Source organism: Eleutherodactylus coqui, chromosome 7 (genome assembly GCF_035609145.1).
Source record: "Eleutherodactylus coqui strain aEleCoq1 chromosome 7, aEleCoq1.hap1, whole genome shotgun sequence".
Lineage (NCBI taxonomy): Eukaryota > Metazoa > Chordata > Amphibia > Anura > Eleutherodactylidae > Eleutherodactylus > Eleutherodactylus coqui.
In genome coordinates, this window is record NC_089843.1 from 120,790,613 (window position 1) to 120,862,701 (window position 72,089).

General features: G+C 45.3%; 2 protein-coding genes across 2 annotated transcripts; one reads left to right on the top strand and one right to left on the bottom strand.

Annotated features, from left to right (window-relative positions):
• Positions 1-7,126: 7,126 nt before the first annotated feature.
• On the top strand, positions 7,127-25,445 carry CTSO (cathepsin O). Its single transcript, XM_066573601.1, has 8 exons — positions 7,127-7,451; positions 8,983-9,088; positions 10,402-10,541; positions 11,707-11,874; positions 12,056-12,177; positions 15,678-15,841; positions 17,852-17,944; positions 22,569-25,445. The coding sequence occupies exons 1-8, from the start codon at positions 7,287-7,289 to the stop codon at positions 22,601-22,603; spliced, it is 993 nt and encodes a 330-aa protein (XP_066429698.1). The 5' UTR covers positions 7,127-7,286; the 3' UTR covers positions 22,604-25,445.
• TDO2 (tryptophan 2,3-dioxygenase) lies at positions 25,391-40,091 on the bottom strand. Its single transcript, XM_066573600.1, has 12 exons — positions 40,047-40,091; positions 39,851-39,956; positions 39,680-39,770; positions 35,192-35,262; positions 33,092-33,219; positions 30,411-30,597; positions 30,167-30,274; positions 29,676-29,787; positions 28,182-28,239; positions 28,015-28,094; positions 27,336-27,426; positions 25,391-25,973 (listed from the first exon to the last, which is right to left on the bottom strand). The coding sequence occupies exons 1-12, from the start codon at positions 40,079-40,081 to the stop codon at positions 25,820-25,822; spliced, it is 1,221 nt and encodes a 406-aa protein (XP_066429697.1). The 5' UTR covers positions 40,082-40,091; the 3' UTR covers positions 25,391-25,819.
• Positions 40,092-72,089: the final 31,998 nt, after the last annotated feature.

The following is a 72,089-nucleotide window of genomic DNA, read 5'->3' on the forward strand; positions in this document are numbered from 1 at the left end:
GGTGTGGATATATTGAAGCTTTGGATTTATCTTCTCTTTATCAGGGGAATCTGGGCAGTGCTGAGATGTTGTTTTTTCTGCTTCACATTTTATATGCCAGACCCGCTAAAAAACTTTCGATAGGTTTGCCAGGTCAATAACATGGTTGGAGATACACGATCCCGATGACTTAGGTCAATGACACCGAGTTGTTAAGGAGAAAGCATACCCTGCATTTGGGTTTATCTAGCCATTATTATCCTCATACATACACATTAAAACTAGATTATGATCCATTCCTTCTCCATTTTGCAACCAAGTAGGTATGTCTAATCACATTTTTAAGTTTCTGACTGGACAGTCTTTTAAAAACACATTTTGCTAAAAACTGTTTTACCACTTTGCCTATTTTGTAAGATACTTGTGACCAGCATGTACAGTCAGCCCTGTAGAGCGATTGGTCTTCTGCTGCCACCATGAACCGCAGCCTAAAACCTGACACTACAAAACTGGCGGATGGAGTCTGGCACCAACACATCCCACACTTTTCAGAGAAGTGGAAGCCCCCGTATCAAAGGAGAGCATATTTCTATATGCACAGTAAATGAACTTCTCCCCCACAGATCCTTTCTAGATATTTTTCCATAAATGAACAAAGAACATTTCAGTTCTGTTCTTAGATCCATACACAATATTTTTTTGCCATCATGTGGACACTTTTGAGAATTACACATTTTATGAACTACAAAAAAATACTGAAAAATCCCCAATATATACTTGTTATCAGACCTTTTAAGGTTCTATTAATATAAGCAGAGAGATTATTGGATTTATAAACTCACCAAGTCAGCAGTCTGAGCATACGCTAAGGAAAACAATTAGTGATTTACCAAAAGTAGTGCCAAACTACTTGCATATAGGAAGATCCGAAGAAATTCAAATTCAGGGTTCACAAACTTTCCACCTCCATATCTTCATGTAAGTCAAACAATAATTAAACAGAATCTAATATATAACACATAAAAAGATGTACGTTTGGCATTTCTTTACAGAGCTGATAATAAATAATGAGATATCCTTGTCAAATAAAGTATGTGAACCCATAGCTGTTAATTGGACTCACGCGTCAGCCTGTAGGAAGGCTGGCCCATTTCTCCATATAAAATGTTGTTCCCACAAGAAAATAAAAACATTATCTATTTAATTGTTCTATAAAGAATGTTGAAGGAATGCCATGATACTAACAGCAGCGTATAAGGCCTCATGTCCACGGACACGCACGGATTCTGAGTGCAGAATCCCACAGCGGATTCCTGCCGTGCCCGCAGACATGAGGCAAAAAATAAGTTTACTCACCTGTCAAGACGTGGCATGGGTCTCCTCTGTCACGGACGGATCTTCTTTCTTCTGCACGGCGGATGAACTGCATGCATGCGCCGTGCCTTTTTTCTTTTTTTCAACCTCCTGCTTTCCTGTGGATCTGCGGCATGTCCGTAGTGTCAGTTGCGGGCATGCCGCGGATCGGATGGTTTCCATTGACTCCAATGGGAGCCATCCTGCAGGATCCGCAGAAAAATGAAGCGTGCTGCGGTGCCTAATGATAGTCTATGGGCATATTGAACTGCGGATCATCCGTGCGGGTGACCCATGCGGATTCTATAACTCAATTATGCCGGTGGACATGAGGCCTAAGGGAGCTCTAGTAGCCACACTCTATCCTTGCAAGTAGGTCACAATTTTGCTATAGGGTGGTGATGCCCAAATAGTAATTGCAAAAGAACAGTGAGTTGAAAAAAATGGAGCTTAAAAAAGGAATGCTTGAGATAAGCAAGTTTAAATAAGCAACAGCGCAGTAAAGAAGAACCTGATAACATCATGGGCGGTTCATATAGAGAACTGATAGCAGGCTCAGCTGACACCAATTCAGGGACAGCTCATACGGTGCCCAGCAAGTTGTCCCTTTGTAACCGGTCTGGTTCTGGTTTGGAGTCTCAGAGTTGTAACCTGAGCAGGCAGATAGTGTAGTCAAGAAAAAGCTGGGGGTCGGTAACAGTTGGTATCAGTTGCAGTATGAAGGGAGCAGGCAGGTGACGTTGTCAGAGGGAATCCGGGAGTCGGTATTGATAGGCATCAGTTGAAGCACAAAGGAAGCAGGCAGGTAACGTAGTCAGAGGAATGCCAGGAGTCGGTAATGGTAGGTATCAGTTGCAGTACGCAGGAAGCAGGCAGGTAACGTTGTCAGAGGGAAGCCAGGAGTCCGTAACTGTAGGTAGCAGTTTACATGTATGAAGGATCATATAGATAGAGGAGCTAGACCATTGGCAGTGAGCACAATAATCACGCGCTGGTGCAGTGGAAGGGCTAGTATACCCGTAGTTTGCCCAATCAGGAGCAGGGCAGAGCTAGGACAGGGAACCAGACCAGGAGTATAGGAATATGGCTGGAAAGCTGTCCACAGGGCTGGATAGCTCAGCTTTTTGTTTGAAAACCGTCTCACACCACTTTGGGGAAGAAGCGATCCTCTGCCGCGGCTAAGGATCGTGGAGTTTCTCCCATTGTTTTCAATGGGATAACCCTGCATCGTACTGCATGAGCCTAGCGCTTAGTACGATGCTGCCACTGGCCCCATTGAAAATAATGAGAGATGCGATGCATGAGCACACGCAAAGATAGGAAGTGCGATGATTTGTTTCCTGCATTGCTCATGTATATGACCCCATTCAAAAAAATAGGTTTCATTTTCACACGAGATTTGTGCATCTCACAACACACAAATCTCGTACAATCTTCTTAGTTAGCTAACAGTCTGCTTCTCAGTGACATTCTAAGGCCGTGCTAGGTGATATCACCTAGATAACTCTTGCTTTTGGTCCCCCACAAGCATGCCAGCTGAACCACTATGCGGCATTTCCATAGGTCCCTTGACACTAGCTCCAAATTCCAGCATACCTCCTCTCTTGCGATGAGCAAGCCACCCTTGGCTCCGGGCCAGCCCACTGCCATGCCACCAAAAGACAAGCCCAGGCAATTACATAAGCCAATAACAAACCTATTAGCCACCTCATACAGACCAACCGCAGTGTGCCCTTATCATCATAGCACTCCCAATTATCAGCTCCCCTCTATCCCTCCCATGGGTGTAACTATAGTGGATGCGGTTGCACCCGGGCCCAGGAGCCTTAGGGGGCCCATAAGGCCTCTCTTCTCCATATAGGGAGCCCAGTAGTATAAATAAAGCATTATAGTTGGGGGGGGCCTGTTACAGATTTTGCATTGGGGACCCGGATTTTCAAGTTACGCCTCTGATCCCTCCTATCGGTCTTGTGGCATTCCAGCATCATAAGGGACTGAGGGAACAGAAGAAAGCTCAGCTTTCGGCTACACTGTTTCTGTAATATCAACAAAGGCAATGGGAGTGACACTAGACCAGAGTTAACTTCAGCATAGTGAGGCCTGTGCGGCTATTTCCATCCTGCTGTGTATATACAATAAAAGTCCCAGATTGCAATACCCTTTAACCCTTTAATTACATGGCCTATTTTGGGCTTAAGGACGCAACGATTTTTGGCGGATTTTCATCTCCATTTTTCAATAGCCATAATTTTTTACTTTTCCGTTGATGCGGCCGTATAAGGGCTTGTTTTTTGTGTGGTGAACTGTAGTTTTTATCGGTGCCCCTTTTGGGCACATAGACTATATTGTAAAACTTTTATTATTTTTTTTATGATAACAGGGAGAGAAAACGCATCAATTCTGCCATAGATTTTTTTGGGGTTTTTTGAATCATGCAGCATAACTGAGACAATCCATTTTTACTGTGGGCCGGTACGGTTACAACGATACCAAAATTCTTATATTTTTTTTTAGGTTTTTCCACTTTTCTGCAATAAAAACCCTTTTTTGGAAATCTTTTTATTTTTTAAATCGCTGCATTCAAAGTCCTGTTACTTTTTTATTTTTCTATGTACGGAGCTCTGTGAGGGCTTATTTTTAGCGAGACGAGCTGTAGTTTTTATTGGTGCTATTTTGGGGTATGTACGGCTTTTTTGATCACTTTTAGTGCGTTTTTTAGGAGGCAAAATGCTAAAAATTTGCATTTTGCCTCAGTTTTTTAACGATTTATTTTACGCTTTTTGCCGTGCAGAATAAAAAGCGTGTGCAACTTATTGTACACGTCCTTACGGACGCAACGATACCAAATATGTGGGATTTTAATTTTTTTTACCTTTTTCTATGCTAATATGTGAAAAAGCAGCTAAAAAGTGTTTGTTTTACATTTTTTTTTACATTTTTCTTTTTTGTACATTTTTATTATCTTTTTTAACACAATTTGAGTCCCTCTGAGGGACTTTCACCACAGCACTGATGATCGCTGTGATAAGGCATTGCAGGACTTCCGTCCTGCAATGCCTTATCGCTTATACAGCGATCACAGGCTCTGGCTATACAGGACGCCGGTACGTGGCGTCCTGTTGCCATGGCAACCAGCTGAGCTCTCTGCAATGATATCACGAGAGCCCGGCAATGTCACAGAGGAAGTGCACTACCTCTGTGAACCCTTCCCATGCCGCGATCTACATATCCGATGCCCCCCCCCCGCTGTTGACAGCCGACTCCCGCTAACGTATAGCACGAGATTGCTTATGATCTCACGCTATCCCCAGGACGTCAGTTTACGCCCTATTGTGGGAAGTACCCCGCTGCCAGGACATAAACTTACACCCTGGAGCGGGAAGGAGTTAAAGGGGTTTTCTGTGACTTAAAAAAAAATTGATAGGCTTAAAATTGTGTAAAAGAAAGGAAGAAAGCCACACTTACCTACTCCAATGATTCCCTATCCAGTGGTGGAGCCCCACTGCCTGCTGCTTGAAAAACCGGAAGAAGCCGGCGGCTGGTTACGTGTCGCTCAGCCAATCACAGACTCAGCAATGATTCTTCAATGGCTGCTGAGGCTTATTATTGGCTGAGCAGTCATGTGCACAGAAGCTGATCTGCTTCCTCCAGGTCTCCAGCACCGGCCAGAGAGCCGCTGGAGTAGGCGAGTATGCATTTTTTCTTTATTTTACACAATTCTAAGCCTGTCCTTTTTTTTTTTTAAGTCCCAGAAAACCCCTTTAGGCTACTCACACACTGGCCGTTTTTACAGCGTTTAAACACTGTAAAACGCCTCCATTGATTGCAACGGGACTGCTTACACTTGCGGATACGAATTGCGTATTCCGCAAGTAGAGGAAAAATCGCAGCATGCTCTATTTTGCTGCAGACGTCCTCCCATGGAGTCAATAGAGCCCGTCCAACCTGCGTCGTCGCTTAATGAACGCGCGACTGGCCATGAACATAAGTCCATGTGCAATTTTTAAACCCTCGGCGAGGTAACTCCCCTTAAGCTCCTTCTTGCCCCCATGGAAGTTTGGCTTACACCGGAGTGCATGGGCACTGAAATCCATATTTCTTTCATTACTTCGTGTGGGTGGGATCACAATGGAAATATGACGGTGAAGTTACCTCTCACGATTTTACATACGGCTTGAGCCCACACACGCCTGTGTTCGGATACATATTTTCCTAGATATGCGATTCTGGGGTCTCTGAGCGTCTCACAAAGATGGGAGTACCTGCGTTTGATTTGTCGTGATGTAGCGTTACGTAGAATATCCTTGTCGATGGGCTGCGACATACAGATCAGTCATAATTACATTTTCCCCTTTGTTTGAGCGAAGGTCCTTTGTTAAAATTGGCTCCAAAAGATCACAGGTCTGGCTGCGACCAGTTCAAAACCGGGGAGGAGAAGTCACTGGGGTGTGCAGGCCTGTTGTACATTACAGTCCCCCTGGAGGGTTGTGAGAGTCTAAGTCACTGGGGTGTGCAGGCCTGTTGTACATTACAGGCCCCCTGGAGGGTTGTGAGAGTCATGGCATCATGTATTCTGCGAGCAACGCATGGGGACCATATGAACACATGGGGACTCAATCTCTAATATAATACACTGCAATGTTTTTGTACTGCAGTGTATTATGCCTGATAGGGCCCATTCACACAGGTATATGTACATTGTGACCGCGATTCTCAGGCGTATCTCGTATCGGACACAAACATACGTCCATGATAACTGTACGCAGAGGATATCAGACGTCTGTGATATGGACCAGAATAGTACATGATGCCATTTTTTTCACAGCACCATCAATGGAAAAATAAAGTTATAGAGCTCAGAATGCAGCAAGAAAAACTCATTTATTTTTTTTAATTTAATAAAACAATAAAATCCATATAAATTTGGTATCACTTAAAGCCGGACTCACACCGGCGTATGGTAAACGCTGCGTAGTCTTACCGGCGTGTGGAGCTGCGACCGCCATGATTGTGATCACATATGCCTGTAGCGTATCTCACGCACGTTTTCCTGCACCGGCTTCCTGGTTTCTTCTTTTTTTACCTTCCTTATTTTGTTTCCTAGCAACATGCGTATAAAACGCGGCACATACGTAATGGAATCGCGAATATACAACATTTCAGACACATCCATAGAAAACATTAGGGCATCCGCGGCAAAAAAAGGGCATTGAAAACAATGTACTATCGCTTTTTCGCTCACTCGCGGATATGAATTGTGTATTCCGTGAGTGGAGAAAAAAATCGCAGCATGCTCTATTTTGCCTTGGACTCCGCGCAGACGGCCTCCATTGAAGTCTGACCCGCAGCCCATTAACATGGCGTATGGACTGCAAGTGCCCGCGTCCTAAATATGACAAAATGGTGCACTTGTGCGTATTCCATTTCACCCCATATATTAATGTTTAAACGCTTTTTCAATACATTATACAGAACATTAAATAGTAAAAATACAACTAGTCGCCCATAAAAACAAGCCCTCAGACGCCTATGTTGGTGGAAAAATTACAAGATTATGGCTCATTGAAAGGCAAGGATGAAAATGCAAAAAAAAAGAAAAGAAAAAAGTCTGGTCCTTAAGGGGTTAAAATACACAATAAAACATTGGACAAGATTTATAAAACTGCCTAAAATGAAAACTGCCCTTGTTGCCCTTAGCAACCAATCACAGCGAGCTTTTAGTTCATACTCCGCCTTTGGAAAATGAAAGCTGCGCTGTGATTGGTTGCTCGGGCCAGCGTGTCCCCCAGTATGTCAGCACTGCACGGATAGCCAGAAGTACGTGCCGCTCTACGAGCCGCACAGTCTCTGCGGTTATACCGCCGGGCTACGGAAAGAGGGCGCTCCGGCTCCTGCCAGGAGACAAGGAACTGCCGCGGCCTCTTCCTGTCCGTGACTTCCCGGCTGCCCGCAGCATGCTGTGGCTGTGTGTGCTGAGCGCTGTCAGCGCCTGTGTCCGTACGAGCGCCTCGCTGCCCGTGCACAGCCATGTCCGCCGCAGCCCTCACAATCACACCTTCCTGCTCTTCATGGACCCCGTGGGCGAGAGATCCCCGGCGGACAGATACGGCATCTTCCTGGTACCGCTGCACGGCCTCGTCCTGTCTCACTTACAGCAGCATGTAGTGCCGGTTCCGGCCAGCAGGGGGAGCCCAACTGCTTGTAACTTGCTGCATCATGCTTGCATTGTAATACACTGCAATACAGCCCTGCGGCGCAGAGCGTGCAGCTCTGGAATAACTGAATACTGGAGTGTTTGTTTAGACTCCCAGTATGTTTAGGGCGACATCACACGAGCGTAACTTACGGCATGAGACAGTCGTGTGGCGCACATACACTATGACATTGTGTGCCAGCAATCGCCATGCACTATGTTGGCGTGTATCATACACACCGGGATAGAACATGCTGAGACATTATTACATAATATGTGTGAGCAGCAACATGGGAGTCAATGGGAGATTGGTACAGCGCAAAACCCACATGCGGAACACGCTGTGACCGTGCGCTCGTGTGAAGGAGCCCTTAGGGGGGTTTCACATCTGCGCTCGGGGGTCTTTTACTGCTCCGTGCGGGAAGCAGGAAAGGGGAATCCCCGCAGCTGAACGGCTCTGTTTCTGGATGGAACCGAGCAGCGCCTGACGGACCCCGTTGACTATAATGGGGTCCATCTGCTTTTCGTCCGCTTTTTGGATGAAAGAAAAGGGCTGCTGGATCTGCCGGAACCTCTGTCCACAGATGTGCACGCGGCCATACAGGGGTGTCCGACCTGCTTTTTAAAAAAAATAAACTGAATATAGTTTAAAAAGAAAGGAGGGAGAATTTTTCTGGACATTTTTGGCAATTTTCTGACAAAAAAAAAAAAGTTGCACATTTTGGTGCGTGACTATTTTTCAGTTTTTCTAGTAAGTTTTTGAATCCAGTGGGGTTTCCTGCAGTCCAACAGATTTAGGCCCAATGTCCATGGGCGGGTATGATCTGCTGAACCCACGCGGGAGAGCTGCAATTCAAGCTGCCCACGGGGATATATTAGCTTGCGCAAAACAATTAAAAGCATGTGGATGTCATTTTTTCCCGGCATGCAGATCGCACACGTCGGAAATAAATCACAGCATGCCTTATTTTCTGTGGATTGCCGCACAGATGATTACATTGAAGTCAATGGAAGCCGTCCGATCTGCGCTGACATTGTGGATGTGCCGCGGGAAAGCAGGAGATTTGAAAAAAAAATATGCACTGCGCAGCACGCCCCTACACCTCCGCCGTACGGAAGAAAGACAATCCGGACGGTCGGGAAAAAGCAATGTTCTGCAAACACGTGTGAGGCGGCCCGAGGTGCAGGCGTAGCAGCCGCCAAACCAAGAGCTGTGGAACACTACATGTGTCATTCAGAATATAAATAGCGCAGCGTGGGGTGTTACGCCGCCCGCGCCTCACTCGCTCCATCGCTGTGGCACACAGCTGACTAATGACCTTATCTACTTGGAAGGATGTGTCTGTTTTTGGTCCCGTTCTGTTTCTGAGTGTTGATCATCCTTGTTGGCTCTTGGTCTTTACAGTATGATGTCCTATAACTGCGCTATTCATACAATATGACACTTTCTCTCCTAGAAAAGCCTGGAGCGGCACGCACTTCTGAACAGCGACGCACGGGGCTCCGGTGACGCTTATTATGGAATCAATCAGTTCTCTGGTTTGTCACCTGAAGAATTTGCCAGTAAGTTTGTGTCAGTTCTAGAGATGAGCGAGCGTACTCGGAAAAACACTACTCGCTCGAGTAATTTGCTTTATCCGAGTATCGCTGTGCTCGTCCCTGAAGATTCGGGTGCCGGCACGGAGCGGGGAGCTGCAGGGGAGAGCGGGGAGGAACGGAGGGGAGATCTTTCTCTCCCTCTCTCCCGCCTGCTCTCCCCTGCTCCCCGCTGCGACTCACCTGTCAGCCGCAGCGGCACCCGAATCTTCAGGGACGAGCACAGCGATACTCGGATAAAGCAAATTACTCGAGCGAGTAGTGCTTTTCCGAGTACGCTCGCTCATCTCTAGTCAATTCCTTAAACTCACAGATGCAGCCTGGCAGGAGACCCCGCCAGTAATAACGGTGGTCCTACACAAGCTGACTGTTGTCTGAATACGTCCTCGAAAGACTGGATGCAAACCACGGTCATTCCATGGTTCATTTTGGCTCCCCTAAAAAGGAGGCGCTGTTTGATCTAAAGTCGTCCGGTGTAACCACTAAGTCCGCTATTTCTACTGGTGGCCACTAATACTACTGGGAGCACTAGGGGGCCACTGAGAGGGGTCATGCTTATTATAGGGGCTACTGTGAGGGGGGCACGATTACCAGTGGGACCACTTCTTCAGCCCACCAGGGAAGTTTTAATTTGTATGAAATATTTTTGGCCTACTTGCTGTTGTCTAAACCTGGGTGCGTCTTAGGGATCCTTCACACCGGGGATCGTGATATTGCCGCGAGAAAATCGCATTTTTGTTCACATGACTTTTGAGCGTTGGCGATGCTTTTTCCTGAACATACTCTCGTATCGCTGCCGCCCGCGATTTTCTCGCACAGTAGACAATAGGAGTTTCTAATGTTTTAAACTTGAATGTTACAAGTTCGTGCGCTGCGATGTGATGAATCAGGAGGCTCTATAGGGAAACATGGGCGATAAAAAAAAAAAAAAGAAAGATCGGGCAGGCGGCAACAAGGCGGGCAGGCAACATCGCTGCACAGAAGACATCACAAACTGGAATGAAGCCATTGAAAAGCACGGCTTTCATAATTCTGTGTTTTCTCACACAGTTCAAAAATTGTGCGTTTTTTTTTTCTCGCAAGTGTGAAGGCAGCTTAATAGTCCAAAAAATACAGTGTACGTCCCAAATGCTGTGACCCCCTGTGACCCTAAGACCTGGAGGCTACATTCCTGATCCTCATGTGAGCCACTGCTAAACTCACGATGCAATAAACTTATACATATGTATTGTAGATCTGATTCGAAGTTTGGCGTCTGATTTACTGCCTTTGTTATGTAGACCTCTACCTGCAGAGTTACCCGTCACGGAGCCTGGACCCGTACGTGCCCAGTAAGACAGCATTAGGAGGAAGTGCTTTGCCTTCACGGTTTGACTGGAGAGATAAAAAGCTGGTGACGGGAGTGAAAAATCAGCTGGATGTAAGTTAGTTAGTAAGTAAACGGAGAATTAGGGTTTTGCCATTTGTTCTTGTACCATAACATGTTCAGGCCCTGTTGGGGTCATGTCCATGATTGAGTTTTCACCGCGTATAACTTGTGCATTGCACGCATGTGTGATACAAGGTGAATAGCGTTAATGGACTTTCATTGATCCATGTGCGCGTGGAGACTGCTTATCGATACGCGCGAGAAATACATCACAGCACGCTCTATTTCTTTACATACAATGCAGCGTGAGCCCTATACATTTGTATAGGCTGTGTATGAAACACTGTCAATGCATTCTGATAGGCAGCGTTTTCATACGCATCCTCGCTATAAAACAGAGCGAGGAATTAAAAAAAAGTCACTGCGCATGTCCGTGTGTGTGTGTGTGAGTGATATGCGGGCATGCACAGTGCCATACACAGTCTTCCAGCTCTAAGCCAGCAGAGCGTATGGTTGACAAATGGGTGAAAGGCTGCGGGGAGACGCGCAGCGCTTTACGCATACACACGTGGGCATTAGGCCTTATGTCCACGGGGAAAATCGGGCCCGCTACGGATTCTCCATGGACAATCCATAGTGGGTCCCTCCTGCCCCGCGGACATGAGGGCTGAAAATAAGAATAAATTTACCTGCAGCGGACTGTGCAGGTCTTCTCTTCTTCACAGCCGGATCTTCTTTCTTTGGCCCGGCGGATGTGCCGGGCCGAAGAAAGAAGATCCTGCCGCGAAGGAAGGAAGATCTGCATCGCCTGGAGCGGGTGAGTTTAATTCAGGCGCGGGTTTCCTGCGGATCCGGACGGCTTCCATAGGCTTCAATAGAAGCCTGCATGAGCCGTCCCCGTGGGAGACCCGCACCTAAACGGAGCATGTCCATTTTTTTTCATGCTCCAGGATTTTTTTTATTCACTTTTATTGGCCATCCGCGGGTATTTATTTACCCGCGAGTGGTCAATGCATCCCTATGGGGTGCAGATCCGCTTGCGGGTCATTCGCTGTGGATTTAAAATCTTCTTTTCCCCGTGGACATGAGGCCTTAGACTTAATGGTAATAGTAATTAAAGCTCTGTTCGCACTGGCATCGCGGCTTCCGTTTATAATGAATACTAAGTCACCGTTTCTTTTTTTACGCTCAAGATGGTATTTCTGTTTGTTTATAGTGTGGCGCCTGTTGGGCCTTCAGTATAGTTGGTGCCATAGAGTCTCGGAACGCTATCATAGGACACCCGCTTGAGGACCTCAGCGTACAGCAGGTCATTGACTGCTCATACCTGGATAAAGGCTGCAATGGCGGATCCACAGACAATGCTCTGAAGTGGCTGAATCAGGTTGTTGCACTTGATTTACAGATTGTAGTTCTCGGACATACAGCACATCAAGTGCATGTTTTAATGTTTGTATTTTAACTGCTCATATGAATGAAATAGCAGTTTTCCATTGCAATGCTGATGGTTTCCTTTTGTTTACTTTGAAGCAATTAAAAATATATATATATATATTTTTTTTCAGTCTCATACAAAACTTGTGAAGTCTTCAGAATACCCTTTTAAAGCAACAACTGGAGCGTGCCACTATTTCCCCCCGACTGAGTTTGGGGTTTCTATAAAGGGATATGAAGCTTATGATTTCAGGTAAATGGTTTTCTTTTGCTTTGGAAATCTACTTGACATAAATGTATTGTAGTAAAGAAGATTATCAGTATATCTTCAACCAGCTGTTATAAATGGAGATCGTGCTGGGATCCCAACTACATTCTTGCTTCACGTTCATGTGTGGCGTAGCTGTTGCTGGTTTTCGGTGTGGTACCTACATGACTATCCATTACAAAGTGCAGTATGATGCATGTAAACGCTGCTTTAGAAGCACCCTCTGGACGCTGTGCAGGAAAATATAGCACAGATTTGATTGCATGCTGTGGATCTGAAAGTCTGTCACTCTCATCACTGTTTCTCTTTACTGTATCTGCATATTCTTGTACAGCATGTTAGTTTAGTTGTACGGCTTCTTCTCTTGTATGGATGTTACATGTCTGTGTTAAAGGGGTTTTACCAAGATCTAAAGTTATTCGCTACCCACAAGAGTCCAACTTCTGGGCCCCTATCTGATCGTCAGTATTCCTGGTCTCTGGATGAGTGGAGGTCCCAGCAAGTGGGCCCCTGTGAATAGGAAATTGTTTAAGATCTTGATAGAACCCCCTTATGAAATAACTGTCTGAAAAAGGTTTTCCAAGACTGAAAAATTATGTGCAAGAAATGGGCTAAAAAAACCCGACTTCCCCGTTAAATGCCACCCCTGCATCCCGCACAGCGGCCATAGGCCACATTGCTCCAGTCCCAGAATCTCCTGCAGCAGTTTTGTGCCTTTGATTGCTCATGTGGTTGCTGCAGCCAACCATTGGCTTGAGCAGAGATCCTACCCTGATTGACATGTGACCTCTAAAGCCAGTGAATGGCTGTAGCAGTCTTGTGAACAATCACCAACACTTGACCGTCTCAGGAGCTTCCGGGACTGGAGCGGTGGGGACTGCGATGGCTGCGCTGGACCGAGGAGACATTTAACGAGCAAGTTGCGCTTGTTTTTTTTTATTGGGAGCAGAGGGGTTGGGATTGGGTAGATCACTGTAGAAAGCCAAGGGCACTGCAGCATAAAAAGCTGCCTTCTAGACACCTGTAGGTGCGGCATGCCCCAGATTAACTTTTTTTTGTTTTGTTTTTAATTATCGCTAATGATGATAAAGCCATGCCCAAATGTATTTTAAAACCCTTCCTATGGCTGCTACATAGCACTGCTTACAGTTTTGCAGGGTCAAAACTGCTGACAGGCTCTATTTAACCAAGGTGGTGTTGGAAGGCAGCACTGGTCCGCGGGAACTCAGCAAAGGAACAGAGGAAATTGCTTGTATATCATCATTTATTCATAGTCATAGGTCCAGGAGTAAAACGGCATGGCGACGTTTCGGCGGCTGCTGCCGTCTTTGTCAAGCTTGGATCTTTGGTATCCAGGATCCGGCAGGCGTGCACGGCGCGTATTCAATATTTGTTCCTCCACACCTTATTTATGGTGGACATTGCTTTGGTGCTGCTGTTTGATCGTAAATAGGCTCTATTTAACTAGTAATTAATTATTATGTTGTGTGTAAAGGTCCATTTAGACACAACAATTATCGCTCAAAATTCACTCAAAAGACATCATCTGAGTGATAATTGTTGTGTGTAAATGTTCCCATATTTTAGTTTTCTGCAGATTTGCACCAGACACTTTCATTTGACCTACTATGGTATGTATACTCAAGGGAATGTTGCATGATTGAGTATGGAATTTCGCAAAATGTTCACAAAATATAACCATTTTTGAATTTGAATAATTATATTGCTCTCATGTCTAGATATTACTGTTACACACTCGTTATGGTGCCCTCGGTGTCATTTTCATTCTCCTTGAATACATTCACCGAATACAGTATGTTGACAAAAGTATTGTCACACCGACCAATCCTGTGCTCTCAGGCGAATGGGATATGCAAATTGGATTGGGTATAAATTAGAGTATCACACAGGTATATCCCAGTACAGAAACCTTCAAATGTCACAAGTTGTAATGTTGACAGACTTTCATTGGGGTATGGTGGTGGGATGTCACCTGAGCAACCAATCAGTACAGGACATTTCAGGGCTTTTGGACCTTCCAAAGTCCATCGTTGGCATCGTTCTTTGGAAATGGAAAATATCTGTGTGCAGTGCAACCATGTTTGGGGAGAACTCATAAACTAATAGAAGATGGACAAAAAAACTTTGTATGAGCTGTGAAGGCATCACGCACATCGTCTGTTGAAACATTCGTTAAGGTGGTCTCAAAGGTCATTGGAACATCCATTAGCACCATAACAATTCATAGAGAACTGCCTGTGAAGGGTTTCCATGGACGAACGGTGGCACACAAGGCTACAATCACAGTAGTGAATGCAGAGGTGCTTGGAGCGTCGTTCTTGGACTGTAAATGAGTGGAAGCAAGTGTTGTGGACAGCTGAATCACAGTACACCATCTTCCGATCAGACGGCGGCACTTGGGTGTGGCGGTTGCCCAGAGAGCGGTTTCTACAGAACTGCATCATCCCAACACTGAAGTTTGGAAGAGGTTTTGTTATGGTGTGGATTTGTTTCTACTGGGAAAGATTAGGCCATTTAGTTATAGTGAAGTCCATCCTCAACGCCAATAGGTACAGAGACGTTCTGGACAATGTGGCATTAGCTACCCTGTGGCAACACTTTGGTACATCTGTGTCTCTACTAAATGACCGAGCACCATGTCATACAGTATGCAATGTTGAGGCTCGCTTTGAGGAGCAGAATGTCTGTCTGTAAACTTCATTAGCTAGCCCAAAGTTCTGTTATCAATCCCATCAAGCATCTTTGGGATGAACTAGAACGCCATATCCGTGCATGCCCATCATACGACTCTTCACTATCTGAAGCTCTCCTGGGGTAATGGAGACAAATCACTACAGACATCTACCAGGATTTTGTGATAAGTATTCCTAGGAGCACTACTGCAGTCATTGGGGCCAAAGACGGCCCAACACCATATTTAAAAATTTGAATAGAATCGAATTTCATCACCTTCTATGTGTATCCCAATACTTGTGTCAGCATAGTGTATGCTTAGTGCAGGTGAGAAGTCATCTCTTTTAGTTCACCAGTTCTTATTGGCTGGCCTGCACAATGACAGAAACCCCTGTGCCGTCAATGTTCAAGTGGATTCGGGCAGTGAAACTGAGCTTCTGGGCATGTAAGATCACTGGTACTGGGCACCCTAGGTGGACATTGAGAGCAAATCAAAAGAAGAGTAGGGGAATTATAACCGTTATGTAACGGTAATATATAGACACAAGAACCCTTTAATTGCTTATATGGCCTTATTGTCCGGGTAGCAATTAGTCTATCGTTCCAGGTATCATCCAATATCTGCTTTGTAATATCTAGAAAGTCATAGGTTGGAGAGCACTGTCCTACGTGATTAGAAGTGTATTTTTACTGTACAATATATGCTTTAGCTAGACTTAGAGAATACCTCATTATCCTGTGTTAGAAAAATATATTTGCATTCTGTGAATCATTGCCATATTTTTCTTCAGTGACTATGAAGAGCAAATGATGAATATTTTGATAAATGTTGGCCCAATAGCAGTCATAGTTGATGCAGTGAGCTGGCAGGATTATCTTGGAGGTATAATTCAACATCACTGTTCCAGTGGACACTCCAATCATGCCGTTCTAGTGGTTGGTTTTGATAAAACAGGTAAGATGGACACACATCTGCTTTAGGCTACATTCACCTTCTCTATTTTTTTTTTTAAGAACCCGCATCACTTCTTTGAAATTGCGCTCTTCTTCAGGATTGCAAGTGTTTCCTTTTGATGCTTTTAAGGCCCATTTAGATACAGCGATTATCACTCAAAATTCGCTCAAAAGCCACCTTTTGAGCGATAATCGTTGGGTGTAAATGTGCCCATCTTTCACTTTTCGGCCAAAAGAAGATTTTCAGTTTGGTATGAAATCCATCGTTCTGCAGAACAGTTGATAAAACGGACCGCACGCTGTGTTCTGTTCGGGGAGCACTGATTACATTGTCTCAGCTGTCAGCCCCTTGGCAGAACAAGTGGAATGTATTCAGAGAACAGCGGGTGGTCTGTTCTCTGAATACACCTCCCTGCGGCTCACACACTACTAATTCGTACTATTAGCAATTAGTACCAAGTAGTAGTTTATGCAAAATGTTCTCTCAAAAGCCATCTTTTGAGTTATCATCTTTGTGTGTAAATGCACCTTTAAGATCTGATTGAAAACAATGGGCGAGGCGTTCTGAGGGAACACCAAAGATAGAACATGATGCAATTTTATTTCCTTGCTGCAGGGAAAAGAATGGGTTTCATGTTCATGCAAGATTTGTGTGTATCACACAAAACTTGCGCGAGAATATTGCTAGTGCAAATAAGCCCTGACTGTCACTTTCTTAACCCGTTTAGGACCAGCCACAGTAAATTTACGGCGGCTGGTCCTGGGCTTAAAGCACTGCCGATAGTAAAATTACAGTGGTGCTTTAAGCCTCCTGGCTCTGCAATCAGTCAGAGGCAGGAACGGGTTATCAGCTGTTAGTGACAGCTGATAACCCGGAGCAGAAGGCAGGAGGGGTTTTTAACCCTTTCTGCCTTCAGCTTCCCCGATACACAAAAAAGTGGGGAAAATGAAAGTAAAATGCACTTTCACTATGGGAGCCTGGGGGGGGGGGGGGGGGGGGGGGGGGAGGAATGTGACCTCCCGGAATTCCCTGCTACTGCAGAGCTGGAGGGTCAAACTAGACCCTGGCAGCTCTGCAAGTGACTAATGTCACTACAGGGGTTGCTTTCCCCTGTAACTGGGGCTCCTATGGATGCCTCAGCTACAGTGGGAAAGTGTCAAATAAAGAAAAAAAATGTGAATGTCCCCCAGAGGTCTTATATGACGTCATAGGGGCCATAGATAGTAAAAAAACACAATTACATAAATAAGTAAAATAAAATTCCAGAATAAAACAATAATATATACATAGCAAAGAAAATAACCCAAAACCGACACCAACCAAAAACGTTGCTATAAGTGCCCTGTAAACCAAAACCATACATATTATATATCAAAACGTCCGAGACAAATAGAGGAACCCATTCCTATACTTTATTTTAGTGTACATATAAAAAAAATTTTTTTAAATCTATCAATGTTAAAAAAAAATCTTTTTTTTTTTTTAGCTTTTTACCCCCAATAAAACTTAAAAACGGTGAAAAAGATATAAAAAAATAGTCCTATATGTCACGGAAAAAAACGCAGTAAAAATAATTTTGATATAATAACTTGGTTGTGATATGCCACATATGCAAAAATTTCCATCACAGGCATACTATTAATTTAAAAATAATTAATTGTATATATAATTAGGGGTCAACAGCTGACCACTTTACATACCAATAGGTGAGCAATGACAATAGCACTAAAATAAAAGACCTGCATTTAAAACATACTATACCAACTGGGACTTGGCTATCATTGTATATTCCACCTACAGCTAATGAATGGTGTAATGCGAAAAAAATATGCTTTGAAGTACCATTTTAATGTACATTGCAGAGATCAGGTACAAAATCATCCTTTCTGCCAAGCACATATGTATTTACAGTGGCCACTATTATTCACTCGGAAATAGTTGGGCTAGAGATTGTTTTGCACGTTTTGTCTTGCTTTTTGTTTTTATATATATTTTTTAATTTGTTTACAGGTGACACTCCTTACTGGATAGTGAAGAATTCCTGGGGAACATCTTGGGGCATAGATGGATATGTGCATGTTAAAATGGGGCAGAATATATGTGGTAAGTTTTGTTTTTTTTTAGAACTTTGGGTTATGCGGATTACTGTTATTCTAAACGTTTTTACTGCCAAGGACGTATCTGATTTGCCCTTTGCAGTAGCCAAGAGATATGTCCTTGCTACTGTTTTAGACTGTATCACAGGGCAGCTAGAGCATCTTGGTCTTTTTTTTTAAACCAACAATCTTAGCTTTAAAACAAGATCCCGAACATTGCTCTAGATGCAAACTATCAAGAGATAGTTGAAGAGGCACTGCCACTCTTCATTTGGCTCTCACTTTATAGAATCCTAGAATGCTAGAGTTGGAAGGGACCTCCAGTGTCATTGGGTCCAACCCCCTGCTCAGTGCAGGATCACTAAATCATCCACAGCCTGAATGATGGAGGGCTGAGAGGCTGCGAAGAGAGACATAGATCCTCCTGGCTGTCCCTGTATGACTGTAGAATACCCCGAGTGCATAACATGGAGTTTTCTACAAGGTAACATCCCCACCCCGTTCTTTTAATTTAGAAAGCATACTTGGTCTCTGATACACACGGGAGTCAAAATTGTAAGAAGATGAGCACTTGTTAATTTTTGACTTGCATCGCCGCTTTAGCTACTATTAATAATTTTTAAGTATCTTTAATGAAAAATCACACTTTGAAAAATTGCCAGAGGGTACCTGTGTGTAAAGATCTGAGTGGCATTTTTAGAATGTGCAATTTACTTTCAGAAAATATATGGGCATGGGGGGGTTTAGTGAATACATAGACACAAAAAAGAAAGTGTGCAAAAAGATATACCCAAAAAGATTAAACTGATAAAAAAAGATTTAAAGCACTTAACATACAAAAAGCCAAAACACAAGTGAATGTCATACATTATTGACTTCTACCCCTCCAATCCCCCCTAGATAACCCAATACACAATGTTTACATGCAGCAACATGAAACCAGTAAATAGCAGCAAAGCCAACAATATACCTGCAATTTAGGAAATAATAGGTAATGATTGAAAAAAACTGGAGCAAAAAAGTCATTCAGCTTCTTAGTAGAGGATACCTGCCAAGGTATGGTCTCCTGATAGCAGATGTAATCTAGACAGTCAAACATAATGCATCTTGAAGGGGAATCTCACGCAAAGTACTGGAGCTGCATGCGTATCGCCGCTGCCCGTGGCTCATCTGGCTTCCAATGATACAGGATTCTCAGTCCTTTTGTAGATCCTTCTGCTTGGTAAGGTTTGCCCTCTCTTTTCATAGGGTAACTAGTCACGCCCAGCAGTCTGCAGTGACGTCACAGGGGGTGGCCACTGGCATGGGTTCATTTGCCATCCCCTGTGCATTAGTGTTAGTGCATAATTAGAATCTAATTACCTTCAAGATTCTTCAAACTATACACGAGCTTTGGGAAAAATTGTCTTCCCCTATGGAGCTGACTCTTCTCCCAATCTTGCCCTCTCCTCTTTTGGCTGTCAGTCCACGGGCGTTTTTGCATTGCGTTCCCCCCTCTTAAACATCCCAATGTTTTGCTGTGTCCCCCAATGATTTTTGTTACTTACCGTAAAATCCATTTCTTGTCACATTCATTGAGACCTAGCACCAACCCAGTTGGTTGTTCTTCGAAAGTTCTTCCTTAGACCTGCCTAGTTTTCTTGTTATAGTGAAAAATGGATTTCATGGTAATTAACAAAAATCCAGTTTTACAGATGTGATTTTGTCCTTTTGCAGTTTGTGTGTGTGTAGGAGAGAGGGAGAGTAACCAGTCTGCAGCAGAGATGATCTGTGATTCTCCTCTATGTCTTCCTGTCTCAGCGGAATGGGTGACATGAATGTTTGTTCATGTCCTCTCACTCCCATCAATCAGAGAGCATATTTGCTTTCTGAGGCCTCGTTCACATGAGCGTGCATTTGCACGTGGGTAGGTGCGCACAAATCCACGCGTCCATGCATGTGCCAAGACCTGTGCCCCAGTGCTATCACAGTGTTCAATGACAAGGGGACTCCCCGTGGAGAATATTGACACACACCACGGACCTATGGTGCATGCATGTCCTATGTTTCGCATGTACGTGTGTGTGCATGCCTGTAAAACACAGACATGTAAACACACCATAGGGAACGAATGGTTGTAATAGACGCGCGGTTTTGTGCAGACGTATGTACGCACATAAACACACTCATCTGAACGAGGCCTGATTGTTACATATGCATTTTTTTTTTTAGAAAAGTAGTGTAATAGTGAGGATTTGATCATCTAATCATTCCTCTACGCAATTTAAGCTCACAGATTCTGCAGTCATTGCTAACAGTGGCATCTAAACTTTTTTGCAGAAAAAATATAAAGTACCTTTTTTCCCCTTACACAAGGCTTTAAATATTGAAAAAGTAGAACAATTGTTATTGCCACATTCATAACACGCTGTGCTATAAAATATCATACTTTTATGTAGCACAGTAAATTCCGTAAAAAAGAAATGAATGCCGAAATAGCATTTTCCTGATGCTTCCCTAAAACAGGATAAAAATCAAAGAGTCGTATATACCTCAAAATGGTACCAATTAGAGATGAGCGAGCAAACTCGCTAAGGACAATTACTCGAGCGAGCATTGCCCTTAGTGAGTACCTGCCCGCTCGCAAAAAAAGGTTCGGCTGCCGGCACGGGTGAGAGATGAGTTGCGGCAGTGAGTGGGGGGAAGAGAGGGAGAGATCTCCCCTCCGTTCCTCCCCGCTCTCCCCGCCGTTCCCTGCCCGCCGCCGACACCCGAACCTTTTCTCTCGAGCGAGCAGGTACTCGCTAAGGGCAATGCTCGATCGAGTAATTGCCCTTAGCGAGTATGCACGCTCATCACTAGTACCAATAAAAACTACAATTTGTCCCACAAAAAGAGGCCTGGTACAGCTCTGTTGACTGGATTTTTTAAAATGCCCTGGTCCTGGAATGTGGCACCACACACAAAAAGTATTTTTGTTTAAGAAAAAAAAAAGGTGTTTATATTGTGCAAAAGTGGTAAAATAGAATAAAACCTCTTTAAATTTGGTGTTCTCATAATCATAATGCCTCGTAGAATAAAGATAACGTAATATTTATACCACATGAGGAACTCCATAAAAATAAATCTCAAAAAACAATGGTGGAATTGCTTTTTTTTCCATTTCCCCAACAAAAAGAACTAAGTTATTCAATACATGATATGTACCTGAAATTGGTTCCCATAAAGACTAGAACTGGTTCCTCAAAATACAAGGTCTCAAACAGATATACTAATGTAAAAAGAAATGAAAAAGTTATATCCACTGAAACACAAAAGGGGAAATTATTTACTGGCCCTTTAAGGCTTAAATTAGTTATGTCACAACGGGGTTAAAAATGCACTTAATGCGACTGAGTTCTGTGCAAAATGTATATACATGTGTCATAAATTCCATTTTCAGGAGGGCTTTTCTTAATTTTAACGTGATTATTGGGGGTGAAATGTGCTGCCTCGTTTATAAGTAGAGGTGGGCTGTAGTGCTGGGCCAGAAACCGCCATTACTCAGAATCCATTGAAATCAGTGGAGGTGGGGCAGTGCTTGACTCCGAAATTCAACGGACTTAAAAGCATGAGTTCTATATTGGTTTTATTAATAGTTTAGGGAAACAACAAGGCATTTCTTGCTCTAGTTATGTGACTAATGAACCTTAATGTTTTCCTTTATTGTAAGTGCAACCAATCACAGCGCAGTTTTCATTTCTTGTACTGCTGAGGTAAAATGAAATCTGCGCTGTGATTGGTTGCTATGGCCAATACAGAGATTTTCTTTTTGACAGCTTTTATTGAAGTTTTGTGGCCCATCTTGCATTATTATCCCCTGCAATTGTAAAGCAATGATGATAGAATTTTAACCCCTTCCAATCCACTGTCTGACCTCTGAAGACATTATGATTTAAGGCTGTACAGCTCCGATGTTGGAAGACGTCCGTCAGGGTTCTCTTACTGTATATTGCCAGCCTCTCTGCTGTCGGAGCCTATCCAATGTGTCACCTCATGCAGTACTGGCTTTAGCCAGCATATAGCGCCATTGTGTAATGGCAGAAAAAGAGTAAGCCCCCTAGGAAAGCCAGGATACAAATTGGATTGGAAAGGGTTAAGTCTTCTAATGTTCACCAATGTACATTCTACAAGTGATCGTCTGCAGTTTATTGGAATGGCATTAACACCTAAAGATGTGATGGACGTACAGTAGTTACTTCAGCTCAGCCTACTACCAAGCAAACACCGTTGTAGGGCTGATCCTGAGTGTATCCTTTACCAGCCAGTTCATCTCCTATGACTCCCCAGGTCACGTCTTTTAGTGGCTCTGGGATAGGAAGTAGAGGAGCTTTGAGGTGAAAAGCAGAAGGGAATAATAGTATAAAAAACCTTCCTGCTATAGTGCTAATACCTCCAAAAATTGGAAGAGCAATTTTCAGAAACAGAAAAATTGGGTGGGTATAAAGTGTCCTCAGATCAGTACTTCCTCTGTTTTGATGATCTCTGAATAAAGGGCATGTTGCAGGGTCAGGGACATGGTCATCACTTGTCAACATGACCAGGAATTGACGTTGCATGTAACGTATATTAACCCCATCATTTCTTTATTTATATGGCATCTCTATTTGCAGGAATAGCAGATTTTGTGGCGTTCCCAGTAATGTGACTTGGATGCAAACCAGAAGATAACATAAAAGATGGTGGAGAAGTTCTTGTTTTCATCATCGGTTGGTTGGAATCAGTGGTAGTGTCTTTGATGTTTCGGAAGCAGTAAAGTAAATTTAGGCTGGCTCCACATGAGTGAGAAAATCATGCAATTTTTTGCCTGCTGCGATAGTAAAAAAGCAGAATATGAAACCAATTATTTACAATGGTTTCATTTCCATCTGTGATGTTTTCACTGATGCGATGTTGAGGGAATAAAAAATCGTGTCTTGCTCTATCTATCTGCGATGTGCTATTTTTTATCTCCCATGTATTCCTATGCAGGCTTCTTTTTGTCACACCGCACACTACTAACGTGCGTTGCAATGCAATTTTAGCATTCCAAAGTCCCATTGACTTATGCGATAAGAAATCGCGTCAATTTGTCACACAATTTTTTTCGCGGGCGGCAGCAATGCGAGATTATTCTCCAAAAAAGCATTGCTGCCGCTCATAAATCGCAGCGAATAAAGATGTGATTTTGCCACGAGACAAAATCGCAACCGCCCATGTGGAGCCAGCCTTAGAAAGTAATGAGATAAACTTTGCAAAAATCAAAAGCCCCAAGTTAGGGCCTCCAAAGAATATGAGACTTTTGTTATAAATGGTCCATAGTAATCAAAGATCTTACACAGAGGAACTGTTTGGGCTGCGGAATGAAAAAGTTCTGTTCTTTGTTGCTGCATGTTGAAAGAAAAGGAAAGCTTTTACTCTGACGTCTTTCAGTGTTTATGCCAGTATGAGCCAAAGTCCCTTTTACATGCTACGTTGGACTTGGAATGATTTGCCTTTTATAGACCAAAAGGAGACATATATACTATGAAGTAGAGTATTAGGCCTCATGTCCACTTGAAAAATAGTGGACATGCGCAGAATCTGCGGCGGATTCCGCGCTGATTTGCTTTAAATGGTATTTTTTTGCATGCAGATATCCGCACACATTGCTATCAATGTGATAGCAATGTTGCCGATCCGCACGGAATCCGCGGCAGAATGGAGCATGCCGTGTTTTTTCTCCCGCACAATTCTTTTAAAATGCCGTCCGCGGGTGCAAAAATCAATATAATGGACCGCGGATGGCCAATGATTCCCTATGGGCAACACCTGCTGCGGATTCCGCGGCGCAAATCTGCTGCGGAATCCGCAATTCCATTTAGCTAGTGGACATGAGGCCGTAGTGTAGAGAAATGCATTCATAGCACTTACAAAATACAAAAATTGGGGAAAGCCATTGCTGACCTTATGTTTTATACCAGTGCTGTTTTAATACTTTGGTGGGTCCAGAGCCCCTCCACAATGTTACCCTCCAAGGAACTTTTCTGTGCCTTTAAAAAAAATACTAAAAATGTATACAGTGTGGCACTCTACTGCACTAGAGCTGTTCACACCAACGCGCTGTACTGTCTCTTCCCTTCAAACAAGCCATATCCAGCCCCCTCCGTTAAAGCGACACTGAGAATTTTGTGCCAAAACCAATCAGGATAAGAGGATATATTACCTGCAGCTGTTTTTCTCTGACACCCTTCAAATCTGCCAGTTCCAGTCCCTGTTTTCACCCTTCCAAGTTGGCTGCAGCAGTTGTCTAACTACATAACGCTGATTGGCCAGTGCTGATCACATGAGCCGCTTTGACCAATCCGTGAACATGTATAGTGCATTTGTATAACACTGTGGAGATCATGTAGTCTGAAGGTGGCATCGGTTATCTTGGATGCCCAAAAAACAGGACCCAGAACCACAGGATCAGAGGGCTGGCAAAGAACAACTACTGCAGGTAATATACCCTCCTCCCATCCCCCTTCTGGTCCTGGGAAACCAGAGGGTCACTATAAAGGGGTATTCTGGAGACTGGGCAAAATGTTAAAAAATTCACACCTGCGTACATAAAAAAGAACGCAGCGTGTTCTATTTTGCCGCGTAGAGCCTTCTGTTCTCTATAGGTGCATGTGAAAGTACTGTACATATGCAGTTACAGTGTGTATGTGCAGCCTTTTATGAGCATGTTGTTAGAGATGTTCAGAGATGCAATGCAAATGGCTTCACCCCTGTCACAGCCGGTTTTAGTTTTTTAGAGCTATAACTTTTATTTTTGCATAGAAATATCCGTATGATGACTTGCTTTTCGCCGGGCAAGTTGTATTTTATAATGACATCATTCCATCTACCATATAATGTATTAAAAACATTTTTTTTAAATGTAGATATAGTGTAATATAAACAAAATCCACCATTGTTTTTTGAGATGAAAGAGGTATTCTGGGATTTGTTATTTCTATTGTTGACCGATGGGAACCCGCTGCTTGGATTCATGCCTATCTGTCATTAATAGAAAATATAACAAAGTCCTGCAATACCCCCTTAATAGACATACTATGGTGACAGGCATGGAGACCTTCACTAGGCCTCTGACTGCCTTGACAACTGATCAGCACCCCATGATCACATGACAGGGAAAGCCCTCTTTCTGTTTAACCACTTAGATGCCACCCTCAGCATTGGTTGTGGCATCTAAAGCGTTAAGCGGCTGGGATCAGAGTTATCCCCTATCCATACCCCTGCAGGCAGGAGTTACAGTAGCTGTATCAGCAAAAGTGGATTCTGATAACTACCCCTATTATAGAATTACTTTCACATTATATAATCCGTTTGTACTTCCACTAAAATAGAACTCCGTCTAAGAAATATTTGCATAGCAATTTATACAGATCAGATCATGTAAAGGAACAAGTTCACATATATTACGAACAGTTTATTTCTGTTTGATGCTTCATTATAAAGTACATTACATTGTAATATATATGTATTTGTTTTGTTTTATATTTTTACAATGAATTCAGTTTTTCCATATGCCGATTATCTTGTTTGGCAGAGAATCTATTTTATCTACAAAATAAACAATATTGTATATAATAAAGTTTGTACATATTAAATTAATGTATGCCTTGTGGCAGACCATACAATGAAGGTAAATGTTTAAATACTTTACACTGTTATACTCCGTATTATATAATGGTTTATCCATTTTAACAATATACATAGTTTTTAAATATTCTGTTAGTGTTAAATGTTTGTATATTTTGCTTTGATAACACAGGTCATATATCATAACGCAGTATGTTATGTTTATGCAATACAAATAATGGCTTAAAAAGAAGCAGAACGGTTAAATACGGATATCTTAATCTGAGTCATCACTGCTGAAATACGAGCTGTCACAACATTCTGCCGTGTACAGGAATTTGTGGATGCTTGAGTTCAGCCGAGGTACCCAGTGTCTTGGCACCAGAAATGTTGAGAGATTGAACAAATCAACAAACACTTTGTATCTGTCACTGTGGAAGAGGGAGACATTGTTAATTCTAGTCATTTTCTGCCGTTTCCACTTCTCAAAATCATTTGTCTGCTAAATTCTTAAGTACACACTCAAATGTTTAAGTGGATTGTAAAATAAGGATTTAGTAACGCCTAGTGGTTAGAGATGAGCGAACGTGTTCGGCTCCGCCCCTTTTCGCCCAAACACCGAACTTTGCGAGCAATTCCGTGCTCGGGCGAAAAAAGTTTGGGGGTCGCCGTGGCAGCGCGGGGGGGGGGGGGGGGGTGCGGCGGGGAGTGGGGGGGAGAGGGAGAGAGAGAGGGCTCCCCCCTGTTCCCCGCTGCTGCCGCCCACGCCGCCGCGCCTCTCCCCGCCCCCCGGCGCCCCCCGAAGCTTTACGCGCGGACACTGAAGTCCTCGGCAAAGCCGGTGTCCGGGTGCGGAAGTGTTCGTTAAGAACACGTTCGCTCATCTCTACTAGTGGTACCAAGACAAGGCGCCTTCTACTATTATATACAATGCAGAGGAGTCCGCATGGACCAATGATTAGACAAGGGATGTGTCCCAGACTACATGCATTAGGCGCTGGAACTAAATTATAGACATAGCTCTGTCCTAAGAGAGCTGAGCTAAAAAGCAACCAAGGAGCAGGATCTGAGGAAAAATGGATAACAAGTAATCACCCCCAAAGGTACTAGCTGAGGGCCCTTTTACACAGAACAATTATTGTTGAATCGCGGCATATTGGAGCTACCGCGCAGCACCATTTTGGCTGAGCCTCAAAGAGGCTGAAGAGACAGGATTCCACTCCCTTAGATGATGTAGTGGTGACATGGCTAGCGCATCAGTTTCTGCTGTGGATCCACAGCAAATTCCGCAACAAAATCCACACCAATAGTGAGGAAGTTAACGTGGTTTTTGCCCGGAATTTTACATAGATTTTAGTGCGAAATTTCTGATATGTGTGAACCTACTTTTTAATGACCTTTTGTCACGTCAAAAGCTTTGATCAGTGGGGATCCCTACTGCTCAAATCCCCGCTGATCACTAGAATGAGGGTACTGCTGTGCCCCTTCACTGTTTTCACTGTTTGTCGGCTACTGCCAGCAGATGGAGGTGGATACACAGATGTGTATAGAAAATGCCTATAGACCTCCACAACGCTGTCTTCAGTGGCCAGAGGGAGTCGAAGGGACACAGCACTTGGGTGAACTTCAGCCCCCTCATTCTAGCAATCAGTGGGAGTGTCAGCCATGGGACCCTTACATATCTGTTTTGGGCTTCTGACTAGAGAGTCTCTATAAGCATTATTACAGCTTGTGAATATATAGAAATTCTTTCCATATCTTACATTTTAGCTTTTTACTGCCAATCATCTTACCTCACTGTTGAGCGCAAGTAATGATATCCAGATGAACCACCAGTTCCAGTTTTACTGCCAATCATTCTGTGTACCATGCAAACATGATTATCTGTTGGAATATATAGTCAATAACTACAAATTCTGAACATCACCAAAGCAATCTCAATCTTAATAATCATTCCACATATCTCAGGTTAGGTCACTGTCCTTTTTTCATATTTGGATCTTGTTTTACTTTTTAACTATGTGGAATGTTTGACATTCAAGATTAGAAAGGTTGTCCTAGCTAAACACTCCTAGTCTATATATCATATTAGGGCCTTTAAATGCCATATAGCAGGAGTCTACCCCAAGTAGCCCCTCCACTTTTAACAGCAGAGAACCACTGGAAATAGCAACACCTCCTCTGGCAGGCTTAGTGTGACCTTGTATTACAGGGCATAGTTGTCTGCTTAATTGAATTGGCACTATATATATCAGTAGATTGCCAGGTATTTCAGTACCCAGACCTACGGTGATCGGATGATGGTCAAGGCAGCTTACTTTTAAGCAGTGCTTGTCTAGCTAGGTTGATCCCTTTTAAAGGAAATGTCATGCAGAAAACAGAAAAAATATTTTGTGCCAAGGCACCATGATAACTTGTGAAACATTACTATGCTTTTGATTAAGGTGTAACCATCAAACATTTAGTACTTACATCTCCATTTTGTCATCAAAATATCAATGTCCATTAGAGAAGTCAAAAGTTGAAATGGAACCTGGAACCGTGGTTCCTCCCTTCAAAAACAAAATGTGAAATTAGCTTTGGATTGTCATTTTACATTATATAAGAATCTCCTGGGAATTGACCTTCTTTGACCATACCTGTAGAAATATATCATTAAAGCCCCTTTCAATGCTTTATATGAGAGTCGTCTTTCTCCTGCAAAACATAATTTTAATTTCAATATATAATTTTTTTAAAAATTGACTTTGTATATCAGATCGTCTGTTTTAATGGAAACTTCCCAAGAGACCCTATTTCCAAGCTACATCTCAGCTACATGGCAAGCATGTTTTGAGTCACTTTCACCCTTCCATATTTCAGTCAATGTTTCGCATTAGTATTTTAGGCCAAAATCACATGTCTTGTTCTTTGTATAGAGCCAACTTATTCCACAGCGCTTTCAGGTAATTTATTCATTACCCCCCACCAAGCTGGGTACTTGTTTTACCAATCTCAAAAGGATGGAAGGCAGAGACAACCTTGAGCCGGCTACCTGAACCATGCGGGGATTGAACTTGCAATCTTCAGGTTATGAGCGAGAGTTTAGGATTGCATTTTCTTTCCTTAACCCACTGCACCACACAAGGCTCATGTGGAACATAAACTAATAAAAACTGTAATGGAAAGATCTGGACCTCATTTGTGTTTCTTTTAGTTATACCTGGCAAAATACTGCATTGAGAAAGTGGCTTGAAGGTACTTTTATACTGGCGGATTATTGGGTCTGAAAGTTCCTAGGAACCCTTGTTTGCCCAACAATTGGGTAGTGTAAAAGGACGAATGATTAGCCAATGAATAAGCCAACACTTGTTCATCGGCTGATCATGTTTAAGCAAACATAAAAATGCTCGCTAGTTGGCTGCATGTCTTCCTGTGTAAACGGGAGATGTGCAGCCAATCAGTGACAGCTGTATGGTGACCAGCAATCATGTTAATGATCAATCGTCCCCCATAGAGCCGATAATCTGCCTGTGTACGTGGAGGAAACTAGCACTGACCAGCATGCTCACTGTCACTCAGTGGTTGTTGGCACGGGCAGATTATCTGTCCACATAAACCGGCCTAAAGGCCTCAGTGTATTTTGTCCACTGAGTGAAGCCATACCGACTGTAATGTTCTTTATTGCATCATGTAGGCTAAATACATATGATACCACAGTAGCCCTCTCACTCTCTTCTGTGCTGATAAAATCAATATGGGATACAATTAGAGATGAGCGAATATACTCGTTTCGAGTAATTACTCGATCGAGCACCGCGATTTTCGAGTACTTCTGTACTCGGGTGAAAAGATTCGGGGGGAGGCGTGGCGGAGCGGGGTAGCAGCGGGGAACAGGGGGTAGCCCTCCCCCCCCCCTACTCCCCGCTGCAACCCCCCACTCACCCACGGCGCCCCCCCCCCCCCCCCGAATCTTTTCACCCGAGTACAGAAGTACTCGAAAATCGTGGTGCTCGGGCGAAAAAGGGGCGTGTCCGAGTAGGTTCGCTCATCTCTAGATACAATGTACATTTTTCAATGGTTTTGTTTAACAGTTTGTGTAAGACCTTCGCTAATTAGAATATATTAGGTGTATGTTCAGATAGTACTTTTACCTTTACTGAGAAGATGTTCATGACGCTTCTCATCAAACAAAGCTGTAAAGACTTCTTTTTGCTTCTGAAGCTCTGCCAACTGCTCTTCTTTGTCTTCTGAATCTGGTTTGGCCTAATAAAAATATCCAAATATGTTGTTAGAAATGTATTTCTTATTGATGGCGGATATCGTCCTGCATCTGCAACATAAAACCCAGATAGGAATTTCTCTAATTAAGCACATGATCTTCCTTGCGGAATTCCATGTGGAATTGTGATCCTAACATATTTCATTGTACTTTATGGTTACCATGCAATTGTATGCTGTAAGTACAAGCCCTAATAACCACTCTCCCAACCTGTAACTCAGTTCTCATTTAACCAGAAAACAGATTATCTGGTTAGAATTCACATATAAATATTGGAATGTTTGTTCTTTGAAAAGTTCTAGCAATGATTTACAGAGTAACTGGAATTAGAGATTACAAATATTGGCTGTTCAAAACTTTTACCTTAGCCTTTTGGAGCTCCTCCTCTAATCCTTGAAATATATTGATTTGTAGCTTTCCCCAAAAATTAAAGCCAGCTTCCTCTAAGCCCGGTGTGCGCTCCAGCCATGCCTTAAGTAAAAACATATAGTCATTCATTAAAACTGATAAACATGTCAGAAAAGTTCATTTCTTTTTTTAATTTGATTTCAACCTATAACAATGCTTTTTCCATTATGGATGCGGTATCTTGCATTTATTAGCTTACCTCAACAAGGCCCAGAAGGGTAGGTTCCTCCTCAGAATTAAGAAGTATTTCATTTTCCTTTCCCTTGAAATTATCACGGTAATGGCGTCTGTTATAGGGAACCCTCAGACTTTCTGGGACACCGATTTTATTTTCCAGGACCCGAAACTGCAAGCTCTGAAAGCCCGAAGCAGGTGACAAGTATTCTCTTTGGAAACAGAAGCAAATATACATAATACAATTTCCATATTAGAAATTTAACCATTACTGTAGATTTGCTACGGGTATAAAATACACTTTGTATCTGGAATTAAAGCAGTTTTCCAGTTGCGAATTATTGATGCTCTATTTTCACAATTGGCCATCAAAATTAGATTGGCTAGTGTCTAGCACCCAGGCTATTCACTAATCAGCTGTTCACCAGACCATTGTGCTCCAGCACTGAGCTGATTTCTACGGGAAGCGCATAGCTTTGTTCTCACAGTAGTGGCCCAGCTTGATATTACAGGCAAAGTTCTCATTCACTTCAGTGGGAATTTTGCCTGTAATACCATGCCTGCTCAGTGCAGTGAGAACGGAGCTGTCTACTTCCTGTAGAAATCAGCCCAGGCCACAAATGCATCAGCCCACCATCCAGCTGCTTGGCAAGATTCAGGAAGGCAGATTAGCCAATCTACTATTGAGAGTTTATCCTGAAGATAAGCCATCAGTAATTTATAACTGAACAACCCATCTAGGGTAGTCTGGTTTGCACAAACACTGTTTACAGCAACAATGGTCTCCTGATGATGCTAGACGCCCCATGGCCAGGTTTTTGCTAAAGAAAGTGGCCTATAGGTGCATTCTTCTTTCTTGCTGCATTACAGGACCATTTGTGTAATACACGAGAAAGATACTTTTTGTAGTGTCTGACTTCTCTGGCTACTATGTGAGGACCCCAGGTCTTTAAAAATTATTTGTCAAAACAAGATTAAGCACTAAAGGAGTTGTCATTTTGCAGCAAAATGCTGCATGCAGTTACATCTCAGGCAGATATGTAAATGATTACAGTTGTGGTGTGATTAGATGGATAATCTTGTCATCTGAGGCCCTAAAAGTAGTTCCACCCTTGGCTTATAAAAAGGCTCTCAAAGCTACTTGTGTAGGACCAGTGGATGTGTGAGGGCACGCACACAGGGCGACCAGGCTCAGGACCGCCTCGACAGACCACCATTTGCGAGGATTGTTTGATTCTCTGACAAGCACAAGCAGCTCCAACTGTTTTATTTTCCGCCATTCAGAGACAGGTGATACTATTCTCACAAGCCCCTATGTTTGTCGGAACCATTTCCAAGGTCTTGTCTGAAGGATATTTGGTCTCACAGCCTCCATTACGTGTACTGCCTTTGACACCCACCCAGCATCGCCTCTGTTTGCAGTGCTGTTGGGAATGTCAAAACTGGACTGCTACGGAGTGGAACAGGGTTGTCTTTCAGCGGCGAATGCAGGTTTAATTTGGGCACTGATGTTGGCTGTGTTCGTGTCTGGGCACTAAGGGGTGAGGTGCTCACCCCTGCCTTTGTTGTGGAGTAGCACACTACCTTCACTGCTGGTATGATGGTCTGGGGGGCCATCGCATACAACAGTCAGTCACCCCTAGTAGTGATATGAGGGACAAAGGCAGCTCAGTGATATGTTCAGGACATCCTGCAGCCGCATGTGTTCCTCTCATGGCAGGACTTCCAGGAGGCATTTTCCAATAGGATAATGCTCCATGACATTGCCACACTCTCGTGGCCTGCGTGATTGCTAGATTTATTTCTAATAGAACGTATGGGACCATCTTGGATGCCAACTTTTACAGCTATGACTATGAGTTCGCACAACCTTATTACTCAGTTACAGCAAATGTGGACCGATATACTGCAGGATACCATACAGAACCTGTATGACTTCATGTCTGCCTGTATTTCATCTTGCATCCAAGCTAGAGGCAGCCCAGCAGGGTACTAGAGCATCCATGCCCACCTGTATCACATCTTGTATCCAAGCTAGAGGCGGTACGACAGGGTACTAGAGCCTCCATGCCCACCTGTATCACATCTTACATCCAAGCTAGAGGCGGTGCAACAGGGTACTAGAGCCTCCATGCCCACCAGTATCACATCTTACATCCCAGCTAGAGGAGGTACAACAGGGTACTAGAGCCTCCATGCCCACCAGTATCACATCTTACATCCAAGCTAGAGGAGGTACAACAGGGTACTAGAGCCTCCATGCCCACCAGTATCACATCTTACATCCAAGCTAGAGGCAGCCCAGCAGGGTACTAGAGCATCCATGCCCACCTTTATCACATCTTGTAACCAAGCTAGAGGTGGTACAGCAGGGTACTAGAGCTTCCTTTCAAGTGTTCCGTTTTCTGCATTAAATGATCCTTTTGCTCTGATATTGTAATCACTTTTATCAACATTACAATCACACTTAGAAAGCTTTATTTGATTCCAGCAACTCCATCTTGGTGCTTGATTTTTTTTTTTACAATGAGTGCATATGCCAGTGTGCATAACTGTTCCCTTCTTTCTGACAGGGCTTCTACTTGGATTATAAATTTGCTGGATAGTTAAGAATTTTAGTAACGTAATTGGTGTATCCCACTTTAAATTCATCACTTTAGGGCTGTCTTGAATCATTTTACTTACTATAATACACTAAGTTACTACCTGAAATCAAAGAAATCCATAGGGGTCATTGTTTCTAAAACTGAGAATTGTTCAACCAGTAGTTTAAGTATCATGGAAATGCGATGAATGCGAGTCACAACCTTCAGCATATTTCTTTCATCTCTTACCTGTGGAAAAAAGATTTAGATCTGAAGTAGTAAAATCTCATAGAAGGTTTATTTTTACATAAATAGTGTCAGTGTTATCCAGCACTGTGGGAAGAAAATGTATTCACTTTTTTTTCCTTCAGCATTTCAGCAGTCTAAAGGCCCATTTAGACGGGATGAATGTCGGGCAAAAGATGCCCCCCACTCGTCCACATACTTGCTCTCATGCTGCTGCATAGGATCTAGTATCACTGGCTCACAGTAGGGTGGCTGTGGGAGATTTCACTCCTCGCGCTTCCCCACCCCTCTCCATTGACTTAACATAGTGGTCGTTCAGTACTGAATGGCTGTTAATTACACAGAACGATCATCATTCAGCTCATCGTCCATCATTTATGCTGCATAAACGATGGACGATCAGCTGATCGCTCAGTGTAAATAGCAGCCGTTCAGTACTGAACGGCCGCTATGTTAAGTCAATGGAGAGGTGTGGGGGAGAGAGCGAGGAATGAAATCTCCTGCAGCCTCCTTGCCCCCTTCTGGTCGCTCTATGAGCGAGCCACCGTACTAGCTCCTGTGAAATAGCACGGGAGCGACTGTATGCGGGAACGAGTGTCGGGCATCATTTGCCCGACATTCGTCCTGTCTAAATGGGCCTTAACACATTCAGCCACATACTAGGGCCAATTTTCTAGGAAGACATTTGGACCTACTTATCAGTATATTGTTATTGTGTAAGGAAACCCGTAGAAAATTAATAAATGAAGCTCTGTACAATCGTTGCTATAGTCATATTTAAGCATAGGATCCCAAAGCTACACACTAAGCAATCGTACCCACTTCTGTTTTTTTAACACTGCATTTTTTTAATGCGAATGTCAATGGGACTTTCTAATGTTAAAATCACAACGCACAAAAATCGCAAAGCACAAACTTGTGATGTGTTTTTAACATTAGAAAGTCCCATTGACATTCACGTAAAAAAAAAACACAGCTTTAAAAAAGCGCAAGTGGGTAGGAGCCCTAATAGTGACTAAACACTTAGCCATCATATCATCCATAATAGTAGTAAAAGTATTGAAATTCTTAATTGTATGCCATGACCCAAAGTGATTCCCAGAGAATGAATGTTCCAGTGATATTGGCATTGGGTCACTTTGGTGTAACAATTGCAAAGCATAATATGCTAATAATTGCAATATGATTTTTGGCGGTTCACAGTATGAATCCGCTGATGATTGTAGGTGTTGACGTAAAGTGGGTATTCCAGGCACAGACTAACATTTTAAAATCTAATGTACAATATCACAATAAATCGTTTTGTAATAATTTCACTCCACCTGGTCTAGCTACTTTCTTCATTTTCTATTTCACATGGCCCTCAGCCTAAAAAATGTCTCCACTTTCTCCCCTGTCCATAAGCTCCAACTTCCTGTGAGCAGTGCATGATGGGAGTACAGGAGTGGAAGCACTGTGCTGTATTGCTCATGTGCCGGATCATCCGGTCTGTCTACTTCAGCAGGATTTCTCTGGCACTGTGAGAAGGAGGTTGGGGCCAGTAAGTTGTAGGACCTGTGAGCTGTGGGCAGAGCTACAGCGCTGGCCAGTAAACAAGCTCTATGCATGCTGGAAGTTGTAGTTTACAGTCTGCTGCTGTGCTTACTACAAAAGTGGTGAATGTAAACACAGCAGCAGGATGAAGAAGAGGGTCCTGACCGGCAAATAAAAGATATTTGTTGCCACTATTTAAATATGCCCCCTAGATTTCACCATTTTCAGAATTTCTATTTTGTACCCGGAAAACCCCTTTAAGCAAATGTTAGTTGAAACTTTGATGATGGATACATTGCTGTAGGTATGCCATCAAATCTACTGAAAATCAACAGTGTATTTACCCATTATTAGGCTCTACAAATGAATCAAGTGGAACAGAATTATATAAAGTCAGTAAAGATATTCAGAACTTTTTGTCTTATTTAAGCTGTTAACTTACATGTCCATTTTGAAAAACTTCTCTGATAGAATCCAATTCCCAGAGTATTTGCTTAAACCAAAGTTCATATGCTACGGTAAAAAAAAAAAAAAGTTTTCATATATTATAGGTAGTAATATTGTACACATGGCGGTTTAACAGTTCTGTGTGCTATACTCAGCAGACATCTCTAATTAAGTAATGTGTAGACTGAAAATAAGATGACAGAAGCAGTAATAAGTTGCTATTGTCTGCTCCCCAAGGCATCCAACTGGCTCTAATTACCAAGGCTACCTGTGCTGCACATTTACAAGGAGCATGTTTTAGATGGGTTGTCCTGATCCTCAGGATGGGTCACCAGTAGTTGATCAGCAGCGGTCTGCCACTCAGGATCCCCACTAATCAGCTGTCCATGGGTAGCAGTACTGACAGTGCTGGAAGCCAATAGTGTTGTCCATATTGCAGTGGCCTGAGGTGGTCCTTCAGGCATATCTCTTGTTGAATGCAATGGGAGTTGTGACTGCAGTACCAATCTAGGCCACTGTAATGTTGACAGCGCTGTCCGCACTGACAGCGGGTCTGGCAAACGGATGAACACAATTGCGGCCTCCAACTTGAATGGCTGAAAATAGGATCCTAAAGCAGCAGATCAGAGGGACATTGGCAGAGAAGAATGACAACAGGTTATATACCCCGCTCTCTGGTCTCAGGACAGAAAGTGGCCCGAAACTCAGGCAGCTGCTGCCAAGACAAATAGGATCATGGGGTGCATCAAAAGAGGAATAGGGGCACATTGTTCTAACCAGTGACTTTTCAAGTCACTGGTTAGACCACACATGGAATATTATATACAGTTTTGGTTACTGCAACTCAAGAAGGACATATCAGAGCTTAAGTGGGTTCAAAGGTGGGCAACTAAATTAATAAATGAAATACTATATTACTATATATTACAACCAGAGGGTTACTTTAACCCCTTCCCGGCCCAGGACGTACCGGTACGTCCCGGGGATAGTGCGAGATCACATATGATCCAGCGCTATCCCGCAGCAGGAGCCGGCTGTCAGTCACAGCCAGCGTCCCGCTGCAACAGCGGGGGGCATCGGAGATGCGCCCCCCGCTGTTAACCCCTTCCCTGCCGCGATCTAAGTAGAGTACCAACCTAGGCCACTGTAATGTTGACAGCGCTATCTTCTTTCAGTGCTGTCCACACTGACAGCGGGCCTGGCAAACGGATGATCGCAATTGCAGCTTCCAACTTGGATGGCTGAAAATAGGATCCCAAAGCAGCAGATCAGAGGGACATTGGCAGAGAAGAATGACAACAGGTTATATACCCCGCCCTCTGGTCTCAGGACAGAAAGTGGCCCGAAACTCAGGCAGCTGCTGCCAAGACAAATAGGATCATGGGGTGCATCAAAAGAGGAATAGGGGCACATTGTTCTAACCAGTGACTTTTCAAGTCACTGGTTAGACCACACATGGAATATTATATACAGTTTTGGTTACTGCTACTCAAGAAGGACATATCAGAGCTTAAGTGGGTTCAAAGGTGGGCAACTAAATTAATACATGAAATACTATATTACTATATATTACAACCAGAGGGTTACTTTAACCCCTTCCCGGCCCAGGACGTACCGGTACGTCCTGGGGATAGCGCAAGATCACATATGATCCAGCGCTATCCCGCAGCAGGAGCCGGCTGTCAGTCACAGCCAGCGTCCCGCTGCAACAGCAGGGGGGCATCGGAGATGCGTCCCCCGCTGTTAACCCCTTCCCTGCCGCGATCTAAGTAGATCGCGGCAGGGAAAGAGTTCACAGAGGGACCGCACTCCCTCTATGTCTCCGGCTGGCACTTGCGATGTCATCGCGAGAGCCCGGCCTGTCACCATGGCAACAGGATGCCAGACACTGGCGTCCTGTATTGCTATGCCTATGATCGCTGTATAAGCGATACGGCATGGCAGGGCAGTAGCTCTGCCATGCCTTATCACAGCGATCATAGGCACAGTGCTGCAAGTCCCTCAGAGGGACTCAAATTGTGTAAAAAAAAGAAAAGAAAAATGTAAAAAAAAAAATGTTAAAAAACCCCTTTTTTGTGCTTTTTCTAATATTAGCATAAAAAAAGGTAAAAAAAAATTAAACCCCCACATATTGGGTATTGACGCGTCCATAACGATGTGTACAAAAATCTGAACACGCTTTTTATTTTGTACGGCAAAAAGCGTAACAAAAAACGCTAAAAAACAGAGGCAAAATGCTAAGTTTTAGCATTTTGCCTCCCAAAAAATGCAATAAAAGTGATAAAAAAGTTGTACATTCCCCAAAATAGAACCAACAAAAACTACAGCTTGTCTTGCAAAAAGTAAGCCCTTATAGAGCTCCGTACATAGAAAAATAAAAAAGTTACAAGACTTTGAATGCAGCTATAGAGAAAAAAAAAGATTTCCAAGAAAAAGGGTTTTTATTGCAAAAAAGTGTAAAAACCTAAAAAAAATATAACAATTTTGGTATCGTTGTAACCGTACCGACCCGCAGAAAACATTTAGTGTGTCATTTATGCTGCATGATTAACGCTGTAAAAAAAAAAAAATATATATATATATATGGCAGAATTGATGCATTTTCTCTCCCTGTTATCATAAAAAAAATAATAAAAGTTTTACGATATAGCCTATGTACCCAAAAGTGGCACCGATAAAAACTACAGCTCGCCACGCAAAAAACAAGCCCTTATAAGGCCGCGTCGACGGAAAAATAAAAAAGTTATGGCTTTTGAAAAATGGAGATGGAAAAATACCAAAAATCGCTTGGTCCTCAACGCCAAAATAGGCCATGTCATTAAGGGGTTAATTACATAGTATGTGATGATATGAAAAAATATTGCCCACTGCCCGTAATATAAAGCATGCATTACCGTGTGATTGTTTCACTAACTAGATTGACCCGATGTTTGCTACGCGAACATAAAATGTTTAGAAAAATGGTTGTAAATGTTTTAAGAACTAATTATTTTAATTGGCAAGGACTTCATGATAAACTACATTTTCAGTGTACCAACTTCCATCTGAGTGTACCCCTTGAACTGTTTGCCATCCACGGCTTGGTCTTCCACGTTTTGGGAACATGGTAACAGTCAAACTGGTAGCACTTGATATGAACGTCGCTTACCAACGCTTGACTTTTCCTAGCGGCGCTGTTGGCTGAGGCAGAACAGCGCCACTAGACTTAACATAGGAACTTTCCCTTTCACAGAGAAGACTTGTCTAAAATGATATACCTTTATTAAATTAAATATTCTGTCTCACTCTCTCAGCATGATGAGGTATCCATGACCCGATTGGCGATGATACACCTCATGCTTTATTGTCTATGTCAGTAATTGTGCCCTATATGTATTAATTTTAATATTTAATTTAATAAAGGTATATCATTTTAGACAAGTCTTCTCTGTGAAAGGGCTTAGCTGTAATAGATAGACTTTACTGCCTCTTCTGTGAATTCTAAGTTAACATAGGAACTTTGACCTGTCCTGACAGTCACTCAATTTATCAAACTCAAATTTTAGGATTTTATGATGGTGCTGAGAATGTCACAAATCTAATGAAACAAAAATCATTCACCAAAGGTCACGCAAAGGGGTCAAAGTGTGGTGCAAGAAAAAGCCTGTATGCTTTTTTATATTTAATATGCTTAATAGAGGCATAGAGAGTGCATTATTTGTGACCAATAGTTATGGTGGTCTTTCTACCTTACATCTTATTGATATCAACAGTAAATCAATACATCAATAGATGAATAATGGTATTGTATTACATCCTAAACATTTATAGCAAATCCATGAGATATGCAAAAAATTCCTGATAGGTGTGGGTTCTAGAGGTCTGTCGAACATTCACCTGTTAGTATCAGAGATTCATGGTACTGTCTATTGATATGTCATAAATGATCCAAGCGCTTCTCGGGATAAAAAGGTGGATCCACTTGATGGATATTCAGTTATGAAATTTATTGCAAAGCATTTCAGCCCTTATAGGACCTTTATCAAGCATGCTTGATAAAGGTCCTATAAGGGCTGAAACGTGTTGCAATAAATTTCATAACTGAATATCCATCGAGTGGATCCACCTTTTTATCCCGAGAAGCGCTTGGATCATTTTTTTCTTTTTTCCTTTGGATTCCACACCATTGCGTCCCCCGCTTCCAGGGGGACACAAAGACCTGAGCAGCTCTCCTTTCAGGATTGGGATAAAGATCGTCCATTCTTACAGGCTTTCCTGGACTTGGAGGTACCAGTGTGAGTCACCTCCATGTGATTCCACTGAGTACCGGGGTAAGTCCATTACATTCATTTCTCATTTTATTTGGATTTCGTATACGTAGGGGCGCTATACTGATTCCTGCACATTTGTTTTATTTAGATATGTCATAAATGTTAGACGGAAGTAGTCTTCTTCCATACACAGTTGCAAGATTTCTAAGACTACAACATTATTCTGCACATACCTTGATGAGTGACTATGAAAAGGTGTTCATCATGAATTTTATTTCCCTTCTTTTCACTCTGTAGTTCTTGCGCATTCAAAACTTTGTGAAGCTTTAAAAAAATCGAACAAACAATTATTTTGGGCTTACCCTTGTATACCATAGGTAGCATTAAAAAATTGCCTCACATACTTGTAGATAGTCCCCATATATGAGTCCTCCTCTGCTGGCCTTATTCATTCCTTCTTGTGAGCTGTCTCCATTTTTGTCTTCCAGCGATAGTTCGCTGAAAGTGTAGCTTAAAGAGATTACAGTTTAGAATTATTTACAGTGTTGTCAGATATTCTACTGCCTGAGAAGAAGAATTCTTTAGAGTAAAACTACTTACCGATACCTCGACCCCATAAACGGACAGCCACTCATGATTCTGATGTCTTCTTCAATGTCCAATAAACTGGACATCTCTCTTCACACTAGTATTTATATCTGCTGCTCATGTCCTTTCACCCAATCACCACACTGCTCCCTCTCTCTGCCCATGCAATGTCAATAATTATTAAACTATGACCAAGGTATCTGTCACTGTTTACTATCACTTTGTTCCAACCCGAAGTCATGCCAGTAATTGTCGTAGTTAGTTGTAACAATGGATTGTAAGTTATGTAGAACATCCGTCTTGGGTAAATGTATAATGAAAAAAGTTTAGTACTGTGTTAGTAGAGCAAAATGTGATTGTTCCCAGCAAGAGAAACAAAGTGATCTTGTAGATGTGATAACTTTTAGCCATTTAAAGGTATTATAACTACAAGATTACTTGGTTTCTCTCGATGGGAACAATCACAGGTAAATCTATGTCATTGCAATAGTAAACTTTTGATGTTGACAAGTTGTATTTTTTAATGACATCGTTTTGTGGGTAAATATAATGTATAACTTTAATTTTTTTTTTTTGGGGGGGGGGGGTGATTGGGAAAAATAGAAATGATAACAATTCCAGCAATACCAAGTTTATACAGTTTTTTACGTTTGCTATTTTTGCACACTAAAACACTTTTTTTTATGTGGTCGCATTCCAAGAGCCATAGCATTTTTATTTTTCTAGCAACAGAGCTTTATGAGGGCTTGCTTTTTGCAGGATGAACTCTAGTCTTTAGAGTCTCTAGTCTTTATTCAACTTTTGGGAACATATGACATTTTTATTCCATTTTTTCCTAGAGGAAAAATTAATGTAAATGTAAAATTAATTCTGTGAGTCAGTAAAATTTCATCCATACCAATTTTTTTGTGGTATTTTACAACTTTTCATGCCCCCTCACTTATATGTGATCGCAGTTATCCATTGGTTAATGGCGATCGTATGACTGGGGGCCACACAACACAGCCCCCCATGACAGCTCCAGGCTCTCAGCCACCTCCAATAGTCGATAGCAGGAAACTGTCACACGCATGGACCCCAGGGCTTTATTCTACAAGGCTAGCGTGTTTTTTGGCCCTGTAGAATAATGCCCAGATACCCAGGATGTGAAAACACGTATTGGTGGTCACTAAGGGGTTAATAAGATTTCCTCTTCCAGTTATTGACAAGTAAAGACGACTCAAGACCTTTTACCAAGAAAATTGCCAGAGGCAAGAGAATAGCCTAATGGTTATACCCTCCCAAGCAAAAAAAAAAAAAGGTATACTTTATTAACATATATGTGCTCAAAAAAGGACACTTTAAAATAAAGGAGTAGGTGGCTGAACTAGATTTGGACTATGGCCATAGAGGAACTAAGTGTATGTTACCTAGGCAAGCTGAAAAGGTGTAATACAAAAGTGTGAGTTAATAGAGGTACACTGCAAACAGCCTGATTACAAGTTTCCTCGGTAAGCTGAAAGTGCAGCCATTTATAGCCACTGTCATATTCACACAGCATGCTGTCCTCGGGGAAACAAGATAGCTGCAGGCAACAAATACTGGGACACACATGGTGTTAGTTGATAGAGATGTTGTAAGAAGCCTCCAGTACACTGCTACTTTATAGAGGTGCTATAAGAAGCAGGCAAAATATAAGATTCGGTACATTGCTTTGCTAATTATATCTTAATCACAGTTGTGACATAGGCTGCAAATATCAGAGAGATCTCTGTATATTCATATAGCATATGAGCTGCTGTATTATCCAGTAAACTGTAATGCTGAATGTGCATTGAACTGAGCTCACTTGATAAAGCCTTGTGTGAGGGCATGTGTTATATGTTTTTTAGATTGGGTTTAGGGATGGCTCCACTATACAGTATATGTTTATAGATAGCTAGACATCTAGCCAGTCCCTTTGTGGTTTAACCCTTTCCAATCCACAGTCTGACGTCTGAAGACATTCTGATTGAAGGCTGTACAGTTCCGATGTTGGAAGACATCCGTCAGAGTATTCTTAGTGTATATTACTGGCTGCTCTGTTGTTGAGGACCTCTCTGGCATGTCACATACTCCAGTACTGGCTCTAGCCAGCAGACGGCGCCATTGTATAATGGCAGAAAGAGAAAGCCCCCTAGGAAACCCTGAATCCCAAATTGGATTGCAAAGGGTTAATAGAGACGGCTAAAAAAAAACAACCCTTGACCTGACCGACGCTGCCAACTACTGACCCATCTCGAACCTGCCCTTTGTCACTAAATGATTAGAATGCCTAGTCTATTCCCGCCTCACACACTTTCTCCCTGATGACTCTCTTCTTGACCTCCTCCAATCCAGTTTCCGCACCATACACTTGACCAAAACTTCCCTCACAAAAAGTATCAAATGACCTGATGACGACAAGGTCGAGAGTTAACTACTCCCTACTAATTGTCCTTGATCTCTACACTGCATTTGACACTGTTGACCATGACCACCTCCTCACTATGCTTCACTTTATTGGCTTAAAGGATACTGCGCTCTCCTGGTTCTCCTCCTATCTCTCTGACTGCTCTTTCAGCATCTCCTTTGCTGACTCCATCTCTTCTCCACTTCCTCTTGCTGTCGGGTTTCCCCGGGCTCGGGCCTTGGTCCCTTCCTCTTCTCTATCTACATAGCCCCAATTGGACAAACCTTCCACAAATTTGGCCTCCAATACCATCTCTACGCTGACGACACCCAGCTATATACCTCTTCCTGTGACATCTCTGCACCATTCCTCAAAAATCTCACTGACTGTCTCCTGCCTCTAACACTATGTCCTCCCTCTTTCTCAAACTTAACCTCTCAAAAACTGACCTTGTAATACCGCCCTCAACTAGCCGACCTCCCCCCAACATCTCCATATCAGTATTTGGCACCACCTTAACCCCCAGACAGCATGTCCACTGCCTTCGGGGTCACACTGGACTCTGACCTGTCCTTTACCCCCACCCATCCAATCTCTGGCCCGAACATGCCACCTACACCTCAAAAATATTGCTAAAATCCGGCCATTCCTCACCACAGTCACGCTTAAGACACTCGTCGCCCTCATCCACTCCCGACTCGACTACTGTAACTCACTATTTATTGGCCTTCCCCCACCAGACTCTCCCCTCTCCAATCTATATTAAATGCGACAGCCAGGCTCATTTTTCTATCCAGCCATTTCTCAGATGCTTCTGTACTATGTCAGTCATTGTAATGGCTGCCCATCCACTGCAGAATTTAATTTAAACACCTCACCCACATAGTTCTCCAAGGCACCGCACCAAGCATAGACCACCTAGCCCGCATGCTCTGATTCGCTAACACACTCAGAGTGAACACCTCTTTTAATACGAACCTCACATGCTCACCTCCAGGACTTCACCAGAGCAGCACCCATCCTCTGGAACGCACTACCCCAAGGCATCTGGACAATCCCTGATGCACTAAATTTCAGACATGCCTTAAAAATGCACCTCTTAAGGGAGACATACAAAATCACCTGACCTAGTCCCCTTGTCCCTCCCTACAGCTCCCCAGACCTTCCACCCTGCCTATCACATATGACCTCAACCCCTGCACTTCCTTACCACCCCAACCACGTTTGTTTCCTAATAACTAATTTCCACATGTAATTCCCATAATGCCTGTGTTCCCCCATGCCTCATCTTCCCCCCTGTAAGAAACCACAATTCCCAAATATTTGAATTCATTCTCTATTTATAATTACATATGTTCCAACGGAAAGTCCACCTATTAACACAGAATGATTATCATTCAAACGATCGTTTAAGCAAGAGAAAATAACCGTTTATCGTTCAGTGTTAACGCAGCCAATGATTGAATGATGAATGGTAAATTGTTTGCTCTTCACTCATCAATTATTTTATGCATGCATAAAAATCATTGTTGGCTTGTTCACTAATCATTCCGTTTAAGTACCGATGGTTCAGTCATTCTCATTCACTTATGCAGTGAATATGAACGACTGAATGATTTCTCATTTGAACCAGCCAAGGATGTCTCTGCCTGTATAAACAGGCTGCACAAGTGATCTTTGACATTGTTCGCTCGCTCAAACAATAAATAGTTTGATGTAAACAGACCCTAAGGGAAGGATAACAAATTTCCCCCAATGACTAGTAAGCTCTGACATCCTACCAAATATATCAAAGATGGATATTAGGACCTATAGATTTACTAGCATCCCCCTTCTTCAACAACAAATCATTTGCATGCAATGAAACACGTTTCTCAATTTCTCCATGATGATGTCCAACAATAACAGGTGATTTTCTTATCAAACAAGCCAGGGGCTCAATTGCCAAGGCAAAGAGAAGAAGGGGATACCCATGTCTTGTTCCCGTCTTTACCACCATCAGTCTAGAAATACAGTCGTTTACCTTCATTCTTGCCTCTGGCATTGAATAAAGCAATTGAAGTAAAGCCATGCCAAAAACCTCTCACCAAAGTTCATCATATCAAGAACAACCTATCAATAATTCTATTCGACACTGTCAAAAGCTTTGGCAGCATAGAGTCAAAAAAACAGCTCTGCTTCTCCGAAACAATGCTCCACCTAAAGGTTTAAATATAATCTCCTTAAATTAATAGCGTTAGTTAATTCGTTAAAAAGCTACAGTGATCTTCATGTATTAAATGAGCCATAACCAAAAGTAAACTTTTTGCAAGTACCTTGGCTAAAATTTTTACATTTGTATTCAATAAAGATATTGGATGATAAGAATTGGGAAAAGACAAATCCTTTCCTGGTTTAGAAATTAAGACAATACTACTTGTACATGTTTATTGGCTTCTGTAATAGACTTTTTGGATATTTTAAAGGTATGAATACTAATCAACTTTTTTATACTCCTGTCTCCTGAACCTTGTCAAATAAAAGCTGCCTATTATCAGGTAATGCCGCAGTGTTCCTGCCCATTCATTAGCATGCAGTACACTACATACATCTGACTTCTTCCTGGGCCTTGGCTGAACCAAAAACATACATGGGCTGCCAGCTGGGCATCAGTGATATAGCTGAAAGGTTAATCGTTATCGCCATTTGTTTGAATAAGGGTGTTGCGTATTCATCCAACTTTATGTAACTGTATCCAAATTCTAGATACCTTGTCTTTTGAACTCAGAGCTGTTTTGCAACAAAAAACGTTTCAGCACATGTTGATTTTGCATTACAACGTACAAAAGCATAGAAAATTGACAACCGCAAAAGATCTTGCCGAAGATTGACTTATTAGTCACAGCTTTAAAATATTTAAAGAAAACATGTCAGAACTAGAGATGAGCGAGCACTAAAATACTCTGGTGCTCTGTACTCAAGTCGAACTTTTCGTAATGCACGAGAGCTCGTTTCGAGTAACGAACCCAATTGAAGTCAATAGGGGACTCGAGCATTTTTGTATGGGACCGATGGTCCGCATAGGTGATGACTTGTAAAACACCAGAAAACATCAGAAAGTCATGGAAACACCACAGAAACGGATAGGGAACGGCAGGGGCAGCATGCATGGTTGCATCTGAGGCTCCCAGGTCTCACTATTAAGCCAAAATGGGGGCAAGAGCCTGGCGGTCACCCCCCTAACAATTTACTTGGGACAAACCCTCATTAGCAAGGCACACGTGCTGGCACATCTTACCTAAGCACCACACTACCTGCAACCAAGAACAATCACTGCCTGCAGGTGCCACCGCTGCCTCTTCTCCTGGGTTACATGCTGGCATTGCTGTCCAACACTCCGCAAGACCCTGCATCCACAGCACACACAAAATTTTCCCTGCGCAGCGTTCAGCTTGCCTCATGCCACATGCTCGCTTCATAGCCACACCACCCTCATGTCTATTTATAAGTGCGTACTGGATGAGGGGGAACTGAAGGCACACACTGCAGAGGGTTGGCAGGGCTAGGCAGCGACCCTCTTTAAAAGTGTGGGCGATAGCCCACAATGCTATTGAGAATTGATGATAAATTGACGTACGATTATCATTCCAATCCCATGCCACCTCCGTAACAAAAGTGTCAGGAGCCGCAAAAGTGGGCATAAAGGGGACTCAGGTGCCAGCACTTCTACACATCTCCACAATGCAGCAATACTCTGTGTGGGAAGCACGTGAGCAGGTCCAGAGTCAGGCTCAGTCCCAGCCTCCACCTTGTGTGACCCAAGGTGCCGCGAGTTACATAGCAATGGGAAATCCATGTGTCCCCACACGCTTCATTCTGTGTATGTGTCAGGCAGCTGAACACCACAATGGGAAACCTTTGTGCACCCACAGTATAGCCAGACCCCAGTAACATTTATGTAGCAAGAGTATAGGCGAACCCCTCAAACCTTTCAGTACCAAGTGTATAGGTGGACCCCAGTAACATTTCTGTAGCAAGAAAATAGGTGAACCCCTCAAACCTTTCAGTACCAAGTGTACAGGTGGACCCCAGTAACATTTCTGTAGCAAGAGTATAGGTGGACCCCAGTAACATTTCTGTAGCAAGAGTATAGGCGGACCCCGGTAACATTTATGTAGCAAGAGTATAGGCGGACCCCTGTAACATTTATGTAGCAAGAGTATAGTCAGACCCCTGTAACATTTCTGTAGCAAGAGTATAGGCGGACCCCTGTAACATTTCTGTAGCAAGAGTATAGGCGGACCCCAGTAACATTTATGTAGCAAGAGTATAGGTGGACCCCAATAACATTTCTGTAGCAAGAGTATAGGCGGACCCCAATAACACTTCTGTAGCAAGAGTATAGGCAGACCCTTGTAAAATTTCTGTAGCAAGAGTATAGGCGGACCCCAGTAATATTTATGTAGCAAGAGTATAGGGCGAACCCCTGTAACATTTCTGTAGTAAGAGTGTAGGTGAACCCCTGAAACATTGGTGTACCAAGAGTATAGGCGAACACCTGAAAAAATTTTGTCACCAAGAGTGTAGGTGAAGGCCGGAAAAATTAGTTAGATAACAGTATAGGCAAGGACCTGAAAAATTGGTGTACCAAGAGTACAAGTGTACCCCTGAAAAATTGCTCAACCGTGAGGGCAGTTGAAACCCATAAACATCTTTTAGAAGATACAGCTCGCTGTTGTTTAATTTGTAAAAGAGCCTGGAGGAAGCCCTGTGAAAAAAATTGCTTTCTGTTAAAGTATAAATACTTTTGAAACTTTGAAAAATTGTAAAAAAAACTTTTAAACAGAGCCTTTTGGGCCGCAGAAAAATTGGCAGTTCAGTTTGATGACATGCTGTTTTAGACGGAGGAGGAGGAGGAGGAGGAGGAGTAATAATATCCAAAAGTGATTGACAAAGCTAATTCCCCCTTTTTTGTGGTGATAGAGGATGCATTTTTCTCCTGTTGCAGCAAAAGAATCATTAGGTTCCACTGCTTTCTGAAGGTGGAGAATAGAAGTTTGGGGAAATCCAGCCTTTGTTCATCTTTATGAGTGTAAGCATGTCGGCAATGGCAGTTGACAGGCGGGTACGCTTATCCGTGATGATTCCCCCAGCTGCACTAAACACCCTCTCTGACAAGACGCTAGCGGCAGGGCAGGCCAGCACCTCCAGGGGGTACAGCGCAAGTTCATGCCACGTGTCCAGCTTTGACACCCAATAGTTGTATGGAGCAAAGGCATCACGGAGGACGGTGGTACGATCGTCTACATATTTCCTCACCATCTTTTTACAGTGCTCTCTCCGACTCAGCCTTGACTGGGGAGTGGTGACACAGTCTTGCTGGGGAACCATAAAGCTGGCAAAGGCCTTGGAGAGTGTTCCCCTTCCTGCGCTGAACATGCTGCCTGATCCCCGCGCCTCCCTTGCTACTTGGCCCTCGGAACTGCATCTTCTGCCACTAGCGCTGTCGGATGGGAACTTTAGCATCACTTTTTCCACCAGGGCCCTGTGGTATTGCATCACTCTCGTACCCCCTTCCTCTTCGGGAATAAGAGTGGAAAGGTTCCCCTTATACCGTGGGTCTAGAAGGGTGTACACCCAGTAATCCGTGTTGGCCAGAATGTGTCTAATGCGAGGGTCACGGGAAAGGCAGCCTAACATGAAGTCAGCCATGTGTGCCAGGGTCCCAGTACGCAACACATCGCTGTCTTCACTAGGAAGCTGACTTTCAGGATCCTCTTCCTCCTCTTCAGCCCATACACGCTGAACAGATGAGAGGCAAGCAGCATGTGCACCCTCTGCAGTGTGGCCAGCTGTCTCTTCCCCCTCCTCCTCCTCCTCCAGATGCGCTGAGATATAGACATGAGGGTGGTCTGTCTGTCAAGCGACATACTGTCATCCCCCGTCGCCTGTTCATGTTTTTGAAAGCCTTCGTTTCCCCAATCCTGTATGGCTGGATCTCCAGGCTGATTAATTTGGCAATGTACACGTTTAAAGCTTGTACATTTGGGTGGGTGGCGGTGCATTTCCGCTTTCGCTCCAACGCTTGTGTTAGCGACAGCTGGACGCTGCGCTAAGAGACATTGCTGGATGGAGTGGAGGACAGTGGAGGTGAGGGTGTTGGTGCAGGCAGAGAGGTGCTCGTGCCTGCGCCCTCGGAGGGGGATTGGATCGGTGTGCCAGGTTGTGGCACAGGGGAAGAGGCAGTGGTGTGACCTGGAGGCGGTGAATGGCCTTCGTCCCACCTTGTGGGGTGCTTGGCCATCATATGCCTGCGCATGCTGGTGGTGTCAGGCTGGTAGTGGTGGCTCCCAGGCTGATCTTGGCGCGACACAGGTTGCACACCACTGTTCATCGGTCGTCCATGCTCTCACTAAAAAACATCCATACCTTTGAACACCTAGCCCTCTGTACGGAGGCTTGCTGTGAGGGGGTGCTTTGGGAAACAGTTGGGGGATTCTTCCCTCTGGCCCTGCCTCTACCCCCAGCCACTCCACTGCCTCTTCCAACCTGTCCTGCTGCTGCACTTGCCTCCCGCTCTGAAGCCCTGTCCTCAGTAGGCTTAGCAAACCAGGTGGGGTCAGTAACCTCATTGTCCAGCAGCTCTTCCTCTGAATCCTCTGTGCGCTCCTTCCTCGGACTTACTGCTCTTACTAGTACCTCACTTAGAGACAACTCACTGACAATCATCTTCATCCACGAAAATCTCTTGAGACAGTTGTCGGAAGTCCCCAGCCTCATCACCCTGAGGGCGCCCACCCACTGGCGTTTGCGATTTTCGTGCGTGAAAAACGCCGCGTTTTTCCCGCGTTTTTTGCCGCGTTTTCGCGGCTTTTCCATTAATTTCCATTGACTTTCATGGGTGCATTAGGAGAAAAATAAGGACACATATGCAACTGACAGTTCCTATGTTAAAAAACGCAACGCAACGCAAAACGCCAGTGGACAGGAGTACATTCAATTCTAATGGCTCTGCAGGAAAAACGCAAAGAAAAAAAAATCGCCAGTGGGTGGGCGCCCTTACTCTGGGAACTTTCCAAAGGTTGGGCATCGGTCACGACAAACTCCTCAGGTGAGAGAGGAACCGTTTTTTCCCACTCAGGGCAGTGACCCGAGAACAGTTCCTGGGAGTCTGCCTGCTCAGAATATGTCATTTTTATGGAGTGAAGAGGCTGGGAGGAAGGAGGAGCAGCCAGAGGATTCAGAGTTGCAGTCCCTAGGCCGGGAGTAGTGGACTGCATAGAAGACTGGGTGGTCGATACATTGCTGGATGCGTTTTCTGCCATCCACGACAGGACCTGCTCGCACTGCTCTGTTTGTAATAAAGGTCTACCATGCGGACCCACAAATTGTGATATGAAGTTGGGGAGGCCAGAAACTTGCCTCTCTCCTAATCCCTCAGCAGCCAGCTGTGATTCACCACGCACAGGAACTCTGCCTGTGCCCACACCCTTACTTGGATGCCCGCGTCCACGTCCTCGACCCTTACCCCTACTCCTCATCATGGTGGATTAAGAATAGAGTAGGGCCCAAATAAATTACCCCACTGTACAGCACTCACAACTGTGGCTTAATTCACCGCACACAGAGACTTGTAGATAGCGAAGGCTCTATGCTGTGACTTGAAAAAATTAACCCACTATCTTGATCTGATACCTAGGGGTAATTTACCGCTCACAGAGACTTGTAGATAAGAGAGGCTGTATGAAGTGGAAGAAGACTCTAAAGCCAGTGGATAGTGCTGATAACTGCGGCTAGCTCAACCCCCCTCAAGGAAAGGGTATTGTGAGACACTCTGCACAGTGGCAGAGCTGAAATACTTTGCAGTGGCCCAGGAAATATTAGAGTACTGTTTCACGGTGAGAGCTCGTTGTAAGGCACTGCAGGCTGAGAACGCTATAACTACAAGGCTGGGAACAAGCCTAGATGCGTAATACAAAAGTTGGTGCACTACTTCTCCCAGCCACCCACAACTATAATGCACACGGTGAGATGTAGCCCTAAGAAGGACTGTTGGGGTTCTTGCACCGAGGATCAGGAGTCCTGTAAATCTTTCCCTATATAAGCAGCTCTGTCCCTAAACTCTGCGTAATGCACTGCACACACAGAACGGTATTACTGAAATACTTTGCAGTAGCCTAAGAAATTTTAGAGTGCAGTTTCACGGTGAGAGCTCGTTGTACGGCACTGCAGGCTGGGAACACTATAACTGCAAGGCTGAGAACAGGTCAAGATTCATAATACAAAAGTTGGTGCACAACTGCTCCCAGCCAGCCACAACTATAATGCACATGGTCAAATGTAGCCCTAAGAAGGACCGTTGGGGTTCTTGCACCGAGGATCAGGAGTCCTGTAAAACTTTCCCTATATAGGCAGCTCTGTCCCTAAACTCTGCGTAATGCACTGCAGACTGAGAACGCTATAGCTGAAAGGGTCTGCACAGCCCGAGATGCTTAAATAAAAAATTGGTGCACTACTGCTCCCAGCCACAACACTATGAGAAGTAGCCCTAAGAAGGACCGTTGGGGTTCTTGAAGACAGGATCTTACGCTAACACTATCCCTGTATAAGCAGCAGCACTTTCCCTAACCTCTGCCAGCATGCGTCTGAGGCGGGTGGGACCAGTTTAAGTACTCGGCGGTCACCTGATCGGCCCAGCCACTCACTGCTGTTGGCGGGCAGAGTGCTGGCATGTCACAGCAGGAAGTGGTAATGCCTTCCCCGCATGTTTATTGGCTAGAAAATGGCTCTAAACATGCGGGGAAGGAAATGCAATTGACTCGAGTACCGCGTGGTGTTCGTCTCGAGTAACGAGCATCTCGAGTACCCTAATACTCGAACGAGCATCATCTCTAGTCAGAACCTTTGAGCGCCACATAACCTAGTTTATGGGGCTCAAAGATAAGGAAACAAGAGGTATGGGCAGTTTCTTTTTATACTCACCAGAGATCATGGGGTATATTCCTGCTTATGAAGCCATACCTGTGGCAGAATGTCTGCAAAAATATAATATACTGCTGTACTGAATTATTGCAGTACTTTTGTATAAGTCATTGAATGATCCTTAGTTTTACGCACCTATAGGAACTAGAAAAGGTGAAAATAAAAATAAAGTTTTTTAAAAATTATTACAATAACTAAAAAATATTAAGAGTTTAAAACCCACTTTTTCCAATTTTTAGCATAAAAAGCAACACATATATGGTATTGCTCTATCATAAAAGTCTGATGTCTAAAAATAATGAATTTCGCTTTTTTATTTATTGCTTCTCCAAGAAAAAATGTAATAAAAAGTGATCAAAATGCTGTACATAACATAAAATTCTAAAATGGTACCAGTGTAAACTATAGGTTGTCCCATAAAAATCTCACCCCATTGTGAGAAAAATTAAAAAGTTATGGTGGTCAGAATATGGTGCCAGAGGGGCGTGGCCTGGCCAGCAGTGGGAACGGGCGCCATCTCAAAGGCTCCTGAGCTGGATGCTCTTCTAGGCGAGATCGCGCCCGTCAAAGGCTACATCCAGGGGCAGAAAGCACACTGCTGACACCGCGGGAGGGAGAGCTCTTGAAAGAGACCAGCCGGAGGTCTCTAGCGGCATTTACAGCGCCGCAGCCTACTCCTCCAGGTGAATCCCCGGGCTGAAGTGCCGGTCCCGGCCGACCGGAAGTAGGAGAGACGGCCCGCAGCTGACTGCAGCGATACTCGGCCAGAGGGCAGCGGAGGACAGGGCTTACCTGCCGGAGGCAGAAGAAGAGCAGAGTAGGAGGCAGCGCCGGGGAAGAGGTGATGTCAGAACCGGCAACTCTCGGGGCCGCCGTGCCCGCACCACCGGTCCGGCCACCCGGGGTACAGGAGCGCGGCGCAGAGGTACCCCGGTTCTTGTGATCTCCCCGGGCCGCTGTAAGACTGGTCGCCGCCGGGTTGCTAGGGAGGCAGCTGGTGCTTCTAGTGTCCTGACTACCAGGCTGGCTTCCCTAGTAACTGTCTGTGCAGCTAGACTGGGGGCGTGTCCCCAGCACCGCCCTGATTAGCCCTGCTGCTGTCAGGCTCCCCGCCCCAATCAGCTTCTGGGGCGGGAGCGCTGACAGCATTTAAATAGGTGTGTTTTCCTCTCAGGCCTCGCCAGTGTTAGTTTGGTTCTCCAGCTGCACCCGCGTTTATCCTGACTGCTCTTGTGACCTCGGCTTTTCTGACACCTGCTTTTGGACTTGACTACGTTTTTGCCTGACCCCTCCGTACTGCGTACCCTCTTGTTGCCTACCCGGATTGTCTGACCATTCTACCGTTGCTTGTCTCAGTGTCTGTTTGTCTCCCGTGTCCCGCTTCCCTAGTGAGGGTAGGGACCGTCGCCCAGTTGTCGCCCTGGGGGTTAGCCCAGGGGGGCAAGTAGGCAGGGACAGGGGTTGCGGGATATCTCAGGGACCCCCATATCCCGGACACTGTCCTGACAGTAACACTGGCCGAACTAAGGTCAGACCCTTGCATCCGCCCGGCAACTTTGAGCCCCTCGATGGAGGCCGTGGCGGCTGTAGCGAACCAGGTCCAGGTCCTTACGACCCTTGCCCAGGACCTAACAGCCCGCTTGCAGCCACGGGAACAAGTGGCAGCTGCAGGTCCCATGCAGCCCTCGTCCGCTCCAGGAACGATGTCAGAACCTCGAGCCACGCTTCCGGATTGCTTCTCCGGAGAGAGAGATCAGTTTTTTGCATTTAGAGAGAGCTGCAAGCTCTACTTTGATCTCCGCCCCCACTCCTCTGGTACTGAATACCAGAAAGTGGGAATCGTAATTACCCGCCTGAGGGGAGAGCCCCAAAATTGGGCTTTCTCGCTACCAGCTGGCTCTCCAGCCCGACTATCCCTTGACGCCTTTTTTTTCGCCCTGGGTCAAATTTATGACGAACCCGACCGGGCGGGCTACGCAGTCTCCAAACTTCTGGCCCTGCGCCAGGGTTGTAAGATGGCGGAGGACTACTGTTCCCAATTCCGTCAACATTGTACGGAATCCCGGTGGAACGATGCCGCCCTAAAAGACTTATTTTTGACCGGCCTGTCTGAGGGTCTCAAGGACCTACTTGTGGCCCACCCAGAGCCTAAAACCCTGGAGCAAGCCATGTCGCTGGCTATTCGAGCCGACCGACGTTTGAGGGCCAGACACGCCGCTCGGACCACCCCACTCCCCACGTCTACTTCTTCGACTGACCCGACCTTTTACCCTCCCACCACCGAGGCCATGGAGCTGGGAGCCGTGAACCCCGAGCAACGACGGGAACACCGCCTGAAGAAGAACCTCTGCTTCTACTGTGGGGAGCCGGGTCACCGCATTGCTACCTGCGCTAAGAAGCCACGGCAGGAAGAACTCCCGCTCCTAGGCAGTTATCGGGGGGACTGTCTAGGAGCCAAGGTACTCCCTGTGTTGTCCAAAATGTTAGTGCCTTGCACCCTAGAATTTCATGCTTTCCACCGTACTGGGCAAGCCTTTGTTGATTCGGGGGCTGCGGCTAATTTCGTTAACTTTAATTTCGTTGCTCAACTGTCCGGGGTTTTGTTACGTTTAGAAACTCCGATTCTGGTTTCAGGAGTGGACTCCACTCCTTTGCAAGCAGGGGTGGTTAATCTGGTGACCCCTGAAGTAAGGTTTACTATAGGAGCCTTACACGTGGAAACCTGCACCTTTCTAGTGATGAGAGATTTGTCTGTGGACGTCGTCCTAGGCCTCCCCTGGCTCCGGGAGCACAACCCGGTAGTAAATTGGGACACGTTGGAACTGGTAAAGTGGGGTCCCCGCTGTGCCAACCACCTTTGTGCGGTGAAGGTGGGAATCTCCACCTGCGAGGGGAGCCCCCTACCAGAATACCTCTCCGAGTTTTCTGACGTGTTCTCCAAACAATTATCTGAAGCTCTGCCCCCTCATAGGGAATGGGACTGTAAAATAGACTTGATTCCTGGGGCCAAACTTCCTAAGGGCCGCATATATAACGTTACGGTTCCAGAGAGAGAATCCATGAGGGACTACATCCAGGACAGCCTGGCCAAGGGGCACATCCGGCCCTCAGAATCCCCGGTGGGTGCCGGGTTTTTCTTCGTTGAGAAGAAGGATGGGGGTCTCCGGCCCTGTATTGACTATAGAGAGCTAAATAAAATCACAGTCCGAAACCAGTATGCTCTTCCACTCATTCCTGACCTCCTCAACCAGGTCGCTGGTGCCCGATGGTTTTCTAAACTTGATCTCAGGGGAGCATACAACCTCATCCGCATTCGGGAGGGGGATGAGTGGAAAACCGCCTTCAATACGCCCCTCGGGCATTTTGAATACCTAGTTATGCCTTTTGGATTGTGTAACGCCCCCGCCATTTTTCAGGGGTACATGAACTCAGTGTTTCAGGATATCATGGGGGTGTTCGTGGTTATATATCTAGACGACATTTTGATTTTTTCCTCCGACTTGCCGAGTCACCATACTCACGTTCAGACTGTGCTAGCTCGACTCAGACATAACAAGCTGTTTGCTAAACTCGAGAAATGTGTTTTCGGGGTACAAAAGATATCATTTTTGGGGTATATCATCACGCCATGCGACTTCCAGATGGATCCTGAAAAGGTGAAGGCCATCACGGAGTGGGCCCAGCCAGGGTCGTTGAAAGCCCTTCAACGCTTCCTCGGCTTCGCCAACTACTATCGCAAATTCATTAAAGACTTCTCCGTGGTGGCTAAACCTCTAACGGACCTCACCAGAAAGGGGGCAGATGTGAGGACCTGGTCTTCTGAGGCTCTGAGGGCCTTCAATACCCTAAAGGCGGCGTTCTCGTCTGCACCTGTCCTAGTACAACCGGATCTGTCCAGTCCTTTTGTGGTGGAGGTAGATGCCTCTGAGTTTGGTGTGGGAGCGGTACTGTCCCAAGGTCCCTCCACTCTCACCAACCTTAGACCGTGTGCCTATTTTTCTAGGAAGTTTTCGTCCACCGAACGGAACTATGATATAGGCAACCGGGAATTGCTGGCGATTAAGTGGGCTTTCGAAGAGTGGAGGCATTTTTTGGAAGGAGCCCATCACCAGATTACGGTACTCACTGACCATAAAAACCTCACTTATCTAGATTCCGCTAAGAGGTTAAATGCTCGGCAAGCCCGCTGGGCCTTGTTTTTCTCTCGGTTCAATTTTGTTGTTACCTATAGACCCGGTTCTAAGAATGTCAAGGCTGATGCCCTGTCTAGGAGTTTTGGTTCTCCGGAACCTTCCGAGCCGGAGCCTGAGAGCATTCTCTCCCCTGGGGTGGTCCTCGCTGCTGTCTCCTCCGACCTTTCACCTCTCATTCACGCCGCTCAACAATCTGCTCCTGAAGCCCTTCCGGAAGGCAAATTATTTGTCCCGTTGTCACTGAGATTGAAAGTGTTAGAGGAGACACATGCTTCAGTCCTAGCTGGACACCCCGGTATCAGGGGTACTCTGGAGTTAGCGGCCAGACTCTATTGGTGGCCGCACATGGCCAAGGATGTACGGGTATTTGTGTCCGCGTGCCCGGTTTGCGCAAGGGGGAAGAACCTCAGGAGACGTCCTGAGGGGCCTCTTCTGCCCTTGCCCATTCCGTCCAGGCCATGGTCCCATTTGTCCATGGATTTTATTACTGATCTGCCATCCTCGCTGGGGAATACGGTCATTTGGGTAATAGTTGACCGTTTCTCCAAAATGTCTCATTTTGTTCCACTTGGCAAGTTGCCTAACGCCAAACTTTTGTCTGAGATGTTCATCAAGGAGATTGTTCGGTTACATGGGATCCCCGAGGATATTGTGTCTGATAGAGGGGTTCAGTTCGTCGCACGCTTCTGGCGAGCCTTCTGTAAAAATCTAAACGTTAATTTGTCCTTTTCCTCCGCTTTCCATCCCGAGAGTAACGGACAAACGGAACGGATGAACCAAGAACTTATCCAGTATCTGCGACTGTTTGTCTCTGATAACCAGCATCAGTGGGCCAACTACTTACCTCTCGCCGAATTTGCTATTAACAACCATGGTAACTCGTCGACCCAACTGTCACCTTTTTTTTGTAACTATGGGTTCCATCCCCGGTTCTCGCTTTCTACTCCTTTGGTCTCGAACAATCCGGCCGCCGACATATCCGCCGAAGAACTGTGCACAGTTTGGGCCCAGGTTCGTAAGAACCTTCAGGGTTCCCAAGAGAAACTGCGTAAATACGCAAATAAAAGACGTACTATCTCTGCACCTTTTGTGGTCGGGGAGCAGGTTTTATTATCATCTAAGAATCTGAGACTTAAGGTTCCCTCCCTGAAACTTGCTCCTCGGTTCATTGGCCCATTTACGGTTTCTCAGGTTATCAACCCGGTGTCATATAAGTTGGCACTTCCTGACCCCTGGAAGGTCCACAAGGTTTTTCACAAGAACTTGCTTAAGAAGTATGTGACTCCAGTTCTCCCCACCCAGAACCCGCCTCCTCCCTCTCTGGTACAGGGGGAACTGGAGTATGAAGTAGAAAGGCTTGTGGATGCCCGACGGGTTAGAGGTGGGCTGCAGTACCTGGTCCACTGGAGAGGATTTGGCCCTGAGGATAGGACGTGGGTCCCTGCCAGGGACGTTCATGCGCCACGCCTAGTCCAGGCATTCCACAGGGCTTTCCCGCTTAAGCCCGCACCTGGCCATGGGGGTCCGGTGTACCCCCGTAGAAGGGGGGGTACTGTCAGAACCGGCAACTCTCGGGGCCGCCGTGCCCGCACCACCGGTCCGGCCACCCGGGGTACAGGAGCGCGGCGCAGAGGTACCCCGGTTCTTGTGATCTCCCCGGGCCGCTGTAAGACTGGTCGCCGCCGGGTTGCTAGGGAGGCAGCTGGTGCTTCTAGTGTCCTGACTACCAGGCTGGCTTCCCTAGTAACTGTCTGTGCAGCTAGACTGGGGGCGTGTCCCCAGCACCGCCCTGATTAGCCCTGCTGCTGTCAGGCTCCCCGCCCCAATCAGCTTCTGGGGCGGGAGCGCTGACAGCATTTAAATAGGTGTGTTTTCCTCTCAGGCCTCGCCAGTGTTAGTTTGGTTCTCCAGCTGCACCCGCGTTTATCCTGACTGCTCTTGTGACCTCGGCTTTTCTGACACCTGCTTTTGGACTTGACTACGTTTTTGCCTGACCCCTCCGTACTGCGTACCCTCTTGTTGCCTACCCGGATTGTCTGACCATTCTACCGTTGCTTGTCTCAGTGTCTGTTTGTCTCCCGTGTCCCGCTTCCCTAGTGAGGGTAGGGACCGTCGCCCAGTTGTCGCCCTGGGGGTTAGCCCAGGGGGGCAAGTAGGCAGGGACAGGGGTTGCGGGATATCTCAGGGACCCCCATATCCCGGACACTGTCCTGACAGGTGAGAGACACACGGGGGTGGGGGGGGGGGGGGCTGCAATTGCAGGGACACTAGAGCCTGGCAGTGCACCCAAGTGACCCCTGTTGCCAGAGGAGGGGGACATCACCCACCCAGAGACACTTAGCCGCTGGCCCCACCACAAGCTACAGACTGTAGGCTACAGACCCCAGACTACAGGCTGCAAGAAGACAGGCAGCAGATACACAGAGGGTCATAACACTCCCCCCCCCCCCCCCCCCCCAACCACCCTTGTGCAAGCTGCCCACAGAAGTGAAGAGATAATTTTAAGAGCCTAGCTCTAATTTTTCTGGAACCCCTCTTTTGGAACTCCAACAATATTAATTTACAAAGTGAAGCAGATCAAGCAGAGCGCTGCGCTACACCGCCTGACAGACCCACTCCTGCTACATCAAACCAATAAGGGACCGGAGAGTGGGAGACCAGAGATGGAAAACTAAACAGACACAATGCAAAGGGAGACACAGAGACCTCCGTTTCTTAAAATAGCGGACCAGATGGACCAACGAGAAATCGCTTAATTTTGAAATAACAGCACAGATCGAAGCGCCACAGGCCTATAACTGGAAAATGGTGAAGATTGGAAAAGATAAGAACAGAGAGCACGCAGACACGCCAAGACCCAATAAAAACCAGGCAGAGATGAACAAATACTTTTTAAAAAAAACACAACTCTCCAGCGGCACAAAAACAGAGAGCACCTCAAGAAAACTATACCAAACACATCTCAGATATAGACAGCGCCTCAGTCACCTCAGAACACAACGAGGACACAGATAGAGGCCCAATATCACGCACTTTCCTCAAGAAACTGCTGGCTCACTCCATCTCCCCAGTTATAAAAGAATTGGCAGACATTAAATCAGAAGTTAAACAAATCGAGCACAGAGTGGAGGACCTGGAGAGTGCACAACAGGAATTAGTACAACACAATTTAGCTCTCCAATCCAACATGATGGCACAACAAGACCACCTGAACCAAGCCATGCTCTTAATAGAAGATCAAGAAAATAGAAGTCGACGAAAAAAATATCCGCTTTAGAGGCCTGCCAGAGTCTATAGCTACTGAGGCATTAAACTCAACCGCTACACAGATTTTCCAATCACTGCTGAGGAAAGACAGAGCAGACAAAATAGTCATAGAGCGTATCCATAGAGCTCTGCGACCCCGACCCTCGCCAGCAGAACCACTCAGGGACGTAATCTGTGGACTGTTAAGTTACATAGACACCGCTGCCATTTTACAACGAGCCAGAGAAGCAAAGGAAGTAATCTTTGAAGACAGCAGTATCCTGTTTCAAGACATTGCACCCAGCACTCTGGCAAAAAAGTGATTACTCAAACCTTTGACAGAGGATCTGCGCCTAAAAAAACTGCCTGTGCGATGGCTCTTTCCGTTTGGCCTCTCCACGTACAAAGACGGGCAACAGATAATTATTAGGACCCCAGAGGACCTTGAAAAAGTGTGGGAGAAGCTCGAGATGCCTCCATTAGACATCCCGTCGTGGCTACCTGTCCAGATCAAACACCAGCTACTGAAGAAACCTGAGACCTGGACATTGGGCCAAATCCCGAAAACACCAAGACACAAGAAGAGGTCGCTGGTTGAAACTTAGAAACTGGATTCCCTCCCATTGAGTAGAAGGACACTTTGAGGGGCTTTGTCTCCCTGCCTTTGTCTCTGTCCTCTCCTTTCTGCCCCCTCCTCCCCTCTTTCCTCCTTTGCAGAATACAGTTTGATGCAGATAGTCATGGAAGGGGAGACGGGGAGGGGGCCGGAGGCCGGAGAGCACAATCCGCAGCTCCACTGACGGGACACCCTGACCAGGTAACGGGCAAGGGGAGGGAGGTTAGGAAGTCACAGAGAACCTATTCTGAGAACGGGAGATCTGGCTATGGGGCTACTCCCCCACCACCACTCTCCTCCCACCCCCTCCCATATTTCACTATTTCACTATTTTAAGGGATCCGTTACACAGACACAGAATTGTTACTATTTACATAAATTATATTGTGCCCATTCCAACAACCCTATACCTCTGGGAATCGAGTTCACTTTGGACTTGATACCAACCCATATAAATGCTGATAGGTACAAAACTGTTATGCAAATGTTTCTGTGCTAGTTTAGACAACTCCCCATCCTTGGGGATCGAGTTTACGTTTGGTCTGTTACTAACCATTTAAATGCTGAACCAGGACCACAATAGTGGCCCTAGAAACAATCATAGCAAAATTAGTTAGTGGAGGTCTCGGTGGTTGTCCCCACCTCTAGAGGTGTGCGCCCAACCACCCCCCACCCACGTGGGGAGAGAGAAGAGCCATGGGGGCCCTGCCCCACTCTTGGGCCCGATTGAGGAACGGTCACAAGACCCTTTTTGGCATGACCCTCTCTTTGTCCTGTACAAATTAAGTTTCCTCACTTTACCACTTTATGTGGTGTTTATTGTTCACAAATATTTTTGTAAATGTTTATATGGCAAGAGTGTAAGCAAAAATATGGGAAGAGAGAGAGCAGCTCAGCGAATAGTAGAAAATGCCCTGGAGCCGATCCATGGCGGAAATTAAAATGACCTCATTCAATGTAAGAGGCTGGAATAGTCCACAAAAGAGAACCCAGTCCCTCACTTTACTGAAAAAGTTTAAAACAGAGGTGGTGTTCCTCCAAGAAACCCACTTCCGACATAACCGAGTCCCCATCCTCCCAACGTTTAACTTTAACCAATGGTATCATAGCACCCACTCCTCAGCCTCTAGAGGGGTCTCGATTGCAATAGGCAAAAAAGACCACTTTACCCATGAACGGACAGAACTAGACCCACAAGGTAGATACATCTTCTTGATGGGCACAGTGGCGCACAGTAAGATATCCTTTGCCAACTTATATGCCCCAAACAAAAACCAAATCCCATGGTTAATATGAGTCCTAACCAAATTCAGTGAATTTGCAGAGGGCCTGTGTGTGGTTGGCGGAGACTTCAACCTAGCACTGAACCACTCGTTGGACACCACCTCGAGCTCTGAGCCGTTCATCCGAAAGCAAATCAATAGGGTACGAAGCCTCCTATCAGAATTAAATTTACAGGATGCCTGGAGGATTCTGAATCCAGGAGTGAGAGAATACACATATTACTCTCATCTACACTCCACATATCATCGAATTGACTACATACTGGTATCAGGCAAACATATCCACTCAGTTACTTCAACGAACATCGACTCAATTACAGTCTCAGAACATGCCCTCATCTCTGCCACATTAATGATAGACAGCCTGTGTTAAGGAATTCAATGTTCCGTCAATATGCTGTGAGGCAAAGGCTAGTGTTACAAAGTTCAATCTGTTATACTGAGGTCAAAGTACTAAGGTGGTGAATAATTGCGTTTTCTCAATAAACATGGCTTCTTTTGTTGGAATGTAGACTGACTGTCTAGTACCTTGATTCTTTATCACAATCTACATTTTAATCACATGCCCTAGACAGCAGTTAATGATCGAAGCATTCCATTATCCTTTGATCATTGTAACGAGATTAACAAGATCTTGGAGACATGATGGACATTTAAGATTACACCTCTACTTAATGTACAGGATGCCTGGAGGATTCTGAATCCAGGAGTGAGAGAATACACATATTACTCTCATCTACACTCCACATATCATCGAATTGACTACATACTGGTATCAGGCAAACATATCCACTCAGTTACTTCAACGAACATCGACTCAATTACAGTCTCAGAACATGCCCTCATCTCTGCCACATTAATGATAGACAGCCTGTGTTAAGGAATTCAATGTTCCGTCAATATGCTGTGAGGCAAAGGCTAGTGTTACAAAGTTCAATCTGTTATACTGAGGTCAAAGTACTAAGGTGGTGAATAATTGCGTTTTCTCAATAAACATGGCTTCTTTTGTTGGAATGTAGACTGACTGTCTAGTACCTTGATTCTTTATCACAATCTACATTTTAATCACATGCCCTAGACAGCAGTTAATGATCGAAGCATTCCATTATCCTTTGATCATTGTAACGAGATTAACAAGATCTTGGAGACATGATGGACATTTAAGATTACACCTCTACTTAATGTACAGGATGCCTGGAGGATTCTGAATCCAGGAGTGAGAGAATACACATATTACTCTCATCTACACTCCACATATCATCGAATTGACTACATACTGGTATCAGGCAAACATATCCACTCAGTTACTTCAACGAACATCGACTCAATTACAGTCTCAGAACATGCCCTCATCTCTGCCACATTAATGATAGACAGCCTGTGTTAAGGAATTCAATGTTCCGTCAATATGCTGTGAGGCAAAGGCTAGTGTTACAAAGTTCAATCTGTTATACTGAGGTCAAAGTACTAAGGTGGTGAATAATTGCGTTTTCTCAATAAACATGGCTTCTTTTGTTGGAATGTAGACTGACTGTCTAGTACCTTGATTCTTTATCACAATCTACATTTTAATCACATGCCCTAGACAGCAGTTAATGATCGAAGCATTCCATTATCCTTTGATCATTGTAACGAGATTAACAAGATCTTGGAGACATGATGGACATTTAAGATTACACCTCTACTTAATGTACAGGATGCCTGGAGGATTCTGAATCCAGGAGTGAGAGAATACACATATTACTCTCATCTACACTCCACATATCATCGAATTGACTACATACTGGTATCAGGCAAACATATCCACTCAGTTACTTCAACGAACATCGACTCAATTACAGTCTCAGAACATGCCCTCATCTCTGCCACATTAATGATAGACAGCCTGTGTTAAGGAATTCAATGTTCCGTCAATATGCTGTGAGGCAAAGGCTAGTGTTACAAAGTTCAATCTGTTATACTGAGGTCAAAGTACTAAGGTGGTGAATAATTGCGTTTTCTCAATAAACATGGCTTCTTTTGTTGGAATGTAGACTGACTGTCTAGTACCTTGATTCTTTATCACAATCTACATTTTAATCACATGCCCTAGACAGCAGTTAATGATCGAAGCATTCCATTATCCTTTGATCATTGTAACGAGATTAACAAGATCTTGGAGACATGATGGACATTTAAGATTACACCTCTACTTAATGTAATTAAGTACTAACCTAAATGTACAAGCATTTATCAGAGCTTTTCATAGGACACAGAATAGAGTGTACAATTTAGGCCTAAAGCCTCCGGAAACGTGTATCAAAGATACATACATATATAAATTAATATGTTCATAACCCTCACAATCCCCCATTTGAAACAGTCCATCTTGAAAAGAGCCTTTGTTGTGGTACTATCAAGGGTGCTAAGCCACCCCTGCCGGTCTTTCTATCCTCTTCGCCGGATCCCCACTGTTGGTGCTCATTTACTCTTTTGACTGTTTTAACGATATCGTAGAGGGAGCGATTCCAGATAATTTGCTTGTCTCCGTATCCCACAGAATGTCCATAAGTTGCAAACACCTCTAGTTTGACGGCAGTACTGGTTGTGAGCAGCACTTGATACGGGCCGTCAAACCTTGGTTCCAATGCCCTCCTCACGTGTCTCTTTGTCACTACCCAATCTCCGGGCTGCAGATCATGCGTTCCTTCAAGAGAATTTGGATCTGGAATTGAAGAAAACACTTGATTGTGTGTTGCCTTTAGGCGTGCATTTAAGGGCATAACATAGTCAGTTAGAGTACCATACTGGGCCTGCAGTACCTGTGGAAAGTACAGACCCAACCTGGGTGCGCACCCAAACAAGATTTCATATGGTGATAATCCTGTTTTTCTGTTAGGCACATATCTGACTGAGAAAAGGGCCAATGGGAGGCACTCAGTCCATGGTTTGCCTGTTTCTTTCATTGCTTTCTGTATTTTTAGTTTTAGGGTACCATTCATCCTTTCTACCTTCCCACTACTTTGTGGATGATAAGGGGTGTGAAATGCTTGGGAAATACCCAGGGCAGACATGATGTGTTGCATTATTTCACCTGTGAAATGTGTACCCCTGTCTGACTCGATTACCTCTGGTACCCCATACCTGCAGACTACCTCATTCATGAGCTTCTTTGCTGTTGCCTGAGCAGTTGCCTTGGTGATGGTGTAGGCCTCAACCCAACCTGAGAAGATATCAACAACAACAAGCACATATTCATATTTCCCCACACGTGGGAGCTGAATATAGTCAATTTGCAATCACTGAAGTGGGTAGAGTGGCCTAGGCAAGTGTTTTTGCGGGACCTTTACTTTCTGTCCTGGGTTGCTCACGGCACAGATCATACAAGATTGGACAAATGATGCAGCAGTTACAGAGAACCCAGGGGCCACCCATTCTCTCTCAAGCGTCAGTAGCATAGCTGCCTTCGATAGGTGAGTCTTTCCATGGATCAGCTGGGCCATCATGGGGTACAGGGATCGTGGTAGGCAAGTTCTACTGACAGTTTGCCATACGCCACCCTGTTCTACTGCTCCCATATTAGTCCATTTATCTTTTTCTTCTTTACTGGCTTGTGACTGTAATGTCTTTAGTACATCAATGTCCATATTTTTATCAAAGTCCAAATCGTAGTCTCTGACTTGTGCGGTCAGTATCTTCTTTTCTTCTTTCTTCCATGGTTTGAGGGCCGCTGCCTTTGCTGTGAAGTCTGCGAGGGCGTTGCCTTTTGCTTCTGCAGTGTCGGCTTTAGTATGAGCTTTCACCTTTAGGATTGCTACTTTATCCGGTAGGAGTAGGGCTTTCATAAGGTTCTGTACTGCTGCACCATTCTTAATGGGTTGTCCTACAGAAGTTAAAAATTGTCTGGCTTTCCATATTGGGCCGTAATCATGAGCTATGCCAAATGCATACCTGGAATCAGTGTAAACGTTTGCTGTTTTACCTTCTGCCACTCTACACGCCTCAGTGAGGGCCTTCAATTCCGCTTCTTGTGCTGAGACATGCGGAGGCAGAGCTTCTGCTTTTAGGACATCATGTTGTGTGACTACTGCATATGGAATCGGCCATCCTCACCTTGGTACCGTGAACCATCTACAAAAAGCTCAAAATGTGCATTGTCAATAGGCGTTTCAATAACTGATTCAAAACCTGCAGTTTCTTGCTGCATCAATTCTAGACAATCATGCTGGTGTTTTGAATCAAATAAATCAGAATCATGCTGTACAGTATTTAAAAATAACTGATCTGCAGTACCCAAATCCCCCACCCCCCCATTTGAATCGGGATACTCGATTGGAAGAAGAGTAGCCGGGTTCAAGGTAGTGCACCGTTGGAAGGAGATGTTAGGAGGCATGAGCAAGGCACATTGTAACCTTATTTGATGAGCTAGAGACAGGTGTTTAGGTTGTACTTGAGTGAGTATACTCTGGATGTCATGGGGGTGAGAACCACTAGGGGGTAGTCCAGGACCAACTCAGAAGATTTGTCAACCATTGCTTGTACTGCTGCTACCGCACGGACACAGGAGGGGGCTCCTCGGGCCACCGGATCCAATCTCATGGAGTAATACCCAAGTGGCCGTGGACGTCCTCCATGTTTTTGTGTCAACACTGCCGTCGCATGACCAGAAAGTTCAGTGCAGAAGAGAGTGAAAGGTAGAGTGTAATTAGGAATTCCCAGTGCTGGAGAACTGAGAATAGAGAGTTTTAGTGTATGGAAATTGTCAGTTGCTTCAGGAGTGAGAGAGAAAGGAACACTTGGAAGACAATCATAGAGTGGTTGCATCAGGGATGAGGCAGAACGGATCCAAGGACGGCAGTATGAGACAAGCCCCAAAAAGGTGCGGAGTTTGGCAGCAGAAGAAGGTACAGAAATGGCTTGAACTGCAGCTTTTCGTTCTTCTGTGAGATGTTTGGTTCCTTGAGCTAGGCAATGGCCTAGAAACACAACCTTTTGTTTACAAAGCTGTAATTTTTCCTTTGAAGCCTTGCAGCCATTTTCTGCTAAAAATTTTAGAAGAGAAATGGATGCAGATTGACATGTTTTCAGATCCTCAGCACAAAGCAGAAGGTCATCAACATATTGCAACAGCACAGTTCCATCAGGCGGAGTCCAGGCCTGCAAAACAGACTGGAGTGCCTGGGTGTACATGTTTGGAGAATTCTGCGCACCTTGTGGCAGGACGGTCCAAGCGTATTGTTTACCCTTGAAGGTAAAAGCAAAGACGTACTGGCAATCCGGAAGGATCGGTACACTGAAAAACGCATTTGCAAGATCTATCACTGTAAAAAATGTCGCAGTGGGCGGGACTTGTGCTAAAAGCGTATGTGGATTTGGCACTACTGGGGTGTCGAGTACAGTTACTTTATTAATTTCCCGAAGATCATGTACCATGCGATAAACATCTGGTTGTCCCTTTTGTGTTTTCTTTTTAACTGGGAAGAGGGGAGTATTGGCTGGTGATGTTATTTCCCGTAGTGCCCCCATTTGAATTAAGTCTATAATTTGTGGGCCTATAGAATCCTCTTGGGCCCTACCCAATGGATATTGTTTTACTTGGGGGGCTACGCATCCTGGTTTTAGTGTGACTACCATGGGTGTCACATTCATATGACCAATATCTGTTTTGGACTTGGCCCAGAGTTCCTGTGGAACTTCCTGTAATATTATTTCCTCTTCTGTAGTTAAGAGGAAAATTGGCTGTGGATCATCTAGAGAAGCCACCATCTGGCAAAATTGTTCTGCGTTTGTTTTTGCAAAATCAATCTGCACTGTTCCTTCTTCAGTAAACTGAATGGAAGCTGACAGGGAATATCATCACTCACCAATAGTTTTGTTAACACTGTCTGGTCTCTGAATTTTATGGGGAGAGGGTCTGTTTCCTGAAGTTTCTTAGGAACTCCTTCAAGACCTACAACAGTTTGAACTGTATTTTGCCGGTATGCTGGAGGAATTAGGTGGCTTTGGATGACTGAGGTTGCTGCCCCTGTATCAACAAGGAAAGGAATTTCCTTATTGAGTACTTCCCCTCTTTTACATTGCTCATGGGGAAGAAGGGCAGAGGGTCGCCGACTATTCAATCTTGGTTTTCTATTTCTCCCTTGGCGACTCGTGCTTTTGTGGGTTGTTCACTACCCCTCTGCTGGAGGAATTTTCTACACTCCCGTTTAAAGTGCCCAGGCTTACCACAGAAATGGCACTTAAGGTTATGTTTGGGATGGGTGCCCCGTTTTATTTTGCTCTCTCCTGTGCTGTATTGTGCTATCATAACAGAGCTATGTCCTTTTTTGATTTTTAAATTTAGTTCAATGCCCTTGGCTGCTTGCACCAGGCCTGCTGCTTCATATTGTCTCCACTCAGGCTTGTTATCCATGAGTTTAGACCTCAAGGGTTCTCGCAACCCCTCTACAAAGGCCATGCTAAGTACATGGTGTTACCATGCAGGGCGGCGCTGGGTCCCGCGGCCGGCGCGCGCCGCTCCAAGGTCGGCTTCGGCGTCCCGGAGCGGTGCTGTCAGGGATCTCTCGGCGGCGTGGAGCAGCCAGCGTGCAGCAGCGTGGAGCAGCCAGCGTGCTGCGGCGTGGGCATGTCCGCCCGTAGGGTGCCGCCCGCTCTCATCCACCTCCCTTATGCAACAGTGGGAGAGTCGGATCCTCCCACTCTCCGCCCCGGGGCGGAGGCTTTTAGTTAAAAGGCTGGCAGTGACCTGAACTCACTGCCAGTTATTGGTTCTGCTAGCCTCTAGTCAGGTCTATTCTAGTCTGTCCTAGTTGCTTGTCAGTATCTTTTCGTTTGCCTGAGAGCTACACCTCCAGCCTTGATTCACCTAGTAGTTTTGTTGGTCTGTTACACCTGCCTCTTCTGTCGGCACTCTGTCCCCTGTTAGTAGTTCCATCTAGGCAGTCGCCAGGTCCCTAGCCAGTGCAGGGACTGCCGCCCAGTTGTCCGCCTGGGGTTAGCCAGGGCCGAGGCAAGTAGGCAGGGACAGTGGGGTGCAGGAGATCAGGGCACCCCAACTGGCGCTCGGGGGGCAGAGTGCCGTAACATAATAACTGGCCTTTTAAAACCGTTTGTCATGGAGGCGATCAGTTCCCTCACGAACCAGCTGCAGGCCCTGGTGCCTGTGATCCAGGATTTATCCGCCCGCATGGTGGCCCAGGAGCAGCGGGGGGTGTCGCAGGGGTCGGACGCCTCAACCAGCCCCGAACCCAAGTGCCCTCTTCCCGAGGTGTTTTCTGGGGAGAGGAACAAGTTTTTTGTCTTCCGACAGGCGTGTCGCCTGTTTTTTCGCATGCGTCCCCGTTCTTCCGGGTCGGAGGCTCAGAGGGTCGGGCTGATAATGTCCCTGCTGCGGGGCTCGGCCCAGACATGGGCTTTCTCCATCCCCGAGGGTTCCTCCTGCCTGCAGTCCGTGGACTCCTTTTTTCAGGAACTCGGGGGTATCTTCGACGAACCGGACCGAGCGGGGTTGGCGGTTTCACGGTTGTTGGCGCTGCGGCAGGGGTCGTCGTGTGTGGAGGATTATTGCTCCAACTTCAGACGCTATGCGGGGGATACGGCATGGAACGATAGCGCGCTGAAGGACGTTTTTCTGCAGGGCCTCTCGGACGCAGTTAAAGACCTGTTAATTTCCCATCCCGTTCCCGGGTCCTTAAGGGAGGCTATGGAGCTAGCGGTGAGGGCAGATAGGAGGCTCAGGTCTAGGAAGCAGGACAGGCAGACCCGTAGAGTCAGGGAGGTCAGTGGCCCTGGTCCCTCCTCCTCCTTACCAGTCTCTGCGCCCGAGCCGATGGAGGTGGACCCGCTGGACCCCAAAGAGCGACGCCGGATCCGTTTGTTGCATCGCCTCTGCCTCTACTGCGGGAAAGCTGGACATCGGGTGATAACCTGCCCACTGAGGTCTCAACGCCCGCAGCCGGAACCGGCGGAAAACTCAGAGTCCTAGGCGATTGCAGGGAGGATCGCCTAGGACTTCAGGTACTTCCTAAACTTTTGGTACCGTGTCATGTGAGATTCTGGGATTTTTCCCGATCAGGGCGGGCGTTTATTGATTCCGGAGCAGCCGCTAACTTGATAAGTCTGGGTTTTGTCCGTTCTCTGATGGCGGAATTTGTGGCGTTGAAGACGCCAATTCATTTTACCAGCATTGATGCTACCCCTCTCTCTACAGGCTTGGTACGATGGAGGACCCCAAGGTTACAGTTCACGGTGGGGGTCCTCCACTCGGAAGAACTGTCTTTCTTGGTTATGGAAAAAATGTCGGTTGATGTGGTGCTTGGTATGCCCTGGTTGGCACTGCACAACCCCCAATTTGATTGGTCCACCCGGGAATTGACTCATTGGGGGTCATCGTGTCACAATCACCTGTCTACCATAGCTGTGTGCTCCGCAGATACGGTGCTCATTCCGGAGTATTTGTCAGACTTTCAGGATGTATTCTCCAAACAACTGTCTAAGGCCCTGCCTCCTCATAGGGAGTGGGACTATGGTATCGACCTGATTCCCGACGGTCCCATCCCTAAGGGAGCCATTTTTAATCTGTCAGGTCGTGAGCATGAAGCCCTCAAGTCCTATGTCTCGGAAGCTCTGGCCAACCGACATATCCGGCCGTCCAGGTCCCCTGCCGGGGCAGGTCTCTTCTTTGTAGAGAAGAAGGACGGGACACTAAGGCCTTGTGTGGATTATCGGGCCTTGAATAAAATCACTGTGAAGAACCAGTGCTCCTTGCCCCTAATTCCTGACTTGTTGAATCAGGTGGTAGGGGCTCACTGGTTCTCCAAACTGGACTTAAGGGGGGCTTACAATTTAATTAGCATCAGAGAGGGAGATGAATGGAAGACAGCGTTCAACACCCCGTTAGGACATTTTGAATGTCTGGTCATGCCTTTTGGACTCTGTAATGCCCCCGCTGTGTTTCAGGGTTTTATGAACGCAGTCTTCCACGACTTCCTGGGGGTATTTCTGGTCATCTATCTGGACGACATCCTGGTGTACTCACCTGACTGGGACTCACATGTGCGGCACCTGAGGTTGGTCCTGACCCGTTTGCGCGAGTATCAACTTTTTGTCAAATTAGAGAAATGTACATTTGGCTCTAAACAAGTATCCTTCCTGGGTTATGTAATCTCACCCACAGAGATTCAGATGGAGTCTGATAAAGTAGCAGCAATCTCCCAATGGGTCAGACCCGACAACCTCAAGGCTCTCCAGCGGTTCTTAGGTTTTGCAAATTTCTACCGCAAATTCATTAGAAATTACTCAGTTATTGCTCAACCTCTGACCGACCTGACTAAGAAGGGGGCTGACTTGGGTAAATGGTCGCCTGCAGCCCTTGAGGCCTTTAGCCGTCTAAAAAAGGCATTCACGACTGCCCCGGTGCTAATACAGCCGGACGCACGACTACCCTTTTTTATTGAGGTAGACGCGTCGGAAGTGGGGACAGGAGCAGTATTGTCGCAGGAAGTCAGTGGGAGGTCTGGCTATAGCCCATGTGCGTTCTTTTCGCGAAAGTTCAATTCAGCAGAGCGCAACTACGACGTGGGTAACCGTGAATTGTTGGCTATCAAATGGGCTCTGGAAGAGTGGCGACACCATCTTGAGGGTGCTAGACACCCAATTACCGTATATACTGATCACAAGAATCTGGTATATCTCGCCAATGCGAAAAGACTCACTGCTCGTCAAGCCAGGTGGGCGTTGTTCTTCGCCAGGTTTAACTTCGTCGTGACATATATCCCCGGAGAGAAGAACGTGAAGGCGGACGCCCTGTCACGGAGTTTCGGGGTACCAGACAGTGGGACCATGACTCCCGAGAATATCTTAGCCCCCGGCGTGGTGGTGGCAGCGTTAGAGTCTAACTTCGTCCCTCAACTACAGGATGCTCAGCAGGACGCTCCGTCAGGGGTGCCGGAGGGCAGATGGTTTGTGCCAGAGACCCTACGCCCTAGAGTCATGGATGAGTCCCACTCGTCGGCTCTCGCCGGGCATCCAGGGTTCCAGGGGACCCTGGAGCTTTGCTCCCGATACTTCTGGTGGCCAGGCATGTCTCAGGAGATCCGCAACTTTGTGAGGGGTTGCTCGGTCTGTGCTCGCAATAAGAGTCGGCGGCGTCCTCCGGAGGGTCCTCTGAGACCACTACCGGTTCCTTCCAGTCCCTGGTCTCACTTATCAGTAGATTTCATCACTGACCTACCAGAATCCCAGAAGTGCACCACTATCTTAGTGGTGGTCGACCGGTTCTCAAAGATGGCACATTTTGTGGCGTTAAAAAAGCTACCCTCGGCAAAAGAATTTGCCACGATTTTTGTAAAGGAAATAATTCGCCTACATGGGGTTCCCCAAAATATTGTATCTGATCGCGGGGTTCAGTTTGTGTCGCAGTTTTGGCGTGCCTTCTGCAGAAACCTGGGAACGTCGCTTTCCTTCTCGTCAGCGTTCCACCCGCAGACTAATGGTCAGACTGAGCGGAAGAACCAAGACTTAGTGCAATATTTACGGTTGTTTGCTAGCGAAAAGGCTTACCAGTGGGCAGAGTTCCTGCCGTTGGCAGAGTTTGCACTAAACAACCGCCTTTGTTCTTCTACTGGGGTGTCTCCATTTTTTAGTGTATACGGTCAGCATCCTCGCTTCCTTACAGCAATCCCTACTCCGTCGCTCTGTCCGGCAGCTGATGACGCCACAGATACGCTTCGGGGAGTATGGAAAGAGGTGCAGAGAAACTTGGAGGCAGCGGGGGCCCGTATGCAGTTGCGCAGTGGGAAGAGTTTGTCTGTGTCTGAACCTTACAGGGTGGGACAGAAGGTATACCTGTCTTCTAAAAATCTCAAATTGCGGGTCCCGTCCTTGAAGCTGGCGCCACGTTACGTGGGGCCGTTTGCCATCACACGTGTGGTGAACCCACTCGCCTACGAGCTGGGGTTGCCAGCCACATGGAGGGTTCACAGGGTATTCCATAAGTCGCTGCTGAAACCTTTTGTCCCTTCGGTGATACCCACCTCCGGTCCCCCTCCGCCCACCCTGGTCCGGGATGAAGTCGAATACGAGGTCCAGGAGATACTGGACTCTCGTTGGTGTCGAGGAATCCTACAATACTTGGTGGCCTGGAAGGGTTTTCCACCAGAAGATCATTCCTGGGTGGCCGCATGTGATGTCCATGCTCCCGTGTTGGTACAGCGGTTCCACCGTCGTTTTCCAGAGAAGCCTGGTCGAGTTTCCGGGGGCCCGGAGGTCCCCCGTCAGAGGGGGGGTAATGTTACCATGCAGGGCGGCGCTGGGTCCCGCGGCCGGCGCGCGCCGCTCCAAGGTCGGCTTCGGCGTCCCGGAGCGGTG

Excerpts from the sequence above, each read along its gene's own strand:
- TDO2 (XM_066573600.1), bottom strand. The coding sequence starts at position 40,081 with ATGAGTGGCTGTCCGTTTATGGGGTCGAGGTATCG. Across the intron at positions 39,957-40,046 it reads TTTATGGGGTCGAGGTATCG|CTACACTTTCAGCGAACTAT; the intron begins GTAAGTAGTTTT and ends AATCTCTTTAAG. Across the intron at positions 28,240-29,675 it reads TGAACATCTTCTCAGTAAAG|GAGAAAGACGACTCTCATAT; the intron begins GTAAAAGTACTA and ends TATGTTTTGCAG.
- CTSO (XM_066573601.1), top strand. The coding sequence starts at position 7,287 with ATGCTGTGGCTGTGTGTGCTGAGCGCTGTCAGCGCCTGTGTCCGTACG. Across the intron at positions 7,452-8,982 it reads ACAGATACGGCATCTTCCTG|AAAAGCCTGGAGCGGCACGC; the intron begins GTACCGCTGCAC and ends TTTCTCTCCTAG. Across the intron at positions 15,842-17,851 it reads GGTTGGTTTTGATAAAACAG|GTGACACTCCTTACTGGATA; the intron begins GTAAGATGGACA and ends ATTTGTTTACAG.